The 64,882-nt window shown below is 36.4% G+C and overlaps 2 protein-coding genes across 4 annotated transcripts; both read right to left on the reverse strand.

Moving 5' to 3' along the window:
* Positions 1 to 602: 602 nt before the first annotated feature.
* On the reverse strand, positions 603 to 14,243 carry LOC142351784 (demethylmenaquinone methyltransferase-like). The gene is made up of 5 exons (XM_075403952.1): positions 13,968 to 14,243; positions 5,709 to 5,885; positions 2,608 to 2,798; positions 1,738 to 1,808; positions 603 to 900 (listed from the first exon to the last, which is right to left on the reverse strand). Exons 2-5 carry the CDS (start codon positions 5,869 to 5,871, stop codon positions 693 to 695), a joined length of 633 nt encoding a protein of 210 aa, XP_075260067.1. The 5' UTR covers positions 5,872 to 5,885; positions 13,968 to 14,243; the 3' UTR covers positions 603 to 692.
* Positions 14,244 to 17,778: 3,535 nt separating this feature from the next.
* LOC142351770 (uncharacterized) lies at positions 17,779 to 43,209 on the reverse strand. 3 transcript variants are annotated; one of them, XM_075403920.1, is made up of 5 exons: positions 42,978 to 43,209; positions 37,213 to 37,410; positions 36,740 to 36,930; positions 18,534 to 18,604; positions 17,779 to 18,058 (listed from the first exon to the last, which is right to left on the reverse strand). In XM_075403920.1, exons 2-5 carry the CDS (start codon positions 37,394 to 37,396, stop codon positions 17,851 to 17,853), a joined length of 654 nt encoding a protein of 217 aa, XP_075260035.1. In that variant the 5' UTR covers positions 37,397 to 37,410; positions 42,978 to 43,209; the 3' UTR covers positions 17,779 to 17,850. The 3 variants fall into 3 exon arrangements, with proteins under 3 accessions (XP_075260035.1, XP_075260036.1, XP_075260034.1); XM_075403921.1 differs by lacking the exon at positions 42,978 to 43,209 and adding an exon at positions 37,694 to 37,735; XM_075403919.1 differs by lacking the exon at positions 42,978 to 43,209 and having other exon boundaries at positions 37,213 to 37,649.
* Positions 43,210 to 64,882: the final 21,673 nt, after the last annotated feature.

Consider the following 64,882-nt stretch of genomic DNA (forward strand, 5'->3'; position numbering starts at 1 on the left):
TTTTCCTTTTTATTCTGAGACAAAGTTGATTCAGAGTATTCACAGTATGTTTTTTAAGATTGCCTAGAGGAAATCCAGAATTGGAGTTTGTACTGGTCAGAGTGTTTTCAGAGAGCCGGTATTTGACTCTGATTTTTTGTCTGGACAGTGTAAAATGGACTAATATGTTCATAGTAAAAACACAAACTGAGAAATACTATGATTCAGAGCTGATTAATAATGTTACTATGATCCGGGATCGTGCTATATAACATATGGCTTGTAAAGTGGAAGCGTAAAGGCGTAAAGAAAACTGGGAGGGGGAAGGGGTTTGCAAATCAGAATAGATCCAAAAAAATAATCAACTTCCTCACTATCCCTCTTGTTTGTGTCATTAAATGTGGTAAATTTATCAGAAATCTGGGATTTTTGCCATTCCTGCCCCCAGTACGTCACCCCATTACGTTATTTACATAGTAAATAAATATGTAAAAAAATATAGTACAGGCGCTCGTGGTTGAAAATATTTGGCACTCGATAAACCGGGGAGGGACAAAAGTCTATGATATCCGATTATTATCAATAGCACATGCATTGTATTCAGGGTTGCAAATAAAATACTCCAAATACCTGGATAATAAGTATATCATAATAAGTATATCAAATTTTGTGATAGGGGGACTAAAAAATGAGAAATTAAGGAGAGAGGATTTTCAAAGTTTATATAAGAATAAGATACGAGCTGCTTTGTCATCGCAGTATCCATCAACTGACTCCAAGTACTTCACTTGGATTACTTTCTCCTCTTCGAGGCTTTTGATCACTATGTCAAAATATCCTTCCCAGTAGTCATTGTTCATCACTACAGCAAGGATGCCTCCTTTTTTGGCAAACCTCACAACTTCCGGGAAACATCCACTCCTGAAAAAGGGAAAAACTGCATGATTCGTCTGGACAAAAAAGTTGGCGGTTTGTCATTTTCCATTTTTATCCTCGAAATCCCTCTGCCCCTCCCACGCCTCATTACCCCATTAGTATGCAAATAAAGTTAATTGTGGGAGGGGGAGGCTTATACGTTATGGCCACTCAGCTCGGAGATTTAGTCAATGCGAAATGCAAAAATTTTCCTTGGATTTTTTTCTGGTAATAAACCTCCCAGGTTGAGGTCCTCGTTCAAAATGATCTATGAAAATACCCATCCAGACCATTTTTGCTTATGAAAATACCCAGGCAGACCAAAAATATCTATGATCCAGACTTTGCCTCGTTCAAAATTTACAGCTGTATTTCAATGTTGCATCATCGATGTGTCTTAATAAGTGAAAATGATTCGAGGCTTGTTTTCATCGAAACCGTATTTTTGGGTATTTTGTAGAGAATTTTCTAAAATTATTAATCGTAAGCAATAATGCTAGCCAAAAAAAGTTTAGTTAGTTGCCGTCTGAAAAGTTTATGTCATTCAAGGAACATGTCCATCAGCATTTACCATAAAAATATGGAATCTATTTTGCCCCCTCCCCCCCCTCCCTCCCCCACAGTTTTTGATGATCCTATTTACATATTATGTGTTGCTGTATGGAACATTACTGTGTAAAAATTATCACGTGTGCCTGGGGCATAGAAGTTATGCGCCCACTAATCGGAGGGGCAGAAACAGAATAGATCCAAAATGTGTCATCCCTTTTTAATCAACCAATGACAAAAATTGCCATAAACTTGACATTTCCTTTTGCTTCATGTCATTTTGTTAAAACATACGTAGCTGAGCGATTGTTGAAGACGCCACAAGAAATGACGAAATCGTACCAGTTGGCTGCTACGCTCGTTTCCTGAAATAAACATGAGTTGATGGTTCTACAAAAACATCAAATGTCATACCCTTTTATTTGTTCCAGAGCACATGTTTCTTGGATTAGAACCTCCACTTAGAGAAGTACATAAACATATCTACCGTCTTTTGTGTCTTTTGTTAAAACAATACTAATTTACGGTCATTGGGGCGGTGGCTATACGTTATGAGTCATGGTCATTATATGGGGGTGCAATGCGAAAGACTAACAAACTTCCCTGAAAAGTTTTGTGCTGATAAATTTGTAGCCGGTTTAAGAGTTTTGTTTTTATGTAAAAATAACTCTTCATAAATCTAAAACAGCAAAGACTAATTCATGTTGTTCTGTTTGAAAAAAACATGCTTCAATTGCTGCTTTTCGGTCAACTCTAAACTTTCCCCCAAATTCGGATATTTACTTATATTCAGTACAAATATTTGTTTTTACTTAAAAGATATCTCTATGGCTGTACTGTTTAACAATATACATTCGTTGTCTGGCACAAAATTTCCATAATTAATCTTTCTGAGAGAGGCAACATTTCTAGTGTTATCCTGCTCAAACACTGACGTTTGCCTAGAAGATGTGGTTCTTATGGAAGCTAAATAAAACCGGGTTCAATAACCCAGATTGCATGAATTCAAAATTCAAAACGTTTTTTCCAAGTATTTTTTACCGAGAGAGTTGTTTGTATTCTATGAGAACTGTGAAATCGTCATGTAACATTTCAGAAATTCTTTAAAAAACACAGTCAGTAGATAAACGATTAAATTCAGATGATGATGTTTTGTTTGTTTACCTTGTCTGGACTCAGCATATCTGAGTATCTATTTGAGTAAATTCCTTTCTGCTCAGCAATAGAATACATGTTGTCAGATGGCTCCAATGCATCCACCACTCCGGTGAAACCAGCACGCCTTAGTTCCTCCCCACTCATGCCAGTACCAGCTCCCACGTCTATGCATTTCCCATCTCGAGGAACTATGATACCTGAAAAAACGTAGTTTATATAATAGGTAAAAAATGAGTTTTATCCACAAGTGAGCATAAGAGGAACTGTTCGTTCTATCACAAACCTTGCATGGATTAGCTTAAGGTTATAACATAAACATTATTTGGCCCATGGAACGCACATCCTTATCGGAAACTTTCCTGTTTGGCTTTTTGAAGAAGGTATAAAGAACTAAAGAACTCGGATTTTTTGTAACATCAAAATAGCATTAACTCATTCATGTTTTACCTCTTGAAATCAAATTGCAGAGTACAACCTTTACACAAATGCAAGTCGACATATAAATCAAGCTCTCATGCCATATTCAATCAAACTGAGATTTTTGAAATAACTTTTTCGTCCTCATTGATTTCAACGAAACAAACAATTGTGAGTAATTGGTGCGAACAAAGGTTTCTACAACTCCTACAAGACCGGACAGTTAGCGTGCAGGCTTATGTCAGATTCTGGCAGATAATTGATTATCTTCCAAAATCAGGCAAAAAATTGATAATATTGGAAGATCCTGTCAGAAAATGTTTCATCTGGTAGATTCTATCAGAAAAATTATTATCAGGCAGATTCTGCCAGAAGAATGGCTGTTTTGCAAAGTTCTGACAGAAAAAAGGTTATTTTGAAAATTCTGATAAAATTAAAACAGTTCATTCCTGTGGAGGTGTACTTCAACTAATTCATAATAGCAGAACAGCTCATTTCATTTTATCGGAAAATTATTTCCAGTACAATTGTTTTGTTTATTGAATAAAAGAGCGCAAAAACATTTTAAAAGTACAGAATAAATCCTGATAAAATGAATTTATATTAGGATTAGAGTACAATGCCCGTTTTGATTTGTTTTTAATCATCCACTGGCAAACTTAGCCTGGCTCCTGAAAATAAGTAGGAAATTACATAAACTTTTTCATGTTGTTTCAATTTGAAGCGATTATTTTTTATTAATGCCTGGACAGATTACAAGCTAATTACTGCGTTTTGATGCAGCATACCTTTCATTACGACGCACCAAAATTTACGCCTTAGTAAAATTGGCTCGAAAATTAGATACATAAAATGAACGACATTAGGAGACATCCTTTATATCTTACTTTTCGCAAAAGGGGTTCCGCCAATTTTGCGAAATAACAGACTATTCGGAACGAAAATTAGGTTACAAGTCTTGTAGCACGTTTCCGCTCAATTTAAGTATCCATTATTGGCGCGCATTATGCGCACGCAATAAGCACTTTAATAAAGTTTTAATTGACGCTTTCAAAGCTTTAAATTGCTTTAAATACATGCAACCACAAAAACTGATTTTTTTCCCGACAAATCTCTCGCACATCAGTGGCTTTGTATATCAATATGGGTCTGGCCGATTTTAATAAGTAGTAATAAGTAGTAATAAAGTACTACTAGTAGTAATAAGTTAGGCTTAATTAAATAAGTAGTAATTAAGTCAGGCTCAATTGCGGATTATATGCAAAATCGAGCTACATTTCGTGCAAAAAATTGATTCATAAATGGTGCAGATGCATGATACAAGCCGTGCGGAAAATAGGTATAAAGTTTGTACTTGTATTTCGCGGCTAGGATTAGCACACTTTTGCGAACACGGGTTGTTAATTTCCCTTCCATTTTGCCGGTTTCTGCTAAAGTTGCTATTTTTTGCAATATTGTTCCATTTTGAATGTTTTAACATAGTAAAAACGAACACGAGATACACGCATGGGGCATATCTGCCCGTGACAATTTGGGGTATACCTCTGCGTCGTAATTTTTAAATGGGATGAAGGGATTACATTACAATACTATCTCATAAGAACATGATTCGAAGTTTCAGCCAAATAAACTTTTATCCGGTAGGAAACTGACAAAAATAATTGCCTTGTAGGAATCTGGCGAAGAAAGAGTTATCTTGCAAGAATTTGCCTGAAAAATGTTTATCTTGTAGGAATCTGACAGAAATTTCTGGCAGATGATGCGTCGTCTTGTAGGAATCTGCCAGATTCCTTCAATATAACCATTCGTTTTCGACTAGGATACATTTTGAGCTTAATTCGCAAATATATCGGCTGCATCTATCCTCCTTATTTTCCTGACAGCAGATTTTGATGTTCTTTTTCCTTGCCCATGCCACAAAGTAGAACCTAATGATGGATATTACCGGGCCAATTTTTCGAGGCAAAGTGAATCATTCATTCAGTGTCCTTCGATTCATTCAATCATTCATAACTCATTCTCGCATCTTTTTTCTCATTCATTCTTGCATCATAATTTCACCTATAACCCCCCCGTCCCTAAAAAAATTACTCCCTCCTTCTGACAATAATAAAAATTAGAAGAATTTCAGGGGAACATTCAACTCGAGTTTCCGATCAAAACTCAGTTAGGGATCCACACAAACTTTTTTGAGTTTGTCAGTTTACTGCAACAATCAACAAATTGTCAGTTAGATACAATTAAGGAAAGAGACTAATTGCAACAGAATTGTCGGATGTATTCTGTTCCCCCCCCCCCCCACTCAACCGTTTTTATGCCCCTCACTCACAAACTACGTGTTGTTATATAAAACGTTACTAGAGAAACAAACAGCACTTGAGCCGGTGGGTGAGTCGTAAAAGTTAGATGCCCAATATGCTGGGTGGTGGTGGTGGTGAGTGAGGGGGGGGGGGGGGGGGGTTGGGGCTTAAGAATATACAGACTCAAGGTTAGCCCTTATACGTACGCCTATTTTCCTGAATTAAAGCAGGACAAAAGCAGAGATATTCAGGAAACCAAGTTTCAGATTAATTGAAGCAGTTTTGTGGGAAAAGATAAGAATGCAATTAATTGAAATAAACAATAATTCATATAGCTTTAAAGAATCTAAATAATAGAAGTATGTACTAATTGCGGCGGAATGAACGTACCAGTTTTCTCCTCAAACTCCTTCAGGGCCTTAAAGCACAATTCAGAACCTAAATAGTTGATTCCTCTCAATTTCTCCTCATAGTGTCCAGCTATCCTCTCATAATAGCCCAATTCCTCGGCTGGGGTCTTGGCATTATACACGGTGTCGTTGTAATCAATCATATCCTGTCAACTATCTGTAAAGCAGGTGACAATAAGGTTCAACATTATCAACATTATGAATTACCTCGAGACCAGAGGGCTATCTTGTAAAATCTTGCGAAATTTTTGTAATAAATACTTATTTTGTAATATCTTGCAATAGCACAAGAATTTGCAAGATAAGAGGTTAACCTGCAATATCTTGAAAGATAGAAGGTTGTCTTGCAAGATCCGGAAAGAGGGAGCTTATCTTGCAAGATTATTGCAAATTCGTTCCAGGTAACGCCTTAGTACGGATCATTATAAACTTTGACTTGATACAGTACCTCCTTGTTAATCTGAAGCGGCCATAGTACACAAGTATAGAAATCTTAGCACCGCGCTGTTTTAGAACCTTGTTAAGAATTGTAACACAGCTTTACTCCTGTCAACCTGGGAAATGGGCATTGACAAATCCAGTTCTGATCAGATCAATTTGGAACTGAAAAAATAATTTGGGCGCGATTTGTAGTAAGTCCAGAGCTCTGCACCCTTAGTTTAATGGAAAGACCCCGATAAACAAACAACAGTTTAAGGCTCGCAAATAAATTCAAATTTCAAGCTAACTGTTAATTTAAGATTTTGATATTCATCATTAATAAGTCTTTTTTTCTAGAAGAGAAAGGAAACTGAATGCAACTTAAACTGTGTTCTCTATCTAGACTTCAAATCCCCTCAAAAAATTAAGCTCAATAAATGATTTGATACGAAATTGAAATTGTAAAACACGAGATTCACTTTCAAATGCAAAAACGTCAGAAAAAAAGATTTTGCTATTTTCAGTCTTTTATTCAACTCCCAGGACCAAAAAAAAACAGAGGAAAGGCCCTTCCAGTAAAACGAAACTTGATAACGTTGCCAAGACATGCAAGATCTTGACAGTCTTGACAAAACATGGATTATCTTACCAAGATCTTTAGTAACTGTAGTTGCTTATTTATGAATCAGTTTACTGAATTTACTAAGTCTTCCTTCATTTTGTTTTATTTTTATGTTTTTTACATGAGACCGTAGTGGGGTTCTGTATAAGGCCTGTCCCGGACTTATCTCGCATGACAAATCAGCGCTGAATAATAAGAAATCTCAGTCTGAGTTTTTTCAGGAGCATTATTCTGATCAGGTCCCAGTTTAAAATTTTTAGTCTGAGAAATATGCATCGTATTAGTCATTCGTCTGGAATTAGGCTGCGCATGCTTTTAATTTAGTCTGCAGTTGATCTGTGAATAGCATATCACCGAATGACCTTAAACTGAGCATTACAAAATGCCGACTGTCTTTTATCTTGACAGGAATTGTTCAAGCCTGTAACTTAGCTGGCTATAATTATGGCGGGCTTCTATTTAATTACCCACGCAATTACCCATTTATTTACTCAAGTGGTTATCTAGCTCCTGTTTCTCTATGATTCTGTTAACGATGCCTCTCATCATGCTCGAGTTTGGCTAGCAGGAAAACAGCATGCACAATTCAATAATTAATTAGTGAAGAAATATGTAAAAAAGAAGCAAATCATGCGTTTTATCAAATACAAGCACTGATATATAACAAAAAAATAACAAAATCTCCAAGTTAGTCTGTAAAAGTCCAAAAGATGAATTGGTACTGAAACCACTGATGTTTTCAACTCATTCGTTGTACTGATGCTTTAAACTGATGCTTTAAACTGGTGCTTTCCAACTCTGTCTTCAACGGGGGTAAGTTTACCCCACATTCGCCGCTGTGTCCACTTACCCATTCCCGCCTTCTTTTCCTTTTCCCAGATGGGTGTCAATGTGAATACTGTGTCACATCTGTTCACTTGAAGTCCAGAATAATGTCACACTTACGGTATAACTTTAATAAATGAAACGAAAAATGACAGATTTCCAAAATTCCATCAATTATCAATCTGAAAGGCAAAAATAGACGCAGAACCAAGGTTCAGATTTAAAACCAAACTCATCGTACAAAATGTGAGAACAGTCATTAAAAGATGAACAGGATCATAAGATGAACAGGGATGACTACAAGGGATGATGGATGACTAAAAGAAGTTATATTCAAAACAGATGATGAGTTATAACTAAATGGGTAAACAGATCAAGCTGTCAAACATAAACAGTCACATTATACAATACCGCAGTTATCTATTCATTATTACAAAAGTCTCTGAAGGCAGAGAGCACTAGTACAGCCATATGTCGGTACCCTTCACCAAATTTATCGAAATGAAAGGGACAGTTATTACTAAAATCTTCACGCCTGATAACTTTAGTGCTTTTTTTATTGTAAGGATTTGTTGTGAGTAACGTATGGTTCTTTGGGTAGTGAATGGTTCTTTGAAACCGATAAATATTGTAAGGATTTGTTGTAACGTATGGTTCTTTGGGTAGTGAATGGTTCTTTGAAACCGATAAATATTGTAAGGATTTGTTGTGAGTAACGTATGGTTCTTTGGGTAGTGAATGGTTCTTTGAAACCGATAAATATTGTAAGGATTTGTTGTGAGTAACGTATGGTTCTTTGGATAATGAATGGTTCTTTGAAACCGATAAATATTGAAATGATTTGTTGTGAGTAATCGTTAATTCACCACAGAAACAGAAGCATCTGAAAACAAATGTTTTGCTAGAACAATTCACCTTAAATCAAAATTAGTCAACGCAAATCAGCCACCTCCCCAACCTCCCAACCTCCCCAACCTCCCTCAGTGGAACATCTCCCTCAGTTCCAAAATAATGTCTCTAAGCCTCCCCCCTCTCCCCTACCCCCCCCCCCCCCCGCAAATTCAGATCAGCCAATCAGCCAAACGAGCAAATTCAGATCCACACAAACTGATCACCATCCTCTCATCCCTTTGACGTTCTTCTGGCTGGTACTTGAACATTCGTGATCACGTCTTCACTTTGACATAAATCGAGGAAAAGGAAAGCTTGCATGGAACAGGTTAGTAAAAGTGCTGGCTACAATGGGGTCTACTAACTTTGCTTTCAGAAATGAAAAGATGGCGGTTTCAAGGCAACACTTGCTAAAATAACAGCATGAAAAAGAGAAGGCGCAAGAAACATATAGGAACCACTCTTGGTCGCAGCAGATAACTAACGATGATTATTGTTTGGGGGGTGGTAGATGGGGGCGGGGGGGGGGGGTGGGCCGGTTGAGGGGGGAAGGAGGTTCGGGGTAGCTACGTCTGGAGTAACATAGTCACTGAAATATGATTTGTTACTCTGATTCGTTGCTGAAATACGTAAAACGCCATTTTATTAATGCCATGTGAGTAACGCATTTAATCAATTCGAAAATTTCAATTGCCATGAAAGCACACTGAACAGTCTGATAGTGAGTCAGAATTTCACAGTCTGACCAGCGTACAACCAGACTGAACTTTTTCCTGAAATGATTGCGGACAGTCTGCTTCAATCCATGCTCAGCCGGAGGTCAGAGAGTGAAGCGCTGCGCTTTGTCTTAGAATAGACTGGTTAGAATTGAGAGTGCGTTTGCACTGGAAATATTCTGTTTCAGTAATGCTTATAATTGAGATATAATGATGCAGCTCTGAAATACACTGAGAGCAAAGTCCGGGGTACTATGTACAAACCGAGTTAGCGTCCACTCAAAAATTGCCATATACTGGAACAAAACGGCTGAACAGGTTCCAAAGTTTATCTTGCGAGATCTTGTAAGATAACCACTTTCCTCAAGACTCTTGCAAGATATTGCAAGATAACCAATTTTCACAAGACTCTTGAAAATTTTTTCGAGATAACCAACCGGTCCTGTCTGTGGAATTCAAAAAATTTTAGTTTTAGCCTTACATTTTTTCAAAAAATCTAAACAGAAATCGTTATGTAATGAAGCAGTTATGAAATCAACTTGCATGATTGATTTAGTTCAAAAATTTTTGTTGCTGTTGACTGCTTTCAAAAAAATTGTTGGAAAAACATGAAGATTAGAGTTATTCAAACTTAATTTGAGGAAAAACCAAGTAAAAAGTTTGAAACTATCTAGATTAAAACAATCCCTTTGATGAAATAACATTTTAAATGCAAATGTGGACAAAAATTTTTCGGCTAACTTATGTAACGTTCCGAGGTGCTCTGGATAATCTTAAATACTTATTTTTGAACAAAATTAATTGCCCGAAAACTTCTATCTAAAAGCAACTTTTGCATTCTTGTGAACTGAAATGAAAAATTTACCTTATATTAAAATTCCTCATAACAATATTTCATGCATTTGGTTATGCCTAGAAAGTCAATGCCATAATTAATCACCTTGCTAGACTTCATTTTTAAAAAAAATTACAGTGAACATAAAAATACAAATAGTAGCGCAACAGTATAAGCTTTAAGCTTATCTTCTTTGACCTAGTTTTTCCTCGTCATTTAATTCTTATCCTTTGGTGCTTGAAGTAGCGCAATTTAATTCAACAACAATTATTGGTAAGAATACTACATTATTGGTAGGATAAACTATCAAAGGTTTAACAATAAATAATTTATTTCAAAAGTTTAGAGTTCACTTATTAATAAATGCAGGAACTAACCTAAGAAGTAGATATTTACATTCAAAGGGTCTCATAAGGAAAATTATTTGAAGCGAATTTTTTTGAATTTAATGTGATCGAGTGCTAATGTGATCTGGAATCTCAAACAATTAACGGCTTCACTGCAATGGAATTAAACCAGTAAAAAAAATTGCAAAAGTAACCCTTCACATAGTTTTTTTGCGGTACCTTCGAACGATGTTTTTGTAAACAAAAGCCTGTGTAAAAGTTAAAAAAAAATATGCAAGATAACCAACCGGTTTTTGTGGATAAGTCATAGATTATATTTTTAGCGTTGTCACTTTTTCAAAACATCTAAACAGAAATCGTTTTGTAATGAAGCAGTCGTAAAATCACTATCATGATTGTTTTTGGTCGCAGCCGCCGCTGCTGTTCAGTGCTTTCAGAATAATCTGTTGGAAAAAAATGAAGACCACAATTATTCAATTTTAAATTGAAGAAAACCAAATTAAAATTTTTGAAGCTATCTAAATGGAAAGATTCCCTGTGATGAAGACACATTTTCAATGTAACTCTGGACAAAATTTGTGGATAATTTAGGTAAGATTTCAAGGTGCTATATGGACAAAAATAATTACTACAAATTTGAACATTTTTTGCACAAGAACTTCAAATATAAAACCACTTTTCATTTCTTGCGAACTAAATTGAAAAATTCACCATTTATTAAAACTTCTCAAAACAATCTTTCATGCTTTTGGTTATGTCTAGAAAGTCATTGCCATGGTTAGCCGTCTTATTAGACTTCACTTTATTGATTTAGAGTGAACATAAAAATACGAATACAATTTATGAGCAACTCTGTAAGCTCTAAGCTAATTTTTTTCAGTCCTGATTTTTTCCTATCACTTAACTTTTTTTTGGCATTTAAATTTATTTCTAATCATCAAAGAAGTACCGGTTGAAACTGATATTATGACACTAAAAACAAAAAAAAAAACAATCAATGGTTTACAATGAATAAATTATATCGCCAGTTTGGAGCACTCATATATATTAGAAAATGGAGGGGGTTGGACGCAGAGACGAGCCCAAACAAAAATGGAAAAACTCAAAGGGCCTTATAAAGAAAAGTATTTGAAGTGAAATCCTTGAAATTGAATGTAATTGAAAGTTAATGTGATTTTGGACTATTAACGGCTTCCCTGTGGTGAAATTTAACCAGCAATAAATTGCATAAGTAATACTCATAAGAGTTTTTTGTGGTCCCTGTCAACAAAGTTTTTCTAAGCATGACCATGTGTGGTCAAATGGTCTAATGCCTTTTTTTCAGTAGCGCCCATTTTGTTAGCACAACGATAGTTAAAACCAGCTGTTACAAATCAAGCATGATCTAAAGCTGCACGAATAATATTTACTGGTGGATATATTCAACAGAAGGGGGTCATTCCCAAGAAAAATTTTTGGTTTGTTTTAATTCCTACATCCGTTATGTTCGGTTTTAAATGTAGACAACTGTGGGTATGTTTGGTTTCGAGCCCCAGGAAAGTGACTTATGTACACAATTCAATCGCAATTATATCAAACTCGGTGAGGGTGGATCCCAGGTTGAGGTCCCAGACTTTCGTGCGTTCACCAGACTTTCGTGCGTTCATGTTCAAACTTTCGTGCGTTCACCAGACTTTCGTGCGTTCATGTCCAGACTTTCGTGCGTTCACCAGACTTTCGTTCGTTCATGTCCAGACTTTCGTGCGTTCATGTCCAGAGCGTTCGACAGACTTTTGTGCGTTCACCAGACTTTCGTGCGTTTATGTCCAGACTTTCGTGCGTTCACCAGACTTTCGTGCGTTCATGTCCAGACTTTCGTGCGTTCATGTCCAGAGCGTTCGACAGAGTTTTGTGCGTTCACCAGACTTTCGTGCGTTTATGTCCAGACTTTCGTGCGTTCGCCAGACTTTCGTGCGTTCATGTCCAGACTTTCGTGCGTTCACCAGACTTTCGTTCGTTCATGTCCAGACTTTCGTGCGTTCATGTCCAGAGCGTTCGACAGACTTTTGTGCGTTCACCAGACTTTCGTGCGTTTATGTCCAGACTTTCGTGCGTTCACCAGACTTTCGTGCGTTCATGTCCAGACTTTCGTGCGTTCACCAGACTTTCGTTCGTTCATGTCCAGACTTTCGTGCGTTCATGTCCAGAGCGTTCGACAGACTTTTGTGCGTTCACCAGACTTTCGTGCGTTTATGTCCAGACTTTCGTGCGTTCGCCAGACTTTCGTGCGTTCATGATCAGACTTTCGTGCGTTCATGATCAGACTTTCGTGCGTTCACCAGACTTTCGTGCGTTTATGTCCAGACTTTCGTGCGTTCGCCAGACTTCCGTGCGTTCACCAGACTTTCGTGCGTTTATGTCCAGACTTTCGTGCGTTCGCCAGACTTTCGTGCGTTCACCAGACTTTCGTGAGTTCATCAGACATTCGTGCGTTCACCAGACTTTCGTGCGTTCATATGATAGAACTGAATGCCCACCAATGTTCAACAATTGCTAATTTTTCTTTAAATTATCTTTCTTCACCTAGTTTTATCATTGAGCTACCAAAGAAAAGCGCTCAGTTAGCACATTTTTTTCAATAATTTGTTTCCAAGAGGTACGTTTGATTTTTTTATTTGCAAAGCTATCATAACATATGACTACATTATAAACAAAATGACTTAATCTTTTCTACTGATAATACCGACGATTTCTTACGTTTGAAACCGAACATACCAAATATACTGACAATTTTATAGGCGGAAACCAAACACACCGAACAAGTCTTGCGTCGTTTTTGTTTGGTCTTCTGAACTAGCGAGAGCAAAATAACCTCTGATCAAACAATCTCAGAGCGAAACGACCTCTAGTGAGACTTTGGTACCTTCGAAACTTTGCTTTAGAAGTGTTCCAGAAGTGAGGTCGACGCCACCTGTGATTAGACCACAACCACCTGCATTCAGACCAGAATTGGAATTATCCTTCCATCAGACAATTTCCAGACGGCTGTCCAGACTTTAACTTTCGGGGATCAAATTTCAATATGATGCAAGAGTTGGACAATTCATTGAGATAAACCATTGCTAAGTACCATTTTGAAATTCCACCTCCAGACTAACATCTTAATAAAGAACTCTGATTATTCAATGTTCTTTAGTTTTAGATATCCCGTGTCCTCAAATTCATGAGAAGAATAGCAGAAATATGAGACCACGAGAATTTCTCACACATGTATTTGAGTGATAAAGAAATGCCGTATAAATTATGGCGAGAGAAAAAATTTTCATCAAATGTAACTTTCTACTTACTGCAATTGGAATAAAAGATTGAACCTTCAAGATTTTTGGGTGAGAGCAAATCAGAGGTCACGTCGTTCTTACCATAGAGTTTTAACCGGTAGTTTTTCCAAAAGGTCAAATTTCAATTTTTTAGAGACTCTCTTCCGAAGTGCAATACCAAAGACTTCACGTATGGCCAAGCTGAGGAAAAGCCGAAAAATATAGACAGCTATTGCTGGAAATACTACAGTAGTTTTTTGCGCGGATTATCATCAAGGAAAACTTACCAAATGTTTCGGACAATTAAGAACTTGGAAGGTATAGTAAAAGGTTTAAATCTGGCAAATAATGAGAGACTAATTTACCGCAGCAGAAAGAATGGTTGAATAAATATAATCTGCTTTATATGTTTAACCTCTTAACTCAACGTATACTCAATATAATATCTGAATTAAAATATTGTTGCCATGTTGCTAATGAACTATCACTCTCATACAAATCTAATCCGCGTAAAAGATTACGAATAGAATTGACAGCGCAGAAAAAAATTGATCCATAAAACCTCATATTTTTAAGTGCACATCAAACTATATAAAAACAGATGAGAACACACATGAGAAAACAAAGTCAGCACAAACATTTGACAATACTATATTATGTTGTCTAATTACGATTGAAGAAATCTGCGTCTAAGTGAGAGAAAAATGAATACTTAGCAGGACAAGTCCTGACTGAAATTCAAAGAATTTTCATTGACTAAGCAAAAAACTAGACCGAGAACGGACTATGAGTGAATTGGGAAAACCATTTCTAAAAATAATCAGAAGAAAAAAGTTTAAGAAAACAGAAAATTGAGTTCAAAATTCCGCATTTGAGCAAAAAAACCACTAGCGAGAAATGAAAAGTTCCTTCAAACAAAAAACTAGAACTATAGTGAACTAGGAATGGATTCCGAAAACCATTTAGAAAAAAATTCGATCCAAAAAATTGAAAAAAACACCATTGAGTTTTTGTTCAAACACCGTTTTCTCACTCTGCTTTAAAATTAGAGCGAAACAATTTCACGCCACTCGTTTTTTCGCTCCACTCGTTTTTTCGCTCCACCTCCAGTTTCGTCGTGACCAATATCACTACTCCAATTTGACCTCAAATTCACGAAAATGTGTGAACAGATCTTAAAAATTTTTAAAAAACATAGCCGGAAGAATTCCGCAATCTTTAATCATACATTCAACACCCACAACCACGGAGAAAAATATTAAAGAACCACCTCGACGACCTAAGCGAAAGACAGGAACTAAGAAAAATCATCCACCTTCTAGCAAACGACAAAGAACATCCGCATCAAACACAGAATCGGACGAATCTCTAAACTCCAGACAGACGTGTCCTACAACCCTATCACCCAGTTAAGCACCATCAAGACCAAAACGTCGCCAATTTTCGAAAGAAAAGCAAATTGAAAATCGAACCATCATTTCAACAATTCAAAAGACAGCTGCACAAAACCCAGAAGGACAAACTTCTGATCTTCAACTAGGAACTTGCTCCCCGGATGCTCCTTGTCCAACTCAGTATTATGTCTCTTCCAACTATGAAGAACCTGAAACAAGCATGACCGTAAAAGAGTCAGAATGCGCCACAGATTCAGAATCGGATTAGATAGTACATTCATAAACTCACAGAAAAACAATATCTTATTAATTATAATAACCAGAATATATGTTACTAATCTTCTCTTATAAACAAAACTACAGTTTGTTTGTTTTTGTCGAGCGGGAAATGTGATATATAGTGATATTTAGTACATTCATATGTGGCGCCATTCATTTAAATTTCCTTAAATTTAATCTAGTTCATCTGGGTTTGCAATTTTTAATTTCGTTTTGTTTTTCAATTTCAATATCATCTTTAGTTGATCATATCTTCCTAATATTTGTTGACATGAATCATTAATCATAATTCAGTACACGCAGTCTACTTCCTTTGATTTACCGCCAATTTCCAAATTTGTCTTTGTGCTTTTATTTTAAACGCATGACCAAATTGATGATCAAAGTTCTGTTATAACGTTCATTTCATTGGCTTTCAAATTAATTCAAATTTCAGTTGATTCTCTTTTCAACTAACTTTCTCGTCGGCAACCAGCTAGTAGATAGCTAAGCTAAATTTATAGTCATTCGCTAAGCGAATCAATACTCTAAAATTGATAATAGTATTCGCGGAACGAATACAGCTTCAAATTTGCCTTCGAACTAAAAGTAACCCATTGTATAAAATAAAGGGTGATTTCGCACCGCGAAAGCAACCATCTCAGTACAAAAAAAATGGCTTTCGTTCGGCAATTCTACAATTTAACTACAGAACGAAATTTTTGTATGACAACCTTATCTGTTCTGATTGCTGTCCCAACAATATAGGTGTTTGTTGATAATTCAATCATCTCATCGTTTCTTGTCCGAATTTGATTTCTGAAACGCTTATAACTCATGGAGCTGACTAGTTACCCTAATTAATTCGTGAAACGAGGTATCACATTTTTAAACTATCCTGGTTATCGGCTTTCGCGAAAAAAAACATTACTCTGAATAGCGTTGCCCTGCAAGTTATGGTAACGATGTTGCCTTTATTTTCTGTAAATCGTGTCGCGAGTCTTCGTTCTGTAGTATCAGCTTCCACGGTTTTTTACTCTTTCTGAATTTGAAAACTTTTCACTTGTTGAATTTGTACTTTTCAAGTTGTATTGTACGTATCGGCTCACTTTTCGAGTACGTATCGGCTCAGTTTACCCAATCAATTTTGTTGGTGACAGAAATTGAGATGCAATGAACATGCCCATGACCTCTTTTTCCAAAGTAATCCTTCTTGCAACCGATAGCTTGGAATCCGCTGGTTCTGTTTTAATCATTTCTGTCACAAAAATGAAATTGGGATTTTTTTCCTTGAGAAGATTTGCAAATTGATCATTGTTGAATTTTTGCAAATTTCCTGGATTAACTCGATCAAAACAACTGTTGCTCAACCACAGTGTGACAACTACAGTGTATTTTTGTATGTCCTAATTGTCGGCTTTAGAAGTTTATGCGCCAACTTTTTATGCTGTTATTGTTCTAAATTGCAATTATTTGATTTATTAAGCAAGTACGTAGATTTGGTGTCCCGCTTTGTTTTCACCCCTATTCATTTAACCCCCTATCATTGAACCCCGATTTATTCACCCCTGTATCATTTAACCCCTCTATCTTTTCTTAACCCTCTATCATTTCACCCCGACTTTAATCTTTCTATAAAATAAGGATTATTAAATTAGCCATATAATCATTTGGCCATGCCTCAGCGGGCCATGGCCATGCCTCAGTAGAACCGTAGATTTTTACGTTTGATAGATTAATCGTTTTTTGATAGTGAGTCCCTAATATGACATGACCGTTCCCCATCTTTTTTATGCAACCTGGGACTTTGTAACCGGGATTTGTAGATTGCTGTGATAACTGTTCAAAATGGGGGTTAATCATTTCTCAGCATCGTAACAATAATCATTTTCTGCACTTTCTTGCAGCATGTGAACAGTATGATTGGACAAAACAAGTTTATCGTGAAACTATAGATTAGTGATTGGTCTAATTTATTTAAGAAGACTATTATCAAGCTCTGTTTTTCTTCCAATTTCAAACTTCGCGCTTGAATCAACTAAACAGTGAATGGTAATAAAACTTCATAACGATCAATAGTTAGTTATGCTCTATCTCTGAATTCATTTCTAAAATATATTATAGATATAGATTTTCTAAGATTGGGTGATGTTACCTTTCAACATTTAAACCAGACTAAGAGTTCAAAGTTATCACGTTCTTGTTGATTTACGATTTTATAAAAAGAACAACTGAAAAAACAGCTTCTGGGAAAATTAATCCTAAAAATTGGTAATTTTCCTCATAGCTCATTCACACGAGAAATTGTGTAATTTTTCATCAGACGAGGAAAACTTTCTCAAGTGAAATCAACCGCAACGCATTTTCCATAAGAAAAATCGTGTGAATTTACGCGAGAGAGTTGTAAAGTGTATCACTGCAGAGCCCCTTATTTTACTGAAAAATGAAACGTGTAAAATCATATTAAACTTTAATTACGAATAAAGTTTTACAAAATCCTATCAAGGGATCAATAGAGTTAAAGTTTATGTAAAACAAAGACACGTGCTGTTTTGCCGTCAAAGTATCCGTCAATAGCTTCCGTATGTTTCAATTTCACTATTTTCTCCTCTTCTAGACTGTTGATTGCTAATTCGAAATCGCCTTCCCAGTAGTTATTGTTTATTACAATAGATAGAACTCCCCCACTTTTTGCCATTCTCACCGCTTCGGGGAAACATTTACTCCTACAATAAAAAGGATGTTTTCCGTTTGTGCCCATACATTATTGGGTGCATATTGTTTGCATAACCCTTCCCCCGACGCAATTGCAATATTTTTGCAAAATGATTTACTTTGTCAAAGCACGCGTTCTGGAACTGAGGGGTGTCGATGCATAATGCACTAGGGTGCTTATAAAAAGAAAAGATCCACAAAAAACAGATAATCAAAAATTGGACCATAATTTTTTCCAAAGCTTTGTTGATTTATTTAAAGAGCAGGATAGTTTCTTGCTCACAGATTGATACCACATTACTGAAACAGTTTTAAAGTTTCGTTATAAATAAAAATTTGTGAGAACAATATATAAATCATATTGTCGGTTCATCTTGTTTTCAAGAACTTTCCAAAACCAGTCAAATTTTAGCCAAAAGCGTATTCGACAATGTTCCGAAAAGAATTTTGGTCTTCATATTAACCAAAAAAGTGTTATATACATACGTGGCTGAGCGATTGTTGAAGACACCACATGAGAAGACAAGGTCGTATGAGTTACCCGGAACACTAGTCTCCTAAATACAATACATTCTCAATTCTCAAATGTCCAAATGACACTTATGTTCAATTAAAAATTAGCACGTTAAAATAGTCATGTTTTCCGATGCTGAATTTATACGCACGTAATGGACAAAATGTTTTCGTTTCGGTCCAAAACTTGATTGCTTGATTGTTGCTCTCAAAAGAAGTTTGTAGCAATTATATTAATCCTGCTGCAATGTTAGTAGTAATGTATATATACAGGAAGATGGGGGGGGAGATCCTTTGGAGATCCGTTCAGCAGAGGGGGATCCCTGATCCCTTAGGGGAGATCTTTTATGTTAGGAAAGTGGTAATTGCGCTACATGTATTTGTCTGGTGGCTTATTGTTGGTATTGCGCTATTGGAAAGCCATTCCAGTTTCAACTTCTCTTGCTTATTTGTGGCAAAACCTAGCAAAGTAGATTTGAATTAAAGCTGAATTTAAACGTTACAACATATAGAATAGAATTGTTATAGAAACTGTTATAGATAAGAGAATTAAACACGTACAAAAGCGTCAAATTGCATACAAAATAGCGCTTTGTTTTGTTAATTAAGAGTCTGATTCTATGGCTTCATAATCAATAAATGGGTTATACACCGGACGTTCTTCTTCTATCTCATTTTCATCGGCAATTTCATCAGAATCAATATCAGACTCTGTGATTGCGGCGGTTCTCACGAAGCCGGGGTCAGGAATTTCAGCGTTGTCAGTATTCGTTTCAACTGTGGTTTCAATTTCCCTCTGGTTTTCAATTTCGTACAACTCTCCAGACGACCAGGAACTCAACGATTTGTTATCCAAATTGTCGTCTTCGTCGAAGAAACGATCGTGGACAATATTTATGTGACCAAACGGCAGCGTATCGATCCCATTTTCAAGAATGTATCGTTTATTGTCGAAAGCGTTGAGCGATACTTTATTAATGGCTACTGTATGCAGTTGGTGGCTGCTAGAAGCTATTCTATGGTTTTGCGTGCGGATCAAACGACCAGAGGAGAGAGTTTCTGTGAATCTGTCATGCGTCAGTTGTCGTTGTGCTAATTTTGTGACGCCTTTAGCTGACTTCTTTGCCCCGCCACCTAAATTAAAATATTGAACATTAGGAACAGTCCCAACTAAAAAGCTGTATATTGATACGTGTGAGTGTGTTGGAAACTAACTTACCAATTGCAATTACTGAGTAGAGTTTCGGCTTGAGAGCACGAAATCCTTGAATAGGCACGCCGGCAAACTCGTCCTTAAACTTCAGGACGACATATTCGTTCACTTTGGAGAAGAGCGGGTGCTGTGGTGGATAATTAGAGAAGTCGAAATGTTGCAAAAAATGAATTTTTTGGCGTAGATCTTCATAAACGTCTATTGTATTGATTCGATATAGCAGTGAATCAGTATCCGGGTAGAGAACTTTGCAATCAAAGTTTGGCTTCATCACTGTATAATGGAATTTGAACATGTGTAATTTGGCCAGATCAAGTACACATGCCCCTAGAATAGTGGGTTTGTTCCAATAAATCTGTTTTTTTAAGTTTTCATTGCAGCCATGCTCTCTCCAAAGATTTTGAACAATTTAAAATGAAAGTTTTGCGTTCTTTGTAGAACACTTTGAGCATTTCGAACAATAACGACTTGATCACGGTTCCTTTTCGACTCGCACGTTTTTCCGAACGCTGAACTTTTCATGCCCTTATAGAACTTTTTGCCAAAAGCAGTACTGGCAGCAATCCGGAGACTGGTATTTAGCTCCATGTAGGGTAGCATCCAGTTCGCTTGCTCAACATTTAATGCCCGATGAAGTTTTGTGATTTTGAGCCCCATTGAATTGTAGAATTGTGCAAGTCGATAATATAGCGTGTAGCGTTTCGTAGGAAACAGCGTGTGGACGAGTTTTGGCCCAGATGACTTTTCAGGTGAGTGCATCTGTACTTTCAAATTTTTCTGGTAACCGCTCAGCCAAGAATGTTTGAGTTTCAATTTGGATGGCGCCAGAGGGTAATCTTGATGAGCTTCAAGAAATTCGGGTGGATAATCAATATCAACTTCAATTATGTATCCATGCTACGCCGTTGACGAAATTTTGAGTACTTCCTCGAGCGTGATGTGTGCATCTTGCGCAAAATCCTTCAAGGGCGAATGATCGTTCTGCATTACGCCGCCGTAGAGGTTATTTGCGTCTAGCATCAACGCATATGTTGACGGCTTAGAAGCATCATAGTTCGGCAGATGGCAGTTGTTTGCTTGAAAGAGTCGTTGCTCATAGATTGAAGACACTCCTCCAAGCATCATGTTCTCTACAAATTCAAGTTGTTCTCTCTCGGTTAGCAAATGCAGGTCGGGTTTTAACACATTGAGGAACGCAACTCCTGATAAATTCGATGCTCCATAGTACTGTGCGCAATCTAAACCGTACGTGTCATAGCAGATATCTCTGAAAGCCTCAAAGACGCACGCCAAGAGCAAAGTGTCACAGGTTAGATAAAGGTCGTGGTAGTCGCCGGTGTTTTGACAACCAAATTTTGAAAACACTGTTTGAGCATGATTGTAGTCGGTTTCGCTGATAGTGACTTCACCGCCATGCAATGTATTTTTCCATTCCGATAATGGAGGTAACACTTTTTCTTCAAACACTTGTTCTGATGTGATGTAGGAATAACAGTAAAAACGTTTTTGGCAGAGAAGTTGAAAATCGCTATTGGAGAATGATTCATACTTAGAGCGTAGAATGTCAAAGCGATTGTCAGGCAGATCAGCTACCAAGGACTCGAGTGATTGGGGCATGAAGTTAAACGAGTCAAATAACCTTATGTATTCGAAGATGGGTACTTGTTGTCCGGCCTCCGACACAAAATTTTTTATGAACACTCCAACAGAGAGTGATATATAGTTTTCGTCCGTAGAAGGTATAACTTCAAACTTCGTTTCCGGCTCACACTCTGCTAGTGCGAGACATATATGATGAACATCAAACTTTTTGATATTATGACCAATCATTGGCGTAAAGTTAGATGTTCTGCGACGAGTGTTACAGAGTTGATGCGCCCACCCTAGAAAATGACCATCGTAGTGACAATGGTCAAAAACAAGCTCAACCTCATCGTTTAATTCGTTTTAACAGATCCAACATCTGGTGTTATTTTCACGCGCTGGAACAGGTCCTCGGTAGGGTCCGTAGAAAGCTTGTTTTTGGCTGTAGATGTCCCGCGCCAGTACGTGCAAAGATTTTACAAATTCGTTCATACTATTGTCACCTCTTTTGAGTTCAAAGTAGACAGGAGTTGCTTTACCGTGTTCTATGGCTGCTATACCATAACCACAAGGTTCATGTTTTTCAATTGCAACTGTGTAGGAAGTAGAGGGTGAGGGTTGTGCTGTAGTGATTGGAACAATATAAGATTCTCTGTCAAAGTATAGAACGATAGGAGGAAACCAGCGTGCTTTCCAGTTTCGGAACTGTAGGGAAGTGTTGCTTTCTTTTGGCAAAAAAATTTCTGTTGCTGCATGTTCACTGCATGTTTTAACATGGTTTTGATAATTTTCTCTGTTTGTACAACATTTTGATTCGATTAGCGGGAATATTTAGTTTTTATTGATATTATTAAAGAAACACTTACCCGAAAAAATTGACGCGAACGTCGTTGGCGTCCTCAAAGTATGGGATCCTGTTTATGGGCATGGGCATCTGATAGTCTTCAACAGGCTGTCGTTCCCCATTCTTGTACGTATCTGGATTCGTCTTTTCAGTTCCCGATCGACCTTCTGTCTGTAAATTGATTCGATTTTTGATGTGATACGCGGCAACGAAACAATACACAAAGCAGTTGAGATCAAAAAGGTTTCGTATGATGAGCAATGAACGGCATCCGTTCAGGAAACAGGGTAGAGCTATATATGACGATGCATGCACGGGGGCAAAGGCGGCTATCTTGATTTCCAGTCTGTTTACTTTGCGTAGAATCCATCCACTGCCTTGTGACGAAAACATGAGGAGAATATTCAACATCTTGAAAAAATCTTCGTTTGAGAGTCCATCCAAGTACACTGTAGTCATTTCAGAGCTAGCAAAGATTTCGATAGCTTGTTCTTCGTTGTCATTTTCGTTTCTTTCTTTGTAGAGATCCAGAGACACAACAAACTGAACTTTTTTGGCTGCATTCGAAACTTCGCTGTTTATTAGGTCAGTTATGATGACTCTATTGTTCAGCATGAACTCCATGAGATCTTGGTCGTCCTCCGTTCCATCAATAGTGAAAACTTGATGTGCTCCTTGAAAGGCGGATTCTGTTGGTCTTCTGCTTGTTTCACTAGTTCTCGAGGGCAGTCCATGTTGATCTCTTATGTGTGTGGCAAAGCGATCAGCAGAATCAAAGCCAATGTAGCAGTAGAGACAACATTGTACTAACGGATCATGTCAGTTTCCGAAATGTCATTAGAGAGTTCGTAGATCTCTTGTAGTGAAATCACAGAGTTCACAGCGGTACACTGGCACTCCAACTTCATCTGGATGCAAGTTCCTTTGGTGACGATTGCGGTTTGTGCGAAATGTGAATTTGGCGTTACAAAATTTGCACGAGAAACTCATAGTTGAATCAATTTGAAGATAAAATGGTTTTGAGTTCGAGCCAAACCAAACCTTCAACTCTCTAAAAATAACCAACGTCCTGACTGGTTGAATTTGAAAACATGTTCAAAACGAAATTTCTAGGGACAAAGTTTCTTTCCAATCAGTTAACTAAAGGATTACACAAGAGTGAATAATATCATTGCCCAAGGTTCACAGCCCAATTAATTAAATTAGGAGATGGATGAAGCTTTAGAAACAACATTTTTTTTATCCCGTATGAGGGCGTCTAGCATTTTATGCAAATTTAGTCCCTGCTTTATGCAAATTCCATCATTCGCCAGTGAGGGCGTAGATCATGTTGTATGCAAATCCATTTGCAAATATGATTGGTTTTCTGGGCAAAGAGGGCTACAATCATTTCTTATGCAAAGTTGAATTAAAATGCAAATACCAATGTTTTGCCGTAATAGTCGGAGACATATGCGTAACTTCTATGCAATGTATGCGTAATTACTATGCAATGACGCGTTTTAGCGAGCCTTATATGGTTAAATAGCTTTATTGGTGTTCTAGTGCAACTGAATATCTCTTTTTAGGGATAAGAAAGTTGATTATCACAGTTTTTTTAACCAAAAACATTGAAAAAAAAAATTTTTTTTTTGAAAATAGATTTGAATTTTAGTATAACAAGTCTCATCAATGATTACTGGAGGTTGTAGCAGAATCAGTTGAGGGTTGCAAATTTTTAAAAAACTAAGAAAAAATGTTTTTAAAAATTGGAAAAAAAATTGATTTTTTTTTCGCAATTTTTAATGGAACTCATAGTTGGCGAACAGCTAGCTTCATCATTCTTATGATCAAAGTTTCACAGCGTGAGATTTTATAAAGACAGGTTTTTACAGAAGCGTGAAAAAACCTCGGGAACACGATTTTTCAAAACATCTGGCAGCCACATGTTTCTAATTGAAAACAGGTGTTTGCGAAAACTGTTTTTTCCGGGGTTTTTTGGCCATGATCATCATAGCCTTTTATTTCTGTTACAAGATCGTAAGAAAAACTCATTCTGAATATTTTTCAGCAAAACAACCGCATCATCAATTTTTTTCAATTTTTCGGAAAAATTTATCTTTTTTTCAGAAAAAAAGTGTTTTTTCTCTAAAAATTTTTATGAGGAATTTCTAAAGTAACACCTTCAAATTGTAGTAAAAAACATAGGGATAACATTGAAACATTAAAAAAATGCATGTTTTCAAGTTGCCTGAAAGACAAAAAGATTTTCAAAATTTATATGTTTTCACAAAATTTTTGCTTTTTTCTAAATAGTTTTTTTTCTGTTACAGATATGAAAAAGTTTTTGGGGACCAAAAACTTAGAGCGTGTTGTTTTACATCATAAGAGATACTTCTCAGTAGTTTCCTCATCAGTCTTCCACTTGTAGGGTGATAAGTTAAAGACAAATATATATGACTGAACATAGATTTTGTTCTCTGTGAGCCATAAAATTGTGCTCCTCCAAAATTTTTGTTAAGAGTTTTATTGTAGAACACTTTGCGCTCAGCAAAATGTCTCCTTACAAAATTATCCAACTTTTTCGTTTTCATTGTTTTTTTGTTTTTCTTCAAAAATTTTTCAATTTTTCGAGCAATTTGTTCGAAAAATGGTTTGCAAATGAGCAAAGACACCACTTCTCAATAAAGTTGTTCAAGTCCTATTTTGTAGACGATATTGTGCTCTATAAAACCATGTTTATACATGTTTCTTCATTTGGCAAATATAGTCACTTTTACAGATTTTCGAAAAAAAATTCAGTTTGTCTTTAGTCCTTCGAATTTTTTTCTATTTTCAAAAACCAAACTACTAATAATGAACTTTTTTGTACACAAAATAATTTAATCTCCTTTACAAAATCGGGACAAATTAATCATAGAAATTGATTCAATATTTTTATAAAACACAATTTTTGATTACTCCAATAAGCAATTCTTCAGACAATCAAACTGAGAGTTTAGGTTTCCTTTCAGAAATTCTAATTAAAGAGTTTTTCACAGGGTCCAATGGACCTTCTTTTTCTTGGCGCGAGAGTGACTTTTGGCGTCTCGGAGTTGTCGGGTGTTGTTGTTGTTGTTGTTGTTGTTGCAACCAAGCTTGAACCGGTCTCCAAAATTGTTGTTGGTGTCGTCGAGCCAGACGGTGTTCTGAAGTCGGTCGCAGACAAATCCTGCATCAATTGACGTGCAGTTGGTAGTGAGCCAAATTTCCATGCAAGTTTCTCCTCTGTAACGGGGAAAAACAGAGACGGTGAGCTCTCCGGAGTCACAGTGGCACTAGGATCAGAAGTTAGCGTTGAAACACATCCTGGTGTTGGTGGTGGTGACTCGGGAGAATGTGGAAGGCCCCATAAATCGGCTAGGCCATTGCAGGCCCGAACTACCCCCAACTGGTTTTCGAAAAAGAGCACGCAGTCACAATCGTATTTGTATAGAATAGTTCGAGTTTATTTTGGCAGTGTCACAATTTCATACGGGTAAAGAGGATGTGTTAACGACAAAGGTGGAACGAACCCGACTGAAGTGATAAGGGTTCCACCGCAATCTTCACTCTCCTTTTTGTCCGGCAAGGTTTCAATGAAGTTGATGAAGATTTTGGGTATCATAAAGTGTTCAAGCGTTGTCCAATTCTCCTCTTTCTCGTTTGTCCTTTTTTGTTGGATAAAAAGTTTTCGTAAAAGGTTTGGTACACAATTGTTCGCTCCCAGACATTGTTTTGGTTGCTCAGGATATGGAAAGGCATGTTCTGTGTTTGAAGAATTTTGAAGAGATAATAATGTTTCATAGAATTTTGGAATGCTTTGAAGAGGATAAGCAAATTGAATGTTTTTGATAAATGAACAAGAAAAAGTTGTGAAGGTATTTTAAGCGCAAGTATATTTGTTCACAAAATTTGACTTCTGCTCAGACAGTAGACTTTCAACAAAGTTAAAGAGTTGCTGTTGCGAAACCGAAATGAAACAATATGTAGCGGGGAATTTACCCCCATGTAGTTTATATGAGTTAACAATGTGAGTCCAGTGGCAGTTCTTTTATCTGCCCCCGGCACACCCAAAGGCCAACTATTTTTGCCCGGAATTTTGATTGAAAACATATGTGCTTTACTGCTTTGTCTATAACAGAATTAGGCACACGCCTTAAAACTGCACATGTATTTACAAAATTTAATTGAACGCCAGGTGTTTTTCATTAATTTGGACCAAGTTGGATAAGTAGACCACACACGTGTAACCCACGCATGCCGCACGCCTGAGGTGTTGAGCACGTTGCTTGTAACTGAAACCACACTTTGTTTCCTTGTTACGAGGGAATTATCACACCCAACACGTATTATTCCCCCCTTATCAGTCAGTTTCTTTGAAATTCATGGTGTTAGGGACTATTACCAGTGTGTACTTGTCTGTGTGTGTGTGTGTGTGTGTGTGTGTGTGTGTGTGTGTGTGTGTGTGTGTGTGTGTGTGTGTGTGTGTGTGTGTGTGTGTGTGGTTATCAAGGCAGTGCCAAGAAATACCTCGTGTTGATCTAAATATAACTCCGAGATATAAAAGTTATATGAAAAATACACGGGCCTCTGAAGACATTGATATATGTAAATCACTTGAAACACCCTTATCAGTACCGTTTTGGAATGAATAGTGAACATTTGAATAATTTAACCTTTCGCTAACAGTTGACTACGTTCTACAACAAAAACTTCCCAGCTAATTTGGTACAAATGCCATTCACTGCAAGCAAAGACAAAGAGTACGGTGATTGCTGTTTCGATATATCTTAAACAGAAAAGAGGTTGATAAGAGCTACTCTCTAAACCTATGAAAACACCGCGACGTATGTCTTTTTGAAACTTTTTAAGAGAAAAGACAATGAATATGAATTTGAACAGAGAATATCCCTTACAACAGATGAATTTGACAAACTTATGAAAAAAAGTGGCAGGATACGAAACTCGGTGCCAGAGTCAGAAGGGAAAAAAGATACCTCGGTTGCTAAAAAACTGGTGGCGAAAAAAAATAAACTAGCAGAAAAAGATTCTGGATACGAATTAGCGTCCTCATCCTCGGCTGCATTCACAGATTAATCAAAATGGTTGAAGCAATGTTTGAACGATTGCCGGGTTACTTCAAACAATTTCAGAAGGCGTTCAAATTTTCAGTTTGCGATGAAAAACCGGAGTTGAATGGTTTAAAAATTATGCTGTGTGTGTTCATTTTGAAAACCCCTTTTGCACTTTGAAAACTAACCATTACCATGTTTTGGTGGATACATCAGACGTGACAAAGTCTTCAGACAAGTCAAAGTTTGAAAAAAGCTATACAGTGCCCTGTCTCTACACGACAATCAAAATTTTGTTTGCCAATTCAAATACCCTAGAGCTGAATGGCGAAATTTTTCAAAAGCTTCTTTGGCCGTTGAATACAACAAAAATTTGAGCATATACTCCCACTCAATTCAGAAACTGTTGCCAAACTTCTCTAACTTAGCTGCTAATCAAAAGGTCAACAAGAGCAGCAACGTTACGTTGAATGAAGACAATCAACGACGACTACAGCAAGGAAACAGCGTACAGTTTCAACTCCATCAAAAGTCCTTGCAAAATTGTATTACAAAGTCCAATAACCAACAAACTCAAACTGACAGCTTTGCAAGTGAATCTCTAAAGAGATTTCAAAATATCTTGTCTGGGCCACACTCAGGTGCTTTCTGCCAAATAATGGACATTTTTTCGAGCGGAAATGGTAATTTGCTTGTTGATACTGACGTTTTGTTTGTACGCATAGTGTATGAAGTGAAAATAAAATTTTGAAACAAAAACTTTATTCAACTTAGCAGAGTTTTAGTAGAGTTAGTTAGAGCATCATATGACGCGCAAATTTAATCAAATCAACATCACTCATTTTTATAATTTCTGTGTGGTTATAAATGTAATGAGCAACATAAATACAAAATAGAGTTTTGTGTTTGTATAGGTTGATTTCTAAGCAATTCATACACGTTTTGAACATCAAGAGCAGCGGAGGCCAATCTGTTGTACAAACATTTGTATGATATTAATTTCTGTCCAAGCGGATCAGCGAAAATGTAATTGCCATTCTTCCTACACAAAAGTGTCCATAGTGTTCCAATGGAATCAGAGCTGAATACAATAACAATAATGAATCTGCTCTGTGACAATTTCAAGGGAAAATTGTCAGCTGCAAAGACACCATAAAATTTGTACTTTAGAAGTTTACATGCTTGAATCAGGCTGTTTATTTCGTCTTCATCCATTAATTTGTCAAAATATGATTTTTCGAAACTTTCCGAGCCGAATCGTTGAAAATAGTACTCGCTTTCTCACCAATAATGAAAATTTCTATATTACTTGGCAAGGCAACTGAAAACTTGAGTTCAATTGAAATTGAACAATTGGTGAGTTCAGGGTGAATAAAATCATGCGACGCCTGCTGAGTGCTTGTGAGATCAAACACCATAATAAAATGGCTCGGGTCCTCAGACAATTTAATTCCATGACCATTGTCAATATAGGCTAAGTCTGACATTGTGTTGAAATATAAGCGTTTGTCATCAAATGTATTTATTGGACTGTCAGCAACAAGAAGTCCATTTTGGTAAATACAAATCTGGTTGAGTTGTTTGCTTCCTAAAAACGCTTCATTTGTGTTAAGGCATATAGCTATACGTCGAATTGGCTACCTGCTGAAAACATCTTCTTTTTTCCAGCTTTGCAAGCCAGTAGAAGCAAGAAAAGTTTTAGTTATGATCTTCAAATACGGATAGGACGCTGGACTTGATAGTAAAGTTTTTCAATTGCAGAAACCACGTCATCGTTCAACGTCATTTTTCTCTCATACAAATTAGCTTCTATATTTTTTAATTTGTAGCATTTTGCAGCATCGTCGGAAATTGTGACAAAATCATCTATTGATCGTCGAAAAAAAATTCGCAGCGTCACACCATTCAAAAGATATCGACCGCAAGTAAAAAAAATCTACAGCTACTTTTCCATAAAAAGTACATTCGGCAGATTGTCTAACCAAAGCTTTTCGTCTGTTAACTTCAGCTGCCAGAATGGCCCCGGGGTTCTCTGCGTATGAATACCCTTGACATGCCAACCAAGTTGCTTTAGCTTCTTTGTTATGAGAAAATTCAGTTTCAATGAAACTTTTGTGAGCATAATTTCCATTTGCATTTGAAATTTTTAATCCGTTGGCAGATACTGTACAGTCAGAAAAGAGCGAATGTAAAACATTACTGCAGAAGTAAGGGGCGTCTGTTTTGGTGACGTCTGCTGCAGCTCCAGCTTCATATTTCAAGGCGGCTTCAGAACCTTGAACTATCTTGCATTTGATTTCCAGGAAAATTTTTTGTAGGTCAATAAAATTATTTCTGTCTCCAGCCACCTCAAATTCGAGCATGGGTCCGTGAGGGCTGTACACTGGTCCTAGTTTTTGACAAAAACTACCGTCAAAAGTTACAAGAAGCGCTGGTTTTTCAAACAAATCCGGGGAACTATGTGTTGCCTCTGTTGGTAACATATTACCGATCATCTTTAACTCTAGCGAAGAAATCCGACCGACTTATTTTTGGCTGTTTTTTTTGAAATGACTGTCTTTCTCACATTAGTACTTTTTCTAGCTTTTGAGCCAGATCGTTTAGATCGTCGCCGCTTCATTCGGTTTTGTCGTCTCATTCGCAGTGTTAATGAGCCTCCTGTTTGCTTTTTAACTGTATTCGAAATAGTATTTTTCAACGCCTGCTTTGCGGATTTTTTTTTGCTGACAACATCCACTAACTCTGGCACACTTTGTATGACACATTTTGCTCTTTTCCGACACGTTTTGCTGCAGGTATAATGAATTTTCGTGCAAGCGGTAAGGCGATTCGACCTATGCCACCTGCTAAAGCTCCAAAGCCACTTCCTCTTTGTCTATAGTGTCCAGAAAAATAAGGCAACAAAGATGCTTGATTGGTATAGTACGATTCCATTGTTTTAATCACCAAATTTTTTGAACTGTAACGTCAATATTACTTTACCGGTCCCTGAAAAGGGGACTAATTGACCTGTTTCGGTACGTAACTCTATGGAAATTGATTGAATCGTATTTGAAAGTAGTTTTTTATAGTCCAAATTTGAAAAAACTATTCTATGTGTTGGTTCAAGTTCACACACGCTACCGTTTTTCAGACGTTGTTTTGAATCAATGACACGTAATAAAGGCGCCTTAGCATCACCAAAGTATTGATTCTCGATAATGTTTGTGTAAATGAATATTAAGTGCTTTCCCGCGCACAGATCAGCAGGGAATTCTCCATAATAAGCTTTTGTCTCATCGCTCTTCATTAATTTATTTGATGTAGCTGTATTCATTTTGTACCCAATATGTACACCATGTTTATCTGGAATTCCTGTAAAACCCACAATACTGGGTATTTCTTCACTAGGAAGAGTGATTCCCTCATTTTTACCAAAAAGTATTTCGTATTTTCCAGTACTCTTGATTTCACGAAACGAAAAATTAGGGGTCCAACTGTTCGCTTGATAGTAAATAAAAGTTGCGCAACAGTGTCAAAGTTTCCAGTCATTAAAGAATTTTTCTCCACTGTAAGTTCGAGAAACGACATTGGCATCAGATGAGATTCTTTGTTAGTCCTCGTAACCCTTAAGACTATATGCTATCAAATCTCCATTCACCACATGCTGAATTTTGGTCGGAAAAATAATTTCGCTTAGAGCTACCCTCCAGTCGCCAGATAGTTGAATTTTATCGTTGACAAAATTTCTGAACGAAGCTAGTGTGTTTTGATCAAAGATCTCCATCGAAGCGCTAGAAATAACATGTACCGTAAACTCGTCTTCGAATCGTTTACTTCCCATTTTTAGAGGAGACTCTCGTACTAGTTGAAGTTCGGGTTGATAGAACTTACCCTGGATAACTTCTTTATCCGCATCAATAAGAGAATACGTGGGAGGATGCAATGTCGGGATAGATGCGATTTCAAATATCTTGTCAGTAAACGACTGTTTGTAGCCCTTCCCGAAAGTCCCGTCTTTTTTCACTATGCGCACAAAATTACCAATATAGAATTTGGGTTTTTGAGAATTTGCTGTATTTGCAGTCAAGTACACAAGCCTTGGAACGTCTTTCTTCGTGACTTTGTTCGGAGTGGGCTTTATCGTTCGATTTACTCTAGAATTGATTGTATTAACAAACGCATCCAATTTGTCTATATATGAATAAATCCACTTTTCTTCTAAATATCTGTGGATTATAATTTTCAAAGAGCGTATATTTCTTTCCGCAAAAGCAGACTTTTTCTCACTGAACGTATTGTATAAATGAATTCCGCGTTCAGTGCATAGGGCTTTGAAGGAACCTAGGAACTCTGTACCATCATCAACCCAAACTTTCTCAGGTTGTTTATGCTTAATCATCTTTTTAAAGACCTGTGCTGTTGCTGTGGCATATTTTGTTTTCAGTGGCTCAACCCTGAGATATCTTGACAAACAGTCAACAGCCACAAGCAGATATTTTACAGCACCGTTGTATTTTGCAAGTTTATCAACATATGCTAGATCTACGGACCAGCTCTCATTTATGTCGTTAACAACAACTTTAAGCCTTGGAAACCTGAGGCGACGTGAACGGTATTTGTTGAAAGATGGTTTCGTTTCCAGATACATTTTAATTTTCTTCATTGATAATTTACTCAAATTTTGTAATCTCTTTGCGCATCCAAATGACGCAGGACCGTTTAAATAGAGCTTGTCAAGTTTCCGCACATCGCCAATAGATATCCCAGTCTTTTCTACGCGCCTCTTCCGCTGTCTTCTCTTTACTTTCATCGACTCTTGGCTTTGCGTGTTTTTCCGTTGAATTATATCGTCTTCCTTCTCGCTCTTTTTTTGTTTTTTGCTTCGGTTGTTTGGATGCAGTTTCCTTTTCATCTTCACTGTAAATTTGATCTACAACTCTTTTTGCGTAACTATTATAAACAAAGTCAGCTGATATATCAAGTTCACTCAAAATTTTGGAATACTTTGACAGGTCAATTTTTTGAGGGTTGTTGAAAATTGTACAAAAAGCTTCTTACATCTACTCCTTGAGGCTTATCGTTAATGTGCAGAATGTTAGTCTCTTCACTAATAGAAACAATATTTGAATTGAAAATTTTATTTAGGATAATTGCAGCTCTTTTGGTTTTGTTCTCATCCACTAGTTTCATTTCTAGCATTATTGAGTCGAATGCTGAATCCCTCCTTTTTTTCACTATTGTCTCTATTTCACTGTCATCACTAAAAAAACAATTCGGTTCTTACATCGTCTGCATCACTTGTTACATCGCCGCTACTGTTTGTTCTCTTGATCGACCTATCAGTGTTAGTGTCCGCATCTTGTACTTTTTCCTAATTATTTCGTTCAAAATTCGGATTAGTCCTCTGTAGGAGTGCTAACTGAGTTGCTTTTTGCTGACACATTGGATTATCAAATATTTCTTCCTTGGTTGGGTTTTTTGAAATGAACATTCTTTTAGGGATCAAAACAAACTCTTCGGCATGCATTACTCTGCCTTAAAGTAAATATAGCACGACAATCCCAGCGCTCGAATGAGTTCTGGTTTTTCGGCTAAAACGTTTCGCTTTTTCTCCAAACTTGTTTTCCTTGATAATAATTGTTGAAATGATTTCTCCTGATTTTTAAGTAGCTGCTTGTTCACTGGAACGTTGCCATTGATCACATTGAGCAAACACTCACAGAGAAAGTTTATAAAGCTATTTGGTGCTTGTTTGAGGAACTTTCTGAAATTGCTCTCGGACAGCTCGAGCATTTGCTTTAGCATACATAACTCTTTCTCTCTCATCTGTCAAAGTAGTGATAACCGCTTTGGAGGACGGTAGATAAAAAATTGTTGGACCTGGTTGTACAAATTTTGAACAATAACGCAAGGAGTCTGATGTTTTTGGATCTAAGTCAATGAGTAAGTGTCCAAAAGGTTGTTTTGTTGCAAGTTCATAGCTTTCCTTCAAAAAATTTGTATTGTTCAACTGTTTGCCGACATAGGTGATATGCTGTATGTCTCTAGGTGATTTGAACAAAATGATATGGGTTGTGTTCACATCAATCGTTCGCGACCATTTACTCTGTTGAAATAAGTTATGCTTAACATAAATCACACTAATAATTCTATGGCGTCCCGCAGTTGCAAGTTTTGAAAATTCTTTGTCATTGAAAATTTTTTCACACGAATCGTCAAACAAAAGCAGACAATTTTCGAGCTGAGAAATGAATTCGAATCCAGTAAACTTAGTGAAAAAAATGTTCACTTTACATTCTATTGTGCTGAAATTTGGCTGCTCGTGTTGATAGAAGTAGTAAATGGAACTAAAGGTTGGATAGAAAGTGTTTCTCAATAACATTTGGAATATAAGTTCTGTTTTTCCACAACACGACGGACCACAAGCAGCCATAAAAAGCCTATCGCTAGTAGATATTATTTTGTTCATAGCTTTGGATTTGGAAGAGCGTAGCCAACAGTGCACTAAAGCAATGAAAACCAAAATGTTGATTCCTCACAATCAAGTTGGGAAAACATAAGCTTGGTTAAAGACACTACGGTAAGAAAAAGTATCATCAAAATTTGAGTAAAATAGACGACTTCGGAACGTGGTAGCCGAGAATTAAAAATTTCCACGAACGCCTCTCTTGATTTCCCTCATCAAAAACTAAAGCATTCAAACCCCCTACATTAGCGGAGTCTATCTGGTCTTCTTTAACACTCATTTGAAAATAAGTTATTTGTAAGAATGAATTAACACTCAATTTTTTAGTTTAAATTGCATTTTTGTTAGTTTCTCTTTCAATCGAAAAGAATTCATAAGTAGTATATCTAGAGTCTTTTTAGTCTTTTTTGTAAGTCACTTTATAGTTTGCCTGCATGCCGTAACCACTTCCATAGTAGGCAATAGACTCTACGTTGCCTTCACTGACCAACATTTTAATTTCATCAGAGAGATTGTCATCGTCCAGAGGTACTTGAACTGGTGATGGCCACTTGAGCGTAGGTAAAGGGGTTAGTTTCAGTTTTCTCATTTTCTGTTTTAACGACATGATAAATTTGAAAATATTCAAGTAATGAAAGATATTTCTTCAGCGTCTCAATTTATTTAGTGTTGCAGAGGATCTGTTGTTTTCGCAGAATATTCTGTCCCGTGATTCTATTTTTTCTTCTTTTAAAAAAGTCAATGTCAACTGATTATCATTCGTTATGTAACTGCATACTGTCAAACTTGGAGATAAATTCACTTGAACAACTGACGGAGCTGCCTTCTCCTCTCGACGGCTCATTGTATGGCAGAGAGATCCAATAGAAATACAGCTGTGCTTTCCTTTTAGCAAAATGCTTCCGCTTTTGCTTTTCCGGTAGGTAGAAAAAGTGCAGAGCACAAGTAATATTATCAATTGGCGATTTAATATCTTCAACTTTCGGACATAGAAGAGTTTCCAAATCTATTACCTCTTTCTGCAAGAGAGTTTGGAGTTTTTCTGTTTTCTCTTTCCGTTTGGCATAAAATTTTCCTAACGGAAATCGAAGTTTAATGGCGAGAAAAATTTGTGATAGAAACCAATAAGGATAAGTACCGCTGTTCCAAGACAAACCATGTAAAAATTTAGTAACCCACTTATGAGATCTCCTGTCACTAGCGGAAAGTGAGTTGTATGAAACTGGCGGAAGAAAAAGAATTGTGTCCGAATAATTATTTGAACAAAGCGATAACTCTGTTTTTATAGAACCAGTTTTCTTGTAACGAAAACCTTCAAAATCCAATATCACTTTTTCTTGTTTCAGCATTCCAACAAAGTGAACAAATTGTTTTTGAACGTCTTCACAGACAAACAAAAAACCAATCCCGTGATGTGGCCCAAATACTCGTTCGTAATTGGACAAGGTAACACATAGGAGTATCCAGGGCCTTTACGACTGTACTCTGCTATAAAACCCGATGCATCGTGGAGTATTGCATGAAGTCGAAGTATTTTGAACGATTTGAAGTAGTTGTCCAGCGACGAATTATCAATTCCAATTAGACCTCCATACGGTCTCAGCTTCAATGTTGTCTCCAAATCAATATCAGGATCAAGGTATTGGCAAGCAGCTAGAAAATACAGAAACCTTTCACCGTAATTTGGATAATTGTTCTTTATCTCCAGGTAAATTTCATGAATATTTTTAGATCAATGGTTGCTATCGTTTTGGCCATCCTTTTCTACAAATATTTTTCTGGCAAAATGATTCCTAATAGTTTCTCCTAGGATTGACCACTTGAGCTCCCAACCAAAGTATATTCACACAAATACATGTAGCGAAAATACCGCTAACATGAAGGATCTTCCCTCACACTCGCGAAAAATATATACCAGCAATAAGCCGCCAGACAGATACATGTAGCGCAATTACCACTTTCTTAACATAAAAGATCTCCCTTAAGGTGTCAGTGATCCCCCTCTGCCGAAAGGATCTCGAAGGATCTCCCCTAAGGGATCAGTGATCCCCCTCTGCCGAAGGGATCTCCAAAGTATCTCTCCCCCCATCTTCCTGTATATATACGATAACACTAATGTTTATGCAATTTTTCTGACGTTTCTGACTTTTCGTCCTCAGGGATAAACACTGGTAAAACCTGAAGGTCATTAGGTTCTCTTGGAGCCTTATGACTCGCTTGTCTCTAGATATGTAAGTGTGCGATTCACCGAAGCAGTTTAGAAAGGGCGGTTTTTAGTGCTGTGACCCCCCGCTCAACCCCCCCCCCCCCCTCAATACCCCCTTCACATCATTCCACCGGTAACCGCGCGCACTAGGCCCCACCCGCGCTCACCAATTTAGCGATAGCTACAAAAAAGTTCTTTCAACGTTAAAGCTTTCTTCTATGACTGGAAAGTTTTACTTGAAAACATAGACATGTCTGTTGCCCTTGAATTAGTTCAAATTCAGTCATATTATTCAATTAAAATTGAGCCTAGCCATTTAAATGAAGCTCAATTTTAGGCATCTTTTTTCAAAAAACAATAGTTTCCATCAGTATCTCTTACAATTTAAAGAAGATGAAGACAATAGTTGCAAATATGAGTTTAATCAGAACAAAATTATGCGAAAACAACAAATCAAAACCTTAAAAATGACTACCTAAAACCATAAACAGAACAAAGTTAACTAAAAACGACAAATCAGAACGTTTGATTGCGATTCATTAGATCTCAATTGTGAGATTTAAACGTGAAGTAGGTGACCATGTAAATGAGAAAATGTCACTTCAATTTCATATGAAACTTTAACAGAAGAGCTGAAAGTCAGAGAAAAAACTCAGGAAGAAACCTAAATTAAAATCCCACCCAACGAAAATAGTCGGTAGCAACCATCATTTCAGACAAACCATCCATCAGAAAATTAATAGCAACATTTTTTATTCTGATCGGACACAATTAACGTATGTATTTATTTAATAATTTTGATAAAAAATTACCTGTTCAGCAAGGAGTAAATCTGAGTATCTAGTTGAGTAAATTCCCTTCTGTTCAGCAATAGAGTACATGTTGTCAGATGGCTCCAATGCATCCACCACTCCAGTGAATCCAGCGCTTCTTAATGACTCCCCACTCATCCCAGTTCCAGCTCCTATGTCTATACACTTCCCATCTCGCGGAACTGAGAAGCCTAAACAAGGATAGCTGCAATTTAAACTTTTATATTTAATATCTTGTTGAGATTATTGTGCAAAATATGCTAAATGTTAAACAATTTTTATCTTCCAATAACTTCACCTGATTGAGAATTGCTTCGATTATCTTGGAGTAACTTTTAATTTACACTCATTGCTCGTATTGGCAAAATGTGTAAAAAATATGTAGTAAAATGGTAAAAAAAACTCTTGTGGCTAGAGAACTCAATTTCTTTAACAACAGGAAAAAGTGCAAAATTCGAAATTATAAAACATACCGCTTTCTTCTTCAAACTTCTTGAGAGCCACAAAACAGAAATCGGGTGCTCTATAGTTTAGTCCTTTCAAGTTACTCTCGTAAACAGCTGCTGTTTCCTCATAATATTTCAACTCATCAGTCGGGTTGTTCACGCTGTACAGTTCAGAAACCCACCCATTCTCAGACTTCGTTTCTGTAGTCATATTTGGGGACTTCTCTGTTAACAAAAAAGGTTGTTTCAATTTGCTACTGCGACTGCTAAACTTAAAATGATTTTTAAAACTTGCAACGTCTAATGCCACGGAATTTATTCATCAGAAGACAATAAACTTAAGATTAGCAGTGCCGATTGGCAAGTACAGATGGTAACTTGAACATTTTGGAGATCAATTTGAAGTAGATCTAATCATTAAAATACAAAGAAGTTATGATTAGTTATGACTAAGTCTGTTTGTTGATTATTGTAAGACATGTAGGTCGTATTGATAATCAGGTCGAACCTTGAAGGCGTTTTCAACTAAGATAGATTCTTTAGTGAATTCAATGGTTCGTTCGATTTCATATCTTATCCCCCCCCCCCCCCCCCCCACCAGATGTTACCTCGATTTGTTATCATTATGATCGTCACAATTATAATCTTAACTTAATACAAATTGAGCAACGATGACCTAGTATTGGGTGTTAGCATTAAGTGAATGCAGTTCAAACCTGCATCAAGTTTAGATATATTTGTCACTATTTTCCTCGAGCCTGTTTTTGGGCTAGCGTGGACAACAGTGACAACACTTGTCTCTCCCTTTTCACTCTATAGCTAATCAATTTCCACGCATTACCTTTGTCCAGGGTTGCAGTATCTAATAACTACGATAGTGAAATAGGAATAAAATAAAAAACTCCTTAATTGTTGATTATTTTCAAAAGCGTCCATCGCAATACTAGGTTTAATTTGGGTCTAAAATATTTACAAATTTAGAAGAACAACGTTTTAAGCTAAACACAGACTACATATTCAAAACAAGATGATTCGTGCGCGTTTGCGCGTAGCGCAATATGTTCCAATATAATATCTCAAAGTTGTAAAAACAACCAATACTTTCTCTCAGAATATCCCAATGTAACTGATATGCATCGAAAAGGATTACTTGTACTGTTAAAACCAAAAAAAAGCCGTCTCTTTTTCGGCAGACAAAACTAACAAAAACACACACATACAAACATAAACACACACACACACACACACACACACACACACACACACACACACACACACATACACATACACACACACACACACACACACACACACACACACACTAGCCACAGCACCAAACTTTTTTCTATTTTCTTTCTGGGCAGCCGATTTATACAAAAGATTCATCACTGTTCATTTAAGTCATTTTTTGTTTTGTTTTCTAAATAAATCGGTGACCACTTTTTGAGGCAATTGTATCGGTAATTGTAATTTTTGCATTAAATTTTTGAAATGTAATTTCTGGAAGCTTTTCGGAAAATCTTGTTATTTATGATTTTTCATTAACACAAAGAAGCAATTAGTTTTACAATTTCTTTTACAATTTTTTTTACAATTTCAGAATCTTTTTGCACTCTGCTTTTTTCGGTGCCTTCTTGAGGCTACTGTACGGGTAATTGTAAGTAATTGTAGAACTGACACTCTACAATTTATTGGAAATTTTTTGTAATGTTTCCTAAAATTGATGACATTTTTGACAAGAGCAAGGGGCCAATTCGTTTTCTTTAAATCTCCCAAGTGTTTTAGCAGCCAGACTTAATAAACACAAGTTATTGAAACCGCAATTTGAAGCAACAATCAAGCAATTTATCTAACTTTCAAGATTTCTGAGTTTTTGCACTCGGTTTCTATTTGTGTCTAACTTAAGAGGGAACGGTAAACGCTGTCCTTAAAACCTCACTTTGGTCGCAATGAGGTACTTCGAGTTAAATAACTTTTAAACTTAGAACTTTTCACTCGTTTCGCTCTTCGGAGTTTTTGTTTTCATCTTTCAAAAAAAATCATTTTTCCCAGAGGTGTTTCACGTCCAATTAATTAATTAGTCTTTCAAATTACACAAACGCCTGCGGAATGGATACGATCAGTACAACGGCTATTTCCAGTTAAAAATTTCTCATTTTCAAAAAAAATTGAAAAATGTGTTAATTTTTTCCTGGCTGTCCCTAAACTGTCTAACTAACTTATTCCTTTGTAGAGTTCTATAAAGTTCTTTATAAGAGAGGAGTTAGTTCGAACACTCTGCTGTGACTACAAAGAGAATTCAATAAAAACATGCTTCAACCATTACTTTTCAATGATGAATTTTGACAACTTGATGTTCACTTCATGAAACCACTTTTTTCATTTCCAGGAGTTTTGCAAATAATGAAATGATTAGTTTGAGTGAAATAAGAAGAAATGCTCAAAACATAACACTATTGTTAAGAAAAAAATGCAATTTCATTCTTTTAGTTTACATTTGTCTTTTGATAATATTAAAGCTTTAAATTGCCTGATGTCTTTTGTTCTCCAGAAAACACATTCGATAATGAGAAACATTTTTTCCTGCAATAGATTTTTAATCAGCGAAAAACAGCGAGACGGCTTGAAAAATTTTCAACCTCATTGTGAGAAAAAAAAATCGAAATAACTATTTCCCAATTTTTTTATCGAATGGTTATAAAAGTCGATATTCGGCTCAAAACTGCACAGGATTACTGTTGACAACCAAAACTCCATTTAGTCTAACTAAATTGTTTACGGTTTCTCGGTTTGTTTTTATCTTAAATTTCGATGGGCCCAGCTTCTAGGCTCATATTAACCCCTCAAGAGCACCTGTCAGTTTTTACATGATGATTTACTAAACCAAGTCACGTGCTCGGTAGCTAGGAGGTGCATAATGTATTGGCGGTGGTGGTGGTGGTGGTGGTGGTGGTGGTGGTGGTGGTGGTGGTGGTGGTGGTGGTGGTGGTGGTGGTGGTGGTGGTGGTGGTGGTGGTGGTGGTGGTGGTGGTGGTGGTGGTGGTGGTGGTGGTGGTATGGGGTGGCACAAATGGACACGTCTCTCATAACTACATGGCCGTAACAACATTGATATATCTGTGGCTTTTTTTATCGCTAAGGGAAACTAATAATCGGCAATCGAAAAAAGACATTAATAAATAACAGTGCGCGATATGATAGTCGCATCTATTTTTTGCCCCCTCCACCACTTAATAGGGCACCACGACAAAAACATGCGCACGTTTACGATAACATAGAGCTCTTCGTTTTCGCGTTTGGAGAAAACTTGATAAGCACGATTCTGATTTTTTACCCAGTTCTTGATTTTAAACAAGTTTTTTTTATATCCGGTCAAATTTTAGTATTCTTGTTTTCAATTTTCGGTTTTTTTTTGCAGGCGCAGATATATATATATATATATATATATATATATATATATATATATATATATATATACATATATATATATATATATATATATATATATATATATCAAAATTTATGCTAAACTTTTCTTTAAAGAGAGTGTCTTTGAAACTGATATGAAAATCGTATCCAAAAGTTTACCTCATTTCCTGATAAATTGTTTATGACAAAATTTTAATCAAAAAACGGAAATAATTTTTCAGGCTTTCATCCTTCAAATTTTCTTAAAACCAATTTATACTGAAATTAAATTATAATAAAATTAAATTATAATATAACAGATGCATAAATATTATATTGTATTGGAACAATAAACTTGATTAGACTCAATATGAAAAAAGCCAGTGGAGCCAACTAATTGTTAAAATCCAAAAAACTGATTGAAAAATTCATGCAAAAATTGTTGGAAGTAGAATTCAATCACGCGTGGAATTAACAAAAGAAAGTATTGGTGTTATCTAGTTTTTCAAGTTCTGGCTGATTATTGGGCTGATCAGTTAAATTTTCTGGGAAATGTTGTAAATTTTTCTGAATTTCTTTTAGTCACATAGGTATTTTTTAAAAAAAATCTAGCAGTACGTTTGGATTATGACGCAGAGGTATACCCCAAAATCTCGCCTTAGTAAAATTGGCTCAAAAATTAGATACATACAATGAACGAAATTAGGAGACATCCTTTGTATCTTACTTTTCGCAAAAGGGGTTCCGCCAATTTTGCGAAATAAAAGGCCATTCGGTGCGAAAAGTAGGTTACAAATCTTTTAGCAAGTTTCCGCTCAATTTAGGTATCTAATATTTGCGCGCATTTTGAGCATGCAATAAGCACTTTAATAAAGATTTAAAGTGCTTTAAATACATGCAACCACAAAAACTGATTTTTTTCCGAAAAGTCCCTCGCACATCAAAGGCTTTGTATATCAATGTGGGACTGGCCGATTTTAATAAGTAGTAATAAGTAGTAATAAAGTACTATAAGTGGTAATAAAGTAAAAATAAAATACTACTAGTACTAATAATTTAGGCTTAATTATATAAGTAGTAATTAAGTTAGGTTTAATTGCGGATTATACGCGAAATCGAGCTACATTGCGTGCGAAATACTGATACATAAATGGAGCAGATACGTGATACAAGCCGTGCAAAGAATAGGTTACAAAGTTTGTATTTGTATTTCGCGGTTAGGATTAGGACACTTTTGCGAACATGGGATTCTAATTTCCCTTCCATTTTGCCGGTTTCTGCTAAAGTAGCTATTTTCCGCTATATTATTCCACTTTCAATGTATTAACGAAGTAAAAACGAACACGAGATACACGCATCGGTCATATCTGCCCGTAACGATTTGGGTATACCTCTGCGTCGTAATGTAAATAACGAGGAGAAAATTAAATAATCCATGATTTGAGGCGACGAAAGTTGATGGAGTGTTCAAATTACTGAAAACAAACGGATGGTGGTTTAAAATGATATATACGAGAGCATCGATACTTTGCAGCTATATAGCAGGACACGCAACGCAATGAAACTTTTATCCAAAAAGTAGGTAGGAGTGCGAGAATGTTTTCTGAGAATATCCAGCGATAACAGAACGCCTACTAAAAGTCTACCAGTTCAAAGTGCTTTCAGCACTTCCATGAGGGGAGCCAGCCCATCTGTCCTAACCCTACAACTCAAAAATTCAACTCAATTCTTTTTCGCGAGATCTCTGTTTGTTCTTACTCATTGGGACCGATTTAAAAATCAATTGAATGCGATTTTAGTCAAAGTTACCAACAACAGTTTTGTTTTTGAGTTAGATAAATGTGTGACGGATGAGACTAAAAACTGAAGTCCATATTTTAGGATAAAATTCCACCGTAGACCTTTAATATGCCTGAAATGTTTATGCTCGTCTGAATAGGTCTTGCATAGAAAGACTAGATCTTTTGAAAACTTTGATTTTCTGATTTTCCGAATTAGAGCATCAGTTGCGTCAGTACATCAAGATGTTGGCTGCATAATAAAAAAGTGAGCGCAAGTGAAAATATAGGATCACAGTTTCTTTTCCATTAGTTTACAATTTCTTGAGAACGGGAAAAATAACTATGAAAAAGTGAGAATAAAATCAAACAATTCATGCGAACTTCAGGTGAGGGAAAATTATTGGCTTGTTCAAATAAACTTGAGCAAATTAAACGGGACTGAAAGTGAACAATAAAAAACTTGATTCATTTACAGCTGTATATTGCTCGTAAGGAATGCGGTAACCGAAAACATCCAAAAACCGCACGCAACGCAATGTACGTTTTTATCCGAAAATTTCAGAAGTTACGATATTTGGTACATCTATAGTTTTACAAACTCACCTGAAATTGTCGCGTCTAACTGGTGTATTGGCCTATTGACTAAAATACGGATGTTCACCTATCAGTTTTTGGTTTTTGCTGAGCAACAAGTTGAAATTTAAACGGTTATAACTTTTTTACTACAACGTGAACTATAATTTGAACCAGAAAATATGCGTTTTGATATTTATTTTTGTTTTTATATAAAACTATAGAGAAGAGAGAACGTAATGAATAAAAAAAGAACGAGCAATGTGTTTCTCGATCTAATGTTGTAAATATATAGCCAACGAAAACATTCAATATTTGAACTTAAACATTACATAACACATCACACGTAAACCGAGTAATTCTAATATTGTTTAATATAGGTCAGTTTCGGGGACTAAAGACGTATGTATAGCTTTTTTAAATGCTCCGCTTAAATATATACAAGGTTTATCCATACTTATTTTTGCAAATTTGGCGAATTTGTGGCAACTGTGTAACAAATGAGCTACAAGCCAAGGAATTTTGTAAAAATACTCCGTGTAAAAATTACGCAACAAAAGTGTCGCATGTGTTGAAAACTTTTTTGCCCCTAAGATGTGTAATCTAAGAAATTCGAAATATTTCATATTTTAAATTTTCTGTTCTGGATATCAAGTTGCTTAATTAATTGTTTTCGATTTGAATGTATTTTTGCAACACTTATATTCCTACTTGTTGATTATTAAAGTGCAATAATGAATTTGAAACAAAGATGTGTAGATTTATTGGCTTTCAAGTTTTGTCTCATTGAAAAACAATTTTACATTGTTTTGTCAAATTTCAATGATCTCCGGCATTGTTCAAGCACTTTGTATTAAACAAGATGAACTCGTGATACGATTAATAGTAGTAAGCCTAAATACACGCTTTGTAACGGGGGGGGGGGCGTCCCCCCGTGACGATCCGTGTACACGCTTTGTAACGGGTGGGACGTCCCCACCCGTGACGATTCGTGAGGTACATTTTTGAGGTCGAAAAATTTTGTCTCCCAATTTTGCCAAAGGGTCAAAAAATTTTCTCGATTTCAGCCAGTGACAAAAACTTGTAAAATTTTCTCAAATTTGTGGGGACAAAAACTTGTAAAATTTTTTGTCAATTTTGTGCGGTGAGAAAAAACTGGTGAAATTTTTGCCAAATTTGGTTGGTGGGCAAAAACTTACAGCTATTTTGTGCGGGGGATAAAAACTTGTTAACATTTCACAGTTTTGTGGAATTATTGAAAATTTTGCAATTTCTTGGGGTCCATTAGGTTGATTTTAAAGTTTAAAAATTTTTAAACCCTTTTTTAGTCAAACAGACTATTCTTGGGTTTTTGAAAAACAAATAATTGACTTACCTTTTCTTTATTTCAATCTCTTGATAAGTTTTATGTAATATATCTACATTTAAACCAAAATGGAGTCCAATTTTGGTGGTTTTGATCCAAAATCTGGTTTTAATTTGATCGTTTTATTGACCATATGTTATCCCAGATTAGGGAGTGTGGGCAGATTAGAAAACCAAAAAAACTTAAATTCCAGGGCTCCAAATTGAGCATTATTGTGTCTGGTATGAAATTTGCAGCGTCAGAGGTGAAAAGAATGCAACTTTGCAGAGAATAAGGAAGAAATATACGTATGAAATGGACAAAATAAAAGCTCAAAACTATGTGAAACGTTCCAAAAAAAAACTGAAAAAGTGTTTGAAAGTTTGCCGTAAAGCAATTCATCTACCACGTTTAAATGACGGGAGAGTTAGAAATCGAGAAAAAAATGGCGTATTTTTAGAGTAAAAAAAGCTGTTTTTGGACAATTTTATGCAAAATACTTCCACAAAAAGCAATGCCTTTATAGACAAAATGTCATTGTGAATGACAACAAGTGCAGACCAGTAAATTGTGTAACACAAGCTGTTTGAGCGATAATGCAAATGTGATCACGTAAAATAGTGTAAAATTTTGGGGAAAATTATAAAAAATGACGACATTTTAACGGGAAAAACTGATGTCCGACCGAACCTTGCTGCGTAACTGAGGCAAAATGATAGAATGAGCAGTCTATTTCCCTTATAAACATCAAAAAACTTCCTTTTTTTGTGAAATAATTTTGTTTTTACTTTAATGAACAGTTTTCCTGTTCTTTTTTTGTTCTCCTAATAGTTTCTTAGCACTAACAATAACTATAGCTGTATGTCTATAATGTGCATCTATTTTTATCCAATCTGGACTTGTTTGCCGATCTCTGATTTGTTGAAAGATGAGTGAAGATTGTTTGTTTCACAAGTTTTTGTCTCGGCGTTTGTGATTGGTTGGCCGAGTTTTAGGAATTATTATGTCTACTACATCATGTGCCAACAAGTGTCTTTCATTTCCATAAGCACTTCAGTGTGGTCGTCTCCGACTCTCTGACTGGTCAGTCGAGTTTAAGCTTTATTACCCTCTCTTACGTTTGAACACGTGTTGTTTTATTATCAAAGCCAAGGTGTGGTCACAAATTTGAGTTTGCGATGAAAAAGAAAGTAGTATGTCGTCATCTCAAGATTACTTTGATTTGTATCACGATATCGCATGTTCAATAGAATGTGTATACTGTTTACTGTGTTAAATTAAAAGTGCAGTGAAAGCAAAAATTCAATTTCAAGTGGAACAATGTGCCTTAAGACAAAAAATTCAAAGAACTGTTAGGCTATATAACACGGAACAAGTGATACTAACAAAATAATTTTCACACGAGTAGATCTCAGAAACAAAAAAAACAATGTCTTTAATTGAGTTTTAGAAGTTGATATCAAGTTGTCGTTTCCTTGGAGCAAAGCAAAGGCTCACTGGTGGCGTCTCAAGACTGCTGCTGGCAATTATGGAAACTTCCGCTACCTAGGGAGTTGAGGGAGTTGGCGTTGAGTTGGTTAGTGGAGAATTTGACCAAGTTGTAATGTCTGGACTTTCGGGGCTGGTTGGAGTCCGCCAAAAACTATTGATAATTTCTAGGTCCCTCCAATAGCCCTCCTGATTTTCGTATAGAGGAATCTCTTTGATATCATAGTCCTAAATAATTTTCCTAATATTTTCATATATCGTCTCTGGATTGAACACAAATTCTCTTGCGTAGCCGGTAACATGATCGATCGTGTACTGTGCTCCTTTCATCAGCGCCTTTTCAAATCTGAATGATTGGATATAATCAAAAACCACAATTGGTAGCGCCATGTGGTTAATTGTAATCCACTCCTTGTCCCGCAACTCTTGTTTAACAATAACAACTTTTTCTTTTTTGTAAGTTTCATATGCTTTTGTTCTCAAATCGGGATTGGCTTCTTCTTTCAGAAAAACAGCCACCGGAGACACGGTCAAACATTGAAGAAAATGTTGCGGTTGATGAATTGTTGTGATAGTTTATCAGGTCTTGAAAACTTTTGGTCAGCTTTTCTATATAAACAAAAGATAAAACAATTTGTTCTAAAAATTAAGAATTGAGTATCAATCTATATCAACTGTGCTATAATAGTCTTTTGAAGTCACGTTTGGAGAATATTTAGATTGTTAACAATAGTAAAGAAAGAGAAAAAGAAATGAGGAAAGACTGTGAAAAGATTTTGCAAACAATTTATATTTGTTGTAGAGCAAAGATTTAGATTTTTTGAGCAACCAAACAGTATGCAAGAGTTGAAAGAAATGATTATATGTGTTGGATTGTTTTTCCTACATGTTTAGGCGTGTTGCTTCTAAGAATAGCTCAAAACTATACTTGTCACATAGAGCATAATAGTTGGATGTTTTTGGTTTTTATCTTAGCCAATCAGAAAACAGCAAATTTTAAAATTTAATCTTATGTCTAGTAAGGCGAAAACAGAGTGACTACGGACAGTATTCGATTGCGTTGTTCTATGTCTTATCATAACCAATAGGAGAAATCGTGAACAACCAAAAACAACATGCAGTTAGCATTGCGGTTATTGGTTCTTAGTGGTTAAATTTATAAAATTCAAAACTTGATAAGTTTGTCTGTCGCTATTATTAGAGTGACAAAATTTTATTCACTCGTTGTTTATAGATTGTTAATAACAAATGGTTTAGACTCTTCAGAGAAAAGCATAAAAAAATTTGTAGGGTTGCAGTTTGGTAAGTGAAAAAAAACGACTTGCATGCGTTTTGATCAACCAGTTGTTTGTAGAAACTGTTTAGAAAACATTCACAAGAAATACTTATCCATTTCCACATGTTATCCTGAAAAATCAGTAAGTTTAAACTATTTCCTGGCAGCAAGTGAATACTCTAATGAGTTGGACTGCTTTGATCATGACATTGCGCTAAAATTGCGTCCATATGGAGGTCTAATTGGCATTGACAATTCATCTATCGACAAGTATCAAAATTATCTAAAATTTTACGTTTGCACGCTATTTTACACGGCGCAGGTGGTTTCATTTACGAAATATATAACCAAGGACCTGGTCATTCTTATATGCTTCCGTGGAAAAGCAGCAATTGTTTTAGCGGGCATTTGTCGGGAATATTTTTTTGCTCATAAATAAAGATTTTTCATCCGTCAATTTTTCACTTATTGGAATGCTGAGCAGCAAAAAGGTTGTGTTAGACGTTGAAGGATTTCGTCACAGAAAAGAAAAATTTATTGTTAAAGAGTTTGGAAATTGTACTGAAGACTTACTTGACTGCGTGTCATTTTTACCACCAACATGTTATAGTGAGTTAACAACTCAACAAAAGCAATCTTTCAGTTGGTTGAGCAGAAATTTGCTTTGCACGGTATCGATTGGGACATAGGAAATTATCCCTATATTTATCTTACACAAATGATTCAAAGCGTTCGCTTGCCGAATCCTGGTGCAATATTCTACACTAAGGGAGAGGAAAAAGTAAAATTTTTGTCAGATTTGCTTGAGTGCTCTATTATTGATCTGAATTCACTCTCGTGTCCTTCGATATCTGTGAACTATTTTACACAAAACCGTCAAAATCATTCAAATGGCAAAGAATATTTTCAACAAATGCAAAAACAAGTGCAAAAGAACAAAACCATATTCTATTTCAACTCGTTAACAAATGAGAGGGGAGTTGACGAAAGTGGAAGCACCCTTGTCACCGAGTTCAACAATTTGCGCCTTGATTACGGAGGACGGGAATCCGAGTCTTTCAATTTCCAAAGACAAAACCATAAAAACGGGAAACCAGTTTTTCACAAAAAAGTTAAACTGTGCTGACTGAGGACGAAATTCGCTCATTTATTCATTTAATATATTATATCGAACCTTTTCTTCAGTGGAGAAAGCAAAATGTCAAAAACTCCTCCGAGACTCTTACTGATGTCGAAGCACCCGGTTGGTGTAGAAATTGACAATAACGATCCTTTACTGCCAAAAGAGGTTCAACACTTGGTGAAGGAAGAAAGGGTGCACAAAATTGATCACTATGACAAAACTGAGAGACTCTCTGAGTGCTTTATGGTTCATATGAAAGACTTTCTAACTGAGTTCAATTGCTATGAGTTGTTTTATGTAGAGTGATTTTTCTCCTCAATACACTTCTTGAAAAAAATTATTTTGTCTTGACATGGAGGAAGTAACAGTTGATCAAGTTGACGCTGTTGTTGAAGAAAGTTTTTTCGAAAAAGAAAGTAGCAGCAAATCTTCATGGAAATTTTGTAATCGAACAACGTTGCCAGGGTCAGAAGTTGTATTTTTCGTTCAAATGGTTGTTATATTACTGCTAATATTACATTGCATTGTTAAATTAACTGTTTCAAAACTAAATTGTGAAGAAACATCAGTTTGGATATCAATTTTGTCAACTTTAGCTGGATACAGTTTACCAAATCCAAGACAATGAATAAGATTATATCTACGCAAGATAGAGTCTTCATGGCCGTTGTAGGGCCTTCAGGTTGTGGCAAAACAGAGTTAATTTTCAAAATGCCGAATGGAAACACATTTTACCCAAACTTTAATAACGTTATATTTTTATATAGAGAAATGCAACAGATATACATCAAAATGGAGAAAAGACTTGGTGTTACGTTAAACAAATACGCCAATTTGGAATTTTTGGATAGCCTTGCAAACTGTCTTCTGATAATAGACGACTCGTGCGAAGAAATTTACAATGACAAAGAATTTGTTGAATTGGCCACTGCAGAGCATCACAAAAACATTAGTGTTATTTATATAAAGCACAACCTTTATCAACAGAGCAAGTGGTCTCGTACAATAGACTTGAATACCACACGTATCATTTTGTTCAAATCAGCTCACGACATTCAACAAGTCAAACTTTTAGGCAAACAATTGAACCTTGTTAAATTTTTTAAAATATTGCTATCAATTGGCAACGAAAGAACCGTTTGGGCATTTGCTTATTGATATTGATCCAAAAACTCCTGATTTTTTACGATACTGTTCAAATATTACTGAGCCAGGTCCTACAGTTTTCTATCTTCCATCTGATAAAGCAGAAACAACTCCTCTAAACAATGAAAGAGAAAAAATTATCTATACTGAAGCAAATGGTGCATTTGCAGCCAAAACAGTTAAGGAAATATTTGCGTGGTTGTGATAGTGAAGTTATACTGGTTTTGTGTGAATGTCTTCACAATGTTTTACTGGGCCATGTAAGAGTGAAAGTAGGAGACTTAGAAATTTACAGACACATATTGAAGGCGTTGTCAAGAAAAATTCATCAACGGATAAACGATGAGCACTTTTACTAATAAAAACCGGTTTCAAACTGATTCAACTCATTAATAAAATTTGTTTCATTAGTTTGAGGACCGATGTCAACTGCTGAAGAATTTGTTTTGATTCCCAAAAATCAGTTTATGAAGGAGCAACCATATTCCTCACAATTTCTAAATGATCACAGAGTTCAGCATACAGGTGCTCAATTTTCCTCTTTGAACCGTATGCGAAAAAATGAAAGCACTGACAAATAGAACCGAGAAACTTTGGATACAAGGGAAGCAACTGATCCTACTGAGTTGTCAAAATTACATGCGGACTAATTTCTTCGAAATCTCAGCATGCTAGTGCCAGCATTTACCAGGACGGAAAATATAGTTAACCTCATTAAAAAATCAAAAAAAGTTGTTAATGACGAAAAGGAAAACTTCATTGTTGACGGAACAGCAACAGGAATAAATGTTCACAATTTTCTCTATGATTTGCAGCAGCCAACTAAAAAATAAATAATCCAGATTATTTCAAGATTCTAGAGGCTTTAAACATAAAAGAAAACTTGGTGATCAACAGTAATGCAAAAATTGCGATCCGGAAAAGAACTCATAGAGTTACCAAACAAAAAAAAGAAAACTTTTGCGCCAAAAAGAATCAAGCACAAAGAAACCAGCCAATTACTTACAGAGGAACCCTTAGACGGCGGAAGTGGTTTCGAAACCTCAAAGGAAGACAGAACTCAGCAAGCGGAGAAGGACTGGGAGTCTTTCGACGAATGAGAAAAAATTGCTTGAGTCAAAAAATTCGAAAGGTCCCGCAGCTTACGGAAGCGTAAAAAATCTACAAAAGAGCACAAATTTGAAACCAAGTAAAGTGAAATCATTTCTAGAGGGCCAAAACGCCCACACAAAGCATAAAAAATATAGAAAAAGATTTCCAACACTGAAAGTTATTGCTTACGACATAAATGAGATTTGGTCGCTAGACTTGGCTTAGGTGGATAAAATAGCAAAAGAGAACAAAGATGTAAAATACTTGTTGGTTGCGGTGGACTGTCTCTCACGTTATCTAAGAGTCGAACCCTTAAAATCAACATACGCCACAACAACAGCAGATGCGTTTAAGAAAATGATTAAGAACAAGCAACCGAAAAAAGTGTTCGTAGACGCTGGTACAGAATTTAAGGGCTCCTGCACCACCCTTTGTCAGAAAATTGAAATTGAAGCTTATAAAACTTTCAGCGAGAAAAAATCGGAATTTGCGGAAAGAAATATACGATCGCTCAAAATTTTGATATAAAAATATTTAGAGGACAAATGGACATACTCGTATATTAATCATTTGCAGATCTTTGTACAAACCATTAACTCTAGAGTCAACAGGTAACGAAATTGGCGCCGAATAAAGTGACAAAGAAAGACGTTCCTTACTTGATATCATTAACTTTAAATGCTTCAGCGAAACTAGTTCGTCGACCAAAGTTTTACGTTCGGGACTTTGTGCGAATATCAAAAGCGGATCTCCCTTTTAGAAAAGGATACAAGCAAACATTTACCAACAAAGTTTTTGAGATATACGATATACCTACAACAAATCCACCTACTTATAGTCTCATTGATGCATCCCAAGAGCCAGTCATAAGAAAAATTTATGAGTTAGAGTTGGTCAAAGTTAGAGACAGTAGTAGTGAAATAACAAAACATGAATGAATTCACGGTTCACTTAGTTTCATCAGCCTCTATAAATATTTTCCCCCAAAACACCTTGTCTTCTTTCAAAAAATTATTTCAACGAAGAAAATAATTTGGTGGGGGATTGGCGTGTTGCACTAAGTGAAATTATCTTACCGGCAAAAATGAATCAAGTGAACAAAAATGATTTGAAGATATTTTCTTCTGAAGGCCTTAAGTTTTATGAGAAAAATATTCCATTTGATGCTGTCTCCTACTATCAACAGCAATCGGTGTCACCATACTTTTCAGGACACTATCGCCAACGAGGAAATGGTTTTGGGGCTTTAGCAGCAGGTATTGGCAGAGCCGGATTACCGATTGCAAGAAAATTTCTTTGGTCTGTAGCCAAAAAGATGGGACGTGAATTAATTGTTCAAGCAGCTCCTGAGTTGGTAGACGTAGTTACAAAGAAAAAGTCTCCAAAACAAGCAATAAAGTCTACACTGGAAAACACTGTAAGAAAACAAGTGGGCGGATCAAAAACAAGAACAATGCGTAAGTTGAAAACCTACGGTGAAAAGCCAAAGCAAGTTGTGGTACGGTTGTACCATAATTTAGTTCCCATTTAGTAAATTGTATTTAATTAATTTATACTTGTCCTTGTAAAACTAAAAGTCAATGTTCACATAACTATAAATTACCGCCGACTAAAAAGTCATTATTTCATACTGTTCACACCTCCCACTTTTACTCAACTATTCATTCTTTTGAATCTTCTGACTGAATTCAGTCGTTCACAATCTAATCTCTTTTCCACTAGATAAAAACTTAGCGGATTTGAAGGAGAAATCCATCATCATTTAAATTGTCTACATTCGCACCGCGATTGTAGTTAATTCTAAAAGTAACAATCCAATTGACGTTGGAAACTTGGATTCGTACCTCGAATCCATACATCTAAATCTAAGTGGATTCGCAGCACGATTGTACCCTATAGTCAGGGTTATCACATGGCGCAGTCAGCTACAAAAGAACGCGCACTCTTGGGAATCGAGCCCTTTTGGGAAAAACCGACATTGGAGCCTCCATTGCAATGGGACAGATGGCAGGTCATGCTAAAGTTAGCCATCATGGCTAAAGAAGGAATATCAATCGATACTCTTCTTGAGGACCCCCCAGAAAAAGTTACCCTTCCCCCAGAACCAATCTACGAGGAGGACGTTCAAAACAGCACTGCTCAAAGCGAAAGAGACAGACGTACTAGGAATGAACAGCTAAAAAACTCATGGCTTAACCGATGCCAGAAAGCAGAACTTGTGGGCATACTATGTGGGGAAAAGCCTTGGAAATATTGTGACAGTAAAGCAGTATCCCTAACGTATCTCAGCCTGGGAGTTGAAGGAAGACGAATTTTTGGTTCACAAGAACCAAGTATCCAAATTGACAGAGTGACCATGAAAGTACTGTGGGAATGCCTTGATGAAGTGTTCACCAAACAAAGGAATATTACATTTGACAGATATACATTTTTATCTCGAAAACAAATGAAAGGCGAACCAGTGGAAAAGTTCTACGGGTGCCTTCGAGAACTTTCCCTAAATTGTGATTTGGGAAGCCGTGAGGAATCGATAATACGGGACGTGTTTATTGCTAACATGCAAGATGGAGAAATTCAAAGAGAATTGCTAAAAGAAACACGAGAACCTAAAAAAGCTCTCGAAGTAGCGATCAGTATCGAAATGGGCATACAAACACAACTTAAAATCTCTGGAACCTCAACCAACAATTCTACTAATGAAGTTCACTCGATAAACAATATCCAAGGACCGTGGAATAGAAAGCGACCATCTACAAATCAATTCGTAAAACCGACAATCTGTCCGAATTGTGGGTATGGTTGGACTCCATCTCATAGACAAAATTGTCCCACCCGTGGGAAAATATGTAAAAATTGTGGAATCTCTAACCATTTCGCTAAGGTTTGTCGCAAACCAAAACAAGCTAACAAACCCAGATCTCGAGTAAATTACGTAGATGACTCAATTTCGGAAGCGGCTACAGTCGGCACCACGACATCAGTGACCGAACAAGTAAACAATATTAGCAAACTTCTACAACAAAAGAGCATATACGATGCCAATTACGATTCCGACTACGATGATTACGATGACAATTGTGTAGCGGCAATTTCATACAATACCGACGCTCGCGAGGTAGAACCCGTAAATTTGGACATTCGAGTTGGAAATACGAGCACCAAAGCATTGGTGGATTCAGGAAGTGTTTGTACGATTGTTAACAAAAGTCTAGCAGACAAAGTGGTATTGGAATGCAAAGATAGCTATTGGATACAGTCCCCTGAAATCCACGACTTAAAAACTTTCTCCAATGACATAATCAAGATAAAAGGTATAATCAAGACATCAATAAAGTGCAACGACTGGATAGCCTCAGCTGTTGATGTAACTGTCGTTGAAGATGGTCACCGACCAATCATTGGACGAGACCTTTTCCCAAAACTAGGTTTCTCAGTAATCCAATCAAAACAAGTGGCAAACATTGATCAAAATCAATGCCCAATTAAGCGGCAAATTTCTTTTGACTTTCCTGAACTCATCACCCGCGTCGGTAAATCTCTAAAACATTCAGTAAAGTCTACGTTTCATAATGAATTTACACCTACTCATCAAAAAGGAAGACGAGTACCTATTAATTTACAACCATTAGTTAACATAGAACTCCAAAATTTACTTGATGAAAAACACATCATTAAATTAAATAGTTGTTCCGACAAAAACTTCATCTCACCTATAGTTATTACAGTTAAAAGAGATAGAACAGTTAAATTAGCACTAGATTCAAAAATTTTAAATAAGTCTATTCACAAAAACAAATATCAAATGCCAAATATTGATAATTTGATTGACACAATTCAGCAAAATTTAAACACATCCGCATCACAAGAAACAGCATATTATTCCACACTGGATTTGAAGTACGCATACAGTCAACTTAAATTAGATCCGGAAACGGCCAAACACTGTAACTTTAATATTATCAGCGGTGAGAGAACGGGAACATATCGGTTCATTACAGGTTTCTACGGTTTAACTGATATGCCAGCAGCTTTCCAAAAAGTAATGGACTATACTTTAGTCGGACTAAAAAATACTTACTGCTTTCTAGATGACATTATAGTGGTTAGCCGTGGGTCCAAATAAGACCACTTAAAACTTGTTTACCAGTGCTTAAAAAAATTAGATGAGGATAACCTACGAATCAACTTACCTAAATGTCATTTTGCAAAAACCGAAATAGAATGGTTAGGACATAAATTCAGTCAATCTGGAATAGCCCCACTTGAGTCAAAAACAGCGGCAATCGCATCTCTAACAGCACCTAAAAATTTAAAACAACTCCGATCATTTTTAGGTTCTGTACACTACCTTGGTAAATTCATTCCTAACTTATCTCAATTATGTCATCCTCTTCGTCCATTATTAAAAAAGAACACAAAATTCATTTGGAACATAGAACGCGATACACATTTCCAAGCAATTAAAAATAGAGTAGCAAACGCCACAGAAAACACACATTACAATCCTCACTTGGAAACGCGGATCAAATGCGATGCCTCTAGAGCAGGGTTAGGAGCAGCACTAGAACAACGTTCACCTACAGGTTGGCATACGGTTGCATTTGCATCTCGATTCCTTAACTCAAATGAGGAACGTTATAGCAGTAACGAACTTGAATTACTAGGTGTTGTGTGGTCCGTCGAATATTTTAAATATTTATTTGGCAAATCATTTACAATCATCACAGATCATCGAGCATTACTCTCAATCATGAAAGAACACAGATCAAACAAATCTTATAATAGTAGATTAACACGATGGATTGATCGTCTTTTACCTTTTGATTTTAATATTGAACATATCCCCGGTGCAAAAATGGGACTGGTAGATTATATTTCTCGCCAACCAAATCAAAAAGCAAAAGTTACAAACAAATATGACGAGGAATTTGCGGTAGCAACAATTACCCGCATTCGTGACGCCATTGCAGCAATTTATGTAAATACCACACCACAAACCTGTCAATCACGACACTTTAACAGCGTCATTACCACACATTCCACACGTGCCTCATATCCTCGCTCAACAAACTATTCCAATTTGCTTTCTGCCATTAATCGAAACACAAATCAGTTGCTTCTTAAATACTCTGCAAACGCAGCACAATTGCAATCTCATTCTAATACCAGTACAAACTCAACTCAAATCCAGTCACAAATAAACACTACATCCAACCACACTCATATCCACGTAATTGAAAACCACAAAATGAGTACTTCTCCTTCACACAGCCGAAACCCGCAAACTCCCCCTACCCACAGCCGAGTGACATTTCAATCCACTCCAAATTCAGGAACGACCCGATCTTCAACTGAGGGACACCCTTCCCCTAGTGTCGAATTGTCAAAAGAAGAGGTGTTTGAGAACAACCTGACACAGTTGTTCACAAAAGGCTTTCTGGCAGTACTCACCAGCAAGGACGCAGTTCTGAAGGAGGTACGGGACTGCATGCTTCAAGATGACCCCCAGAGATGCAAGGAAGTCAACCCGTACCTATTCTCGTACTGGCGAGACTTGCACGTCCGCTCAGGATGTGTTTGCGTGGACGAACGCGTTGCGATTCCACACTCCATTCAAGACGCGGTGTTGGAAAGCCTCCACTTAATGCATCCAGGAAGTTGGGAGATGATAACGCTTGGCCAATACGCGTTCTGGCCGTATATGCACCGCGAAATTCTAAATAAAGCGGCCACGTGCAAACCTTGCACGGATATTGGTAAGAACCTTAAACCTGTTATTCCGGCGTCTAATTGGAAACTTTTATTGCCATGTACAGAGCCAAATGAAGAAATACAGATTGACTTTGGAGGTCCTATCACGAATGAAAAAGATCAAGACACATATTTTCTTGCATGTATTGATCGTTTTTCCAAATATCCTTCTGTAGAAGTATTTGATAAAGCTAATGGACCAAATGTACTAAAATTTTTAGACGATTACATTCAAACACACGGTGTTCCCCGAAATATTAGACTTGATCAAGCACGATGTTTAATAGGTTATAAAGTTAAAAACTTTTGCACACAACACAATATTAACATACTACCTGCCCCTGTAAATGATCATAGAGCCATAGGATTAGTGGAGCGTTTGATACAAACAATTAAAAGACGCTTAGGCTGCATGAAATTAGACAATAGAAATAAAACATTCACAATTAAAGAAGCAATAAAGTCAATTGTATATCAATTACGTATATGTAAACAAAAGACTACAAATGTAACACCTTTCCAAGCACACTTTGGACGTAAGCCAAACACACCACTAAGTAATATAAGTACAACACCTAAATCATCTAATCTGTCATATGAAAACATTCTTCACCACTATTTAGACGCTGACACTGTCCCTGTTGAGGATTACTTGGTTGAAAATGGATGGGTGATGGGAGACAGAAGCGACATACTGATTGAAGAGGCAATGCAACGGGCACAAGTTGACGCCGGACGCCGCTACAACGGCGAACACAACAAATCTGTCTCTCGCTTCATATTACATCCCAAGCTGAATAACCCCATCCCCAGATCGGAAAAGTCACTGGACTTGAAGCTCGCTCGCAAGGGGACTAAACGCTCCAAACGAGACCTCCGCGGTCTTTGGGAAACACTGGCACCAGGAAGTACGGTTGTTCGTACATCAGATACGACAACCGTCATCAAAGAACCAGGAGTACCTGAAGTAAGCGTTCGCAATAGCGATATTGCTAAATTCGGTACTCGCGCCGAAAGGAACACTGAACTCTGGCAATATGCGCAACGTCGACCCCTCCCTTACGATAAAACTACGGAAGAGAAAATCGCGCAGCACACGAAGGAATTAAAGAAGAAGTTTCGCGGGGAGATAAAAATTCGACACCGTCCAACACAGTCAGATGCAGCATCGGGTGTGTCATCTGCCAACAGCAACATTTCAAAAGCAATGTTGGCACGAAAACCACGAAAGCCCCAAGTCGGGGGAAAACGATCACGTAACACATCGGTGAGTATGAATACGTCAAATGCATCGTCTGTTGCTGCCCCTTCCGTAACGTCTTCAACCACGTCTCCCTCCAACTAGTACTAAACGAAACCGACGAGCTCCAGAATATTACGGATTCGAAAGCTCGGTCAATTCGGTTAGTGATGATTCAACAGCTCCGGTTTCCAAGAAACCGAAACGAACAAATCCGGTGATCGAAACAATCCTCCATGAAGAAGCTACAAGGCCGCCAGTTCCCGAAACAGACTATGAATTGACGATTGCAAGCCCCTCTGCACCACCACCAGTGGGAACTTGGTCCCCTGAAGAATACAATCACGACGATTACGCTCGTGAAGTTAGCATGAGTGTATTCGATGCGGAAAACCAAATTTAAACCAAAACTATTTCAAATTGTCATTGTTAACTTATTAACTTAGTTCCAATCTGTAATTGTTAAAAATCATTTCGGAATTGCCCTGCTTTTCCACTCATTTCGTGTTTTCGTTTAATTTTAATTCTCATTGTGTGTTAGTTCTCCATTCCTTTAATGCGATGTTGCATTTGTAACGCTAATCCGCGTATTATAAAGTTGGATGGATTCGAATCACGTTTGTGCATTAATTTATATCGCGTGCATAAAATTTACTGCATATGTCGTCAGTTTCCGTTATGTTCGTTCTTTCTTACATTTGAGACTCGAATACACTAATCCTACGGCACTCATTAATCGTTCCTCATTATGTATACTATCTATAATAACCAGTACATATTTTAATATTATTCTAAATTTTATACTGATGCAGTTTAAAATTTTTTGTTCAGCGCAGGATATGTGGTACCCTTGTACCATAATTTAGTTCCCATTTAGTAAATTGTACTTAATTAATTTATACTTGTCCTTGTAAAACTAAAAGTCAATGTTCACATAATTATAAATTACCGCCGACTAAAAAGTCATTATTTCATACTGTTCACACCTCCCACTTTTACTCAACTATTCATTCTTTTGAATCTTCTGACTGAATTCAGTCGTTCACAATCTAATCTCTTTTCCACTAGATAAAAAATTAGCGGATTTGAAGGAGAAATCCATCATCATTTAAATTGTCTACATTCGCACCGCGATTGTAGTTAATTCTAAAAGTAACAATCCAATTGACGTTGGAAACTTGGATTCGTACCTCGAATCCATACATCTAAATCTAAGTGGATTCGCAGCACGATTGTACCCTATAGTCAGGGTTATCACACAAGTCATTCGTAAGAAGAAGCCTTTGACGAGAAGTCGGTCAAATTTCTTTTCTAAAGTTCAAAAAGATTACTAATTTACTGCCCGCAGAGGCAAAGCACACCACACTTGATTTGTTTGAAAAACAGCCTCTGCTTATTACTTTTGACAATGCTTTTACTCAAAAAGTTGGACCGTCATTTTCCCCGGACGGTCCAATGCTCGAGTTTGAAGTTTTGGGTGATAGGAAAAACTTCATAGATTTATAAAAACTTCTCCTTGAAATTAAAAGCAAAATATCGGCGATTTAAGGACAGGAACTGACGCTAAAAATACAGACGCGCCATACTTAACCAACAACGCATTACATTCTTTATGTTCAGAATGCACTGTATCAGCTAACGGTGTTAAAATTTCTAACACAAACGGAAACTATGCACACAAAGCATTCCTTGAAATAGAATTTTCTCCAGGAAAAACTGCAAAAAACACATGGCTAGTTTGTCTGGGATATTATTACGAGGATGAGCCAGCTAAAATTGATGGCACCGATGGTAACGCGGACGACGTAGCGGCCAGAAAAGCTCTTGTTGCTAATTCCCAGGAAAGCAATTTTATTGGAAAGCCGTCGAGTCACATTTTAACTTGTGATAAACACCTACTTAGTGGTGGTGTTACTCTGCAAATTTCATTTAGAAGATCTACAAATGATTTTGCTGTAATTTCTCTGCTCGTTCGCAAACTTTGAGGGAGTTATTTTTCTGATAGCATCAATATTTTCTCCCACTTCCTTCAATGCTTGCATAGAGGGAGTGAATTTTTGGTTGAAACGAAATTCGTTGTCTCCGTTTTCTTTTTTGAAAAGTTTCAGCAATATATAAGTTCCAGTATTATCATATGGTTTCACAAAGGCAACTATATATCGTTTTTCAGAACGCGCTATATCGTGATAAACATCAAAGTATTCTTGAGATGACGACATACTACTTTCTTTTTAAACAAAAACTCAAACTTGTGACCACACCTTGTCTTTGATAATAAAACAACACGTGTTCAAACATGTGCAAGACGGTAATAAAGATTAAACTCGACTGACCAATCAGAGAGTCGGAGACGACCACACTGAATTGCTTATGGAAATGAAAGACACATGTTGGCACATGTAGTAGACATAATAATTCCTAAAACTCGGCAAACCAATCACAAACGCCGAGACCAAAACTTGCAAAGCAAACAAAAATCAAAAACATATTTTGTCATATGCACAAGTTTTAAATTAATCGTCGGTCAGCTTTCAACAAATCAGAGGTCGGCAAAACAATTCCAGATTAGATAAAAATAGATGAACATTATAGACATACAGCTATAGTTATTTTTAGTGCTATGAAACTATGAGGAGAACAAAAAAAAAGAACAGGATAACTTCTAAAGTAAAAAAAGCGCGTTCTAAAGTAAAAAAAATAAAATTTACTTCGAAAAAAAGAGAAGTTAGTTTTCTTAGGTTTATAAGGGAAATAGACTGCTCATTATATCATTTTGCCTCAGTTACGCAGTAAGGTTCAGTCGGACATCAGTTTTTCCCGTTAAAATTTCGTCATTTTTGATTTCGTCAAGTTTTACACAATATTACGTGATCACATTTGAATTATCCCTCAAACAACTTGTGTTACGCAATTTACCGGTCTGCACTTGTAGTCATTCACAATGCAAAACATTTTGTGCATAAGGGAATTGCTTTTTGTGGAAGTTTTTTTTGCATAAAATTGCCCAAAGACAACACTTTTTACTTTAAAAATACAAAATTTTTTTCTCGATTTCTAACTCTCCCGTCATTTAAACGTGGTAGATGAATTGCTTTACCGCACACACTCTAACACTTTTTCAGTACTTTTTTGGAACATTTCAAATAGTTTTGAGCATTTTTTTGTCTATTTCATGCGTATATTTCTTCCCTATTCTCTTCAAAGTTGCATTCTTTTCACCTCTGACGCTACAAATTTCATACCAGACACAATAATTCCCAATTTGGAGCCCTGGCATTTAAGTTTTATTGGTTTTCCGATCTGCCCACACTCCTTAATCTGGGATAACATATGGTCAATAAAACTATCAAATTAAAACCAGATGTTGGATCAAAACCACGAAAATTGGACTCCATTTTGCTTTAAAGGTTGATTTATTAGATAAAACTTATCAAGAGATTGAAATAAAGAAAAGGTAAGTCAGTTATAAGTTTTTCAAAAACCCATGAAAAGTCTGTTTGACTAAAACAGGGTTTAGGAATTTTTAAAACTTAAAATCAACTTAATGGACCCCAAGAAATTGCAAAATTTTCACAAGTTTGTCGATAATTCCAGAAAACTGTGAAATTTTAACAAATTTTTATCCCCCGCACAAAATAGCTGGAAATATCGTAAGTTTTTGCCCACCAACCAAATTTGGCAAAAATTTCACCAGTTTTTTCTCACAGCACAAAATTGACAAAAAATTTTACAAGTTTTTGTCCCCACAAATTTGAGAAAATTTTACAAGTTTTTGTCACCGGCTGAAATCGAGAAAATTTTTACAAGTTTTTGTCCCTCTGGCAAAACTGGGAGACAAAATTTTTCGACCTCAAAAATGTACCTCACGAATCGTCATGGGTGGGGACGTCCCCACCCGTTACAAAGCGTGTACACGGATCGTCACGGGGAACGCCCCCCCCCCCCCGTTACAAAGCGTGTATTTAGGCTTACTACTATTAATCGTGTCACGCGTTCATCTTGTTAAATACAAAGTGCTTGAACAATGCCGGAGATCATTGAAATTTGACAAAACAATGTAAAACAGTTTTTGACAATAAGTTTTTGTCCCCACAAATTTGAGAAAATTTTACAAGTTTTTGTCGCCGGCACAAATCGAGAAAACTTTTACAAGTTTTTGTACCTCTAGCGAAATTGAGAGACAAAATTGTTCGACCTCAAAAAAGTACCTCACGGATCGTCACGGGTGGGGACGTCCCCACCCGTTTCAAAGCGTGTACACGGATCGTCACGGGGGGGGGGGACGTCCCCCCCCCCCCGTGACAAAGCGTGAATTTTGTCTTACTACTATTAATGCTCTTGTAATAATCTTGCGAAACGAATGCGTATCCTGTAAGAATAATGCGAGACAGTTTTTCTTGCTAGATTCTGTCAGAAAAAAGTTCTAAGACGATGCCTCCTTTCATATGATTCTGAGAACCTTACAAGAAAACACTCTCCTGTTAAATTGCAGAGATATTAAAACAGAATCTGTTTATTTCCGTTAAAATGCTTGACTGTTCTGGCTGTTTTCCCAACAATTTGGGCTGTGAAGTTGGATAGATCGATGTAGCCTATCATATAAGTCCTCGGTTAGAGAGGAGTTTTGATAGAGGGTGTTTCTCTGCATCATTCCACGCTGCCCGGCAGGATTAAAATTTTCTTTTCAAGAACTCCATTCTCGGTAGATTTTCAAAATATATATCAAATGATTTTGAACCGCGAAATTTAATTCGAGCATAATTGATGTTGCCCCAATCATTTTAACAAATAAAATCTGCTTTTAGCCTACTATTCATAGTAGAGTGCAAAGAAACTTAGAGTAGTTAGTTCTGATTCATAAATTCTATGCATTTAAATTAAGCAATGAGGCTTGAATTTCCGCTGAGGTTCCACCTTCGTGACATACTGATCATCTGGAAGCTGCCTAAACTTCAGCTAGTGAGCCCAACCCATTTGTATTTCTGGAGCTCAAAAACGATGGATCTGCTGGTATCAAATGTCAACAATCAAAGGATGAAAAAAATTTGGACCAATTCCGCGCCAAATTGAAAACCATTTCAAGAATGTTCAGGTGAGGCTATAGTTGCTTGGCACAACTGAAATGGCTTCAGTTTAAACATTAATTTAATTAAGTTTTTGGACAACTTTTGATGACAATCACTTGACATCACATTCCTGATCCGTACTGAATATCCCTCAGAAAAGACTGCGGTGTCTGACATTACGCCGCCAATCCTACAAATGCGGTGAAATTCACGTTTGCGAACATAAGTGGCAATTTTTTGTCACTTCATTTCGCGTTGTATAATTTTGGTTAAATTGTGGACAAGAAAAGCTGCGGACAATTCTAACAAAATTCCGTCACTGATTTAGTAAAATCACGTAATCACATTTGTGCGTCATAAACTTCCGCAATTTGTGAGCGAGGAAATTGCTATCAATGTCAGCAATTTTGAGCATGAGCATTTACTGCATTTCAATTTTATGCTGCGCTCTAATTTATGAATTTATTATGCTGCGATTAATTGTTCCGATCCCACTTGTGGAACCAGATACTCAAATGGGTTTTTTTGTTCAGACAATTTTGGCCGATCGATATATTCATCGTAGAGAAATGTGAGTGGCATCATTAGAAAGCTTGTCCAGCGTAGAAATCGAAAAAAAAGATTTTTTTTTAATTTAAATTTCGTTATTATTTTCGAGGAGCTATCGAGGTTTAAAGTATCCAACACGGGATATTTGGTTCACTTTTGTTCAGTTTTTGCGTAATCTTTCCTCGAACTAAACTTTTTTCCCTAATTTAATTCAAAAATAGCTTGCACGCTACAAAATGCATCAATTTGGTGTTCCTTACAGAGGAAAGGCGATTAAAAAGACTAGTTTGGTCTCACAGGAAAACTTACTATAAAACTCAAATTCTATTTGAAAGCTGTTTTTTTAGAAAGTTTATTTTTTTTTGTTTTTAAGTCATTAAGAGAATATTCACCTTTCATATCGAGGTTCCAATAATGAAAAACCTCATTTATATACCAATGATGCCCAAATAAAAAATATCTTTCAAGGACTTGCATATATTTTTTTGGCTTCGACACAGTTTTCATAATTTTCATGAAACTTTGATTTTCTTCTGGAAATATTAAAGAATTTTTGAAGTCCTATGCCATATACACGATGACCAAAATTGCAATAGTCTTCCTGATGAGCATAAAGCGAACCTATCTAGTGCTTTGAGTGGAAATCTAATGGTTGTTAAGACATTAAAAATTAAAAATTAAGACATTAAATTTTTTTTAACGATATCCGATCATGAACTCTTTTTGCGAATTCTAAGTCAGTCTCAGTATTGACAGGACCCCCAAATTTTAAACCACAAACAAAACTAATCTTACTAATTGTTTTATCTTCAATCATTGGCTTTATGACTTCAGTGCGACGAGTTTCCGTATAACTATTTTTAATTTTCGGATAGTTTTTTTCGTAATTTTGTTTCCTTTTCGAATACTATCGCATTATCTTAATATTGATAGTTCTCATTGGCTCTGAGAAGACGTTAAAAAAAGCATAGATAAAGTTTTCAGAGAAAAGCTTTTTGATTGAGTGGCTTCGACACTTTCTTCTCGCACTTTTCCAATGAAGCTTTGGTTTTTGTCTGTATTTTTTACTCTTTTCATTCTCATAGGACTTATACTGAAGTCCTATAGCTGACTGGTCAACAACAAACAGCATTTTCTACCCATCAGGGCATAAGCTAGCGAATTTTTCTCAAAGATATCGTGGTTTTAAATTTTTTTTTTTCAATTTTGTTGATTTTCTGCAGTCTTATAGTTAAAGAGAGAGAGAGAGAGAGCGCAATCATATTGTTGTTAAAAAATTAATTGAAGGTTGAATTGTCTGTACAGAAAAATTCATTTCTTAATGACTTCGACACTTTTGTCTCATTTTTCTTTAGAATTAGCTATTTTTTAATTCTTTATGGAGTTGTAAAGTGCTGAGAGGTTTCATAAGCTCCTAGTTGAGGATTGATTGAATGATATTGCTCCATGCAGTTAGTTCATAGCGAATAGTCTTAAAGTTTATAATATTATTTGATTTCAATTTTTTTCGTTTTTTAATATTTATATTAATTTTTGAATAGATTTTGTTGTTTTTATCGTCTACTTCGTAACTATGTCTCATCATTGAGAGGTCCCATCCATCTCCTAGTAATTCAAAAATTTCATTTTTTTCGATATTACGTCGTAACTGATAATTTGTTTCCGGGAAAACATGCTTTTTGTGAGTAAATACATGTTTTGTGAGTGATCAATATTTGTGTTTTTCTCTCTTCTTTCACCAAGTTCGCGTAGCAACAGAGCCCAATTGTTTTCAAAGGAGGCCCAAGTGAATTCATTTAAATGTTCGGTATAACTTTAGCTTGTTTAGTATAGATAACACTTGAATTATTAAAACAATA

Source organism: Convolutriloba macropyga, chromosome 13, assembly GCF_964194025.1.
Source record: "Convolutriloba macropyga chromosome 13, txConMacr16.3, whole genome shotgun sequence".
Taxonomy (NCBI): domain Eukaryota; kingdom Metazoa; phylum Xenacoelomorpha; order Acoela; family Convolutidae; genus Convolutriloba; species Convolutriloba macropyga.

What these genes read in the sequence shown, in the direction of transcription:
- LOC142351784 (XM_075403952.1), bottom strand. Translation starts at nt 5,871, where the DNA reads ATGATTGATTACAACGACACCGTGTATAATGCCAAGACCCCAGCCGAG. An exon ending in GGAGTTTGAGGAGAAAACTG is followed by an intron (nt 2,799 to 5,708) that starts GTACGTTCATTC and finishes ACGTTTTTTCAG; the next exon opens with GTATCATAGTTCCTCGAGAT. An exon ending in TTCAACAATCGCTCAGCTAC is followed by an intron (nt 901 to 1,737) that starts GTATGTTTTAAC and finishes TCCCTTTTTCAG; the next exon opens with GAGTGGATGTTTCCCGGAAG.
- LOC142351770 (XM_075403920.1), bottom strand. Translation starts at nt 37,396, where the DNA reads ATGACTACAGAAACGAAGTCTGAGAATGGGTGGGTTTCTGAACTGTAC. An exon ending in GAAGTTTGAAGAAGAAAGCG is followed by an intron (nt 36,931 to 37,212) that starts GTATGTTTTATA and finishes ATCCTTGTTTAG; the next exon opens with GCTTCTCAGTTCCGCGAGAT. An exon ending in TTCAACAATCGCTCAGCCAC is followed by an intron (nt 18,059 to 18,533) that starts GTATGTATATAA and finishes TTTTTATTGTAG; the next exon opens with GAGTAAATGTTTCCCCGAAG.